At 43.8% G+C, this 71129-nt stretch overlaps 2 protein-coding genes across 11 annotated transcripts; one reads left to right on the top strand and one right to left on the bottom strand.

The window, feature by feature from the left end:
• Positions 1-13212: 13212 nt before the first annotated feature.
• CAP1 (cyclase associated actin cytoskeleton regulatory protein 1) lies at positions 13213-46237 on the top strand. 10 transcript variants are annotated; one of them, XM_007979287.3, is made up of 14 exons: positions 13213-13343; positions 13604-13926; positions 33300-33421; positions 34035-34138; positions 35728-35805; positions 38142-38285; positions 38391-38476; positions 40111-40216; positions 41447-41624; positions 43283-43467; positions 43747-43870; positions 44018-44100; positions 44424-44567; positions 45037-46237. In XM_007979287.3, the coding sequence occupies exons 3-14, from the start codon at positions 33310-33312 to the stop codon at positions 45118-45120; spliced, it is 1428 nt and encodes a 475-aa protein (XP_007977478.1). In that variant the 5' UTR covers positions 13213-13343; positions 13604-13926; positions 33300-33309; the 3' UTR covers positions 45121-46237. The 10 variants fall into 10 exon arrangements, with proteins under 10 accessions (XP_007977478.1, XP_007977477.1, XP_037853494.1 ...); XM_007979286.3 differs by lacking the exon at positions 13213-13343 and having other exon boundaries at positions 13701-13926; positions 33297-33421; XM_037997566.2 differs by lacking the exons at positions 13213-13343; positions 13604-13926 and adding an exon at positions 14138-14242 and having other exon boundaries at positions 34038-34138.
• Positions 46238-46300: 63 nt separating this feature from the next.
• PPT1 (palmitoyl-protein thioesterase 1) lies at positions 46301-70132 on the bottom strand. Its single transcript, XM_007979281.3, has 9 exons — positions 69987-70132; positions 64926-65035; positions 64573-64700; positions 63764-63834; positions 61868-61970; positions 53280-53370; positions 51480-51578; positions 49778-49849; positions 46301-47756 (listed from the first exon to the last, which is right to left on the bottom strand). Exons 1-9 carry the CDS (start codon positions 70108-70110, stop codon positions 47634-47636), a joined length of 921 nt encoding a protein of 306 aa, XP_007977472.1. The 5' UTR covers positions 70111-70132; the 3' UTR covers positions 46301-47633.
• Between the last annotated feature and the right edge of the window lie 997 nt (positions 70133-71129).

The raw sequence follows: 71129 nt of genomic DNA, 5'->3' as shown, positions 1-71129 counted from the left end.
CTCACCTGATGCCAGACACCAGTGCTTTGATCTTGGGCTTCCAAGCCTCCAGAACAGTGAGAAATGTCTATTATTTATAAATTATTCAGTCTCATGTATTTTGTTGTAGCAGCACAAACAGAGTAAGACAGAGGTGGCAGGGGCGAGGGGGGACAGAGTATGATCATTAATGGGTACCAGGTCCCTTTTTGGTGTGATAAAAATGTTCTAAGATTGATCATGGTAAAAGTTGTACAACTCTGTGAATATACTGAAAACATTGAACTGTATGTTTTAAATGGGAGACTTTTATGGTATGTGGATTATATCTCAATAAAGCTAAGAGAGATATATATCTAGGACCAGGACTTACTTGGCTTGAACGTAAAACTGTTTTCACTGTCAGCCTCTCCAGATGGCAAATGATTCTAAAATTAAGAAATGGATCTGGGCAGAAGTAAAATCCAAGACACTGTCAGGAAAATATTATCTAGAAAATAAGTTAAAGGTTAAGACCTTTATTCGAATGCTTTATAGGATGCTTTATAGAATTCATCTGATAGAAAAAAGTCTCTCCAAAGATCTTAAGGACATTTTGGAGCAGTTTCTCAAGGGAAGGAAGTGCTTGTCTCAAAGAGATTTATGAGAGTAGCTTTGTTGGAGCGGATAATAAATTGATGCATAAGGAACCCACAAAGCTTCTGTGAGAATTACTCTGGCAGAAGCATCTATCAGCTAGGACTAATTGGGACATAGACAGTACAAAATGGGAAGATGCCCTTTATAGGGAGGAAGCAGGCTGAGAAGGCTACTCATCTACAATACAAACTCAATTTTCTTGTAGAAAAGGAAGGATGATTCAGAGAGTGTAAAGAGCCCAGACAGGCCGGGCGCGGTGGCTCAAGCCTGTAATCCCAGCACTTTGGGAGGCCGAGACGGGCGGATCACGAGGTCAGGAGATCGAGACCATCCTGGCTAATACAGTGAAACCCCGTCTCTACTAAAAAATACAAAAAAATAGCCGGGTGAGGTGGCGGGCGCCTGTAGTCCCAGCTATAGGGAGGCTGAGGCAGGAGAATGGCACAAACCCGGGAGACGGAGCTTGCAGTGAGCTGTGATCCGGCCACTGCACTCCAGCCTGGGCGAAAGCGCGAGACTCCCTCTCAAAAAAAAAAAAAAAAAAGAGCCCAGACACTGGAGCTGAAACCACAATGAACAACTCCCTGGCAATTGGACTAAGCTCTAATCAACCTAAATCAGTTGGATTTCAGAGTTGTCTCTGCTGCATGCCTCCCATTTTCCCTTGTTTTGAAGGGGAGCCACTCTAGAGCAACTCTAGCAACCGGAGCAACTCTAGAGCAACTCTAGCCTTTCCCACCATTGTATTTAGGATAAGTTCCCTCGTTAGTTCATATATTTGCTATGTAGGAAATGAATGGCAGAGAGAGATCAATTAGATAAATCGAGAGGCTCTTATGATAGTCCAGGCAAGAGATGATGGTGGCTTGGAGTAGGCAGCAGTGAAGAAAAATGAGTAAGTGAAGAGATTCAGAATATATTTTGAAATTAGAGCCAATGGGCTTTGCTGATATATTGGAAAGGGGACATAAGAGGAATAGAAGAGTCGAATCAAATTCAACTCTTCAATCTTTAGCTTGAAGAGCTGGGTTAATAAGTCTCCCTTCAACCCCTTTTGTTTGTCCACTCTCAGAGGAAAATTTTTAAGCGTAACCTACATGCTCTCCCCATTTTCTCACCTCCCACTTCCCATTACACTTTATCTAGTCTCTGCCTACTACCAGTCTGCAAAAATTCCTTCTGAAAATATCACCAAAGGCCACCATGTCTTAAAATCCAAGGAATATTTTTTAATCCTTTTTATGTGATCACTCTATTTTATTTAGTACAGGTATCCACTGCCTTTTTGAAATGTTTCTTCCCTTGGCTTGTTTGGACCATGTAGTTTTCTGACTTTCTGCTAACTCTCTAATTGCTCCTTTTCCATCTTCTTTTCTGGCTTCTAACTCTTCATGTAGCTCTGTGAGTAGCTCTGGCTGACCCTTTTCTTGCCTCACTCTGTACTCTTTCAATCTTAGAACTCCACGGCCAGGTGCAGTGCCTCATGCCTGTAATCCCAGCACTTTGGGAGGCCAAGGTGGGCAGATCACTTGAGACCAGGAGTTCAAGACCAGCCTGGCCAACATGGTGAAACCCTGTCTCTACTAAAAATACAAAAATTAGGGCCGGGCGTGGTGGCTCACGCCTATAATCCCAGCACTTTGGGAGGCTGAGGTGGGCGGATCACGAGGTCAGGAGTTTGAGACCAGCCTGGCCAACACAGTGAAACCCCATCTTATTAAAACTACAAAAATTAGCTGGGCGTGGTGGTGGGTGCCTGTAATCCTAGCTACTTGGGAGGCTGAGGCAGGAGAATCGCTTGAATCCAGGAGGCAAAGGTTGCAGTGAGCCAAGATCGCACCACTGCACTGAAGCCTGGGCAACAGGGCAAGACTACATCTCAAAAAAAAAAAAAGCTGGGCATGATGGCATGCACCTGTAATCCCAGCTCCTGGGGGTGGGAATGGGGCAGCTAAGGCATGAGAACCACTTGAACCCAGGAAGCAGAGGTTGCAGTGATCGAAGATTGTGCCACTGAACTCCAGTCTGGGTGACAGAGCAAGTCTCTGTCTCAAAAAAAATAAATAAATCTTAGAACTCTTAAGTCCACACCTCCTGGCCAGACTTGCCTTCTGAGCTTCAGTCTTGCGTATTCAGGAAATCTCACAGACACCTCAAATTGAACATGTCTTAAACAGAACTTACCACCTTTTCCATCAACTTCCTCATCCTCCAGTGCTCCCAGTGTCTGTAAGGAAATACCATCCACCTAGCTGCTCAAGCCGGAAAACTGAAATCCACTTGACTACTCCCTCTTTCTCACATACACACACACACCCATAAAAGATCAGTCACTAGCTTCTGTCATTTCTACCTCCTAGATCACTCACTCTCAAATCTGTCCACTTCTTTTCATCCCTACTGCTGCTACTGCAGTCCAAGCCATCATTAGCTCTTGCCTGGACTTCTTCAACAGCTAAATTCTCTGGCCTCCTTGCATTCACTTTGGCCCTTCTTCATGCTATGGCTAGAATGTTCTTGTTCAAACACAAATAGGATCATGCATGTTCTCAGTTTAAAGTCCTTCAGTGACTTCCCTTGGAATAGATTCCAAAATCTTTAATATAACACACAGGTTGTGCATGATCTGGACCCTGCTATTTATTTTGCCTCAGTCTCATCTCATTTCCCTTTATTCTCTGTGCTCAATCGCACTAATCTTTTCTCAATTCCTTGAACCTACTATGCTGTCTCTCACCTTTGGAACTTATTTTTTCTCTCTGTCCTGTTCTACTCTCTGGCTAATTCATACTCACCCATCAGATCTCATATTAAATAGCATTTCCTCAGGGCCTCCTGCCCTAATCCTTCCAGATTAAATCAGCTCACCCTGTTATGTGTTTCCTTATCCTTCTGAACTTCTGTCTGGCAGCACTTTGCTTATGATTCTTGTAATTATTTAGTACAGTATTTGGTGTCTGTCTTCATCACTAGATCGTTAGCTCCAAGATGACAAACTGTGTCTATTTTATTCACCATTGTAAACACAGTGTTCAGTAGTGCCTGGCTTGCAGTTAGATGCTTACTAAATATTTGCGGTCTTAGGGCACAGTGAGGGAAGACTTAAGTAGCACTGGACTTTGGCCACAGGCTAGAACTGTTTGTGACCACACCCGCCTCCCTGCTCCCCTAAGAAAACTTGTAAGAGTCAGGGGAAATGGAATTACTTTATGATTTCATGTACTGCCTATGGCAACATAACATATTCATTATAATTTTACTTATTAGAGTGAACAATTAGAAAAAAAAATCCCTAGGGCTGGGCATGGTGGCTCACACTGTAATCTCAGCACCTTGGGAGGCAGAGACAGGTGGATCACCTGAGGTCAGGGGTTCGAGACCAGTCTGGCAACATGGAGAAACCCCGTCTCTAGTAAAAATACAAAAAAATTAGCCGGGCATGGTAGCATGTGCCTGTAATGCCAGGTGCTTGGGAAGCTGAGGGAGGAGAATGGCTTAAACCCAGAAGGTGGAGGTTGCAGTGAGCCGAGATAGTGCCACTGCACTCCGACCTGGGTGGCAGAGTGAGACTCCGTCTCAAAACAAACAAACAAACAATCCTAACTGTCCAACAATGGGGGAATGCCTTAATATACATGGTTTTTAAAAAAGTATTGTTTAATATAGTGAATCCTTAGGCTGGGCACAGTGGCTCACGCCTGTAATCCCAGCACTTTGGGAGGCTGGGATGAGCGGATTGCTTGAGGCCAAGAGTTCGAGACCAGTCTGGCCAACATGGCGAAACCCCATCTCTACAAAACATACAAAAATTCACCAGGCATGGTGGTGCATGCCTGTAGTTCCAGCTACTTGGAAAGCTGAGGCATGAGAATCGTTTAAACCCAGGAGATGGAGGTTGTAGTGAGCCAAGTTAGCACCACTGCACTCCAGTCTGGGTAAAAGAGCAAGACTCTGTCTCAGTAATAATAATAATAATAATAATAATAATAATAATGTAATGAATCCTTAATTTTCAAGTAACACATTGCATGGGGCCCTGATATGTAAAATGCATTAAAATGAAGCCAGTCTAGTTGAACGGGGGATGGGACAGAAGTTAATCTCTTGGACCTCCCCAGTTTTTCCTTTCCCGTTCCTTTCCCCATTTTTCTGTCTCTCTTCCCCCACACCTTCAAGCCTTTCCAATCCCTGCCTCTGTTCTCTCTTTTACAGCCAGGGTATCATTTCTGTCCTAAGTTTCCATGAGGTACTGCAAATACTTTGTTGTGTTGTTGCTGTTAAACTGGCTCAAGTTGGTTTTCTGTTACTTGTAATCTTATTTTGTTTTGTTTTGCTTTTTGAGACAGGATCTCACTCTGTCACCCAGGCTGGAGTACAGTGGCACGGTCTTGGCTTACTGCACTTCAACCTCCACCTCCCAGATACAAGCAATTCCCCTCCCACCTCAGCCTCCCGAGTAGCTGGGAGTACAGGTGCGTGCCACCGTGCCCGGCTAAGTTTTTGTACTTTTTGGTAGAGACAGGGTTTCACCTTGTTGGCCAGACTGGTCTCAAACTCCTGACCTCAAGTGATCTGCCAGCCTCAGCCTCCCAAAGTGCTGGGATTACAGGCATGAGCCACCAAGCCCAGCTTGTTACTTGTAATTAAAACAAACAAACAAACAAAAAAACTTTAAACAATACTGTATCTTATGAATCAGTTATGTAATAGAGCACTGGCTCTGGACTCAGAAAACTCTGGTTTCAAATTCAGGTCCTGACTTTGAACAAGTTAATCATTTTCAACTTCAGTTTTCTAATCTGCAAAGGGAATACCTAGCTTTCTCCATTAAAAGACAACACTAATATGTTAAAAGACCCATTATTGAGCAAGCTGTCAAGAAATGTTAAATAAGTAAGATTAAAGTCTTATTCAGAACATCCCCTACCCCTCTAACTTGAAGGAATGAATAACTGAATTCAGTGCAGCCAAAATTAGCAAGGCTGCCATCTTGTGGTGACTCACTGGCATATTGTCCAATGTCATTGAGCGGAGTTGAAGCAAGATGTTCTAGAAACTAAAGCTACATAAAAGGAGAGCAGACATACCAGAGAGGCATTGGAATAAAGATAATAACTAAGACTGGACTTTTAAGAACTGGCATGTACAGCAGAGAAGTCAGGGAAAGCGATAGAAAGAAATGGCCGATGAAGGAGAAGCAAATAAATACATAATCGTGCAGTGTATCACTCCAGCCAGAGTTGACTTACATAATGGCGTTGATAAGTAACATGATCTTATTTCTTTTTTTTGAGATGGGGTCTCACTGTTACTCAGGCTGGAGTGCAGTAGTGTGATCTCAGCTCACTGCAACCTCTGCCTCCTGGATTCAAGAGATTCTCCTGCCTCAGCCTCCCAAGTAGCTGGGATTACAGGCACGTGCTACCATGCCCAGCTAATTTTTGTATTTTTAGTAGAGATGGGGTTTTGCCATGTTGACCTGGCTGCTCTCAAACTCCTGACCTCAGATGATCCACCCACCTCGGCCTCCCAAAGTGATAGGTTTACAGGAGTGAGCCACCTGTCCCAGCCAGATCTTACTTCTTTTTTCAACACTTCAGATGCCATTAACAAAGCCAGCCTATACCATAATCCTTTTAATACCATTGCCCCCATGCCACAGCTCAACAGTGCTCCTTCTGGAGCCTCTAGGGGAAAATGTGGCCTTGGTCATATCACTGTGACCTCTGCTTTCATTGTACTATCGCTTCTTCTGAGCTTCATCTGATTTCTGAGCTTCGTCTGACTTTTGAGCTTCTTGACTCTTACTTTCCTGTTTCCCTCTTTCCCTTATAAGGATCCATGTGATTACATTGGGCCTACCTGGATAATCGAGGATAATCTCCTCATCTCAGGATTCTTAATTTAATCACATTTGCAACGTTCCCTTTGCCATTTACAGTAAGATATTCACAGGTCCCTAAGATTAGGATGTGCACATCTTTGAAGCACCATAGTTCTGCATACCACAGTGCATTTTTCTCAACTCTACATTCAGTGACATAACCTTGGTAGCTTACAATTGACTGTAGTGAGAGTATTTACACCACAAAAATTGTCAATTGCTACAAATCAGGGCTATCCACCATAGAGAGCCTGATGTTAAATTTAACCTGCACCGGTTATGATGGTTAGCTCGGGTATGGGCCTATTTTCAAGGTAAAAGAGAACTGTCACTATACAATAGAGTGTAGAATTATGCACATAACCCAGAGAATACTAGGGGTACCTCCTACTTCTTGTAAATCCAGTGCTAAAAATTAATGGAAAATTGTGAAAATATTATATAGGAATGACCACCAATGTCTCCAATCCCACAAGAAAGAGGGTTTGGTCACCTATAGGAAACTCAGTTACAGCCCCCAACAGAAGCTATATGATTAAGTCCTAGTCAATGAAATGTAAGTGAAATTAGTATGTCCCACTTCTGGATCAGGACGTTTAAGACAGTGGTATGCCTCCTTCATGCCTCTTTCTCTTTCCATCTCTATGACCCTAGCAAACTGAGGTGCTGGCTGAAGACAAAGAGGATATAGAATGGGTAGTGGATATATGAAGTCAAAGATAACTAAGTCTTTGTGATCAGTTACAGAAAGTTTTTCACTATGCCAGTTAAATATCTACATGTTGTATCGAATTTTCTTCTCCTTTCATTTACCTTTCTCCCACGAATATATATAGGGTGTGGCATGTTACAGTGGTTAACTTTAAAGTTCAGTCCACGTGGTGGCGCACGCCTGTAATTCCAGCTACTCGGGAGGCTGAGGCAGGAGAATTGCTGGAACCCGGGAGACGGAGGTTGCAGGGAGGTGAAATTGAGCCATAGTACTCCAGCCTGGGCGACAGAGTGAGACTCCATCTCAAGAAAGAAAAGAAAAGAAAAGAAAAAAAGAGAGAGAGCAAAGAAAGGAAGGAAGGAAGGAAGGAAGGAAGGAAGGAAGGAAGGAAGGAAGGAAGGAAGGAAGGAAGGAAGGAAGGAGGGAAGGAACGGAAGGAAGGAAGGAAGGAAGAAAAAAAGAAAGGAAAGAAAAAGAAAGAAAAGAAAGAAAGTTCAGTTCATAGGCTACAGAATATTGAGGCAAGATCATTATGAACTGGAGAAAGAATGAACATTATTCAGAGATCCTGGACTTGTTGCTGGATGAAGTTACTGATGAGGATTTGAGATAATTTCCTTTTGGGGGGGTAGGAGGTGAGTATAGTGAGTACAATTTAGGTTATAAAAGGGAGGGTTGTATCAGTTTGGAGTTTTGTTTTTTGAAGTGTAAGTATAGAAAAGGGTGTATTTTGATGTCAGGCAGTCACAAGGGTTTATTATAGTGGACATCTATCATTCTTATTGTACACTCAGAATCTGTATCCCCTTTATATGTTTGGACAATATCCCAAACATAAGAGACAGAGAGAGAGAGAGACAGAGAGTGAGCACGCACCTTAAACACTATCAAAGCTCACTGTCACTTTCCAGGTGTAGCAGACTCAGCCAATTCCATTCTCTTTAATTTGGATTCCCTAACACAAGTAAGTTAGGGAAAGGAGAAGAGCTAATTTGGTTTGTTAATGAGTGGTTACCGCTATGGACAACTGGGCTTAGGCCCTCTAGGGGCCCTCAAAAACACGGTGAAATGCATCTCAGATGTGTTCCTCTCAGGGGCAAAAAAGCTGAAGTATTTGCTGTTAGATCTGGCTATGAGACAGGAAGCAGGGTATGCTTTGTGGGTTCCTTAGAAAACGTCAGCTTTCCAATTTCAAACGCTACATGTTCCCCTTCCTCTTTCCTTGTCCCTTAAACATGATTTGATGGCACTAGGGCTGCAACAGCCAACTTACAACCACAAGGGTAAGGTGAAGTGAATCGCAGAAATATCAGCTCTGACATTACTGAGCCAGTAAAACTGCCTACCTTCATTTTTCTTGTATGTGAGAAAAACTGACTTTAAAAAAGTGACTACAGTCAAGTTTTCTGTTATCTGTGGGCAAAACCATTCACATTCCTAACTGATTTATTTGGTCTCATTTACAGCCAAGGGCACAGGCCCAATTTTGCTTTTGTGGATTTATTTATTTATTTATTTATTTATTTATTTATTTTCTTTGAGGTGAGGTCTCACTATGTTGCTTAGGCTGGTCCTGAACTCTTGGGCTCAAGTGTTCCTACTGCCCCAGCCTCTCAGAATACTGGGAATACAAGCATGAGCCACTGCACCTGGCCTAACTTTGAGTCCAAAGGTAGCAATACAGGCCAGGTGCAGTGGCTCATGCCTGTAATCCCACCACTTTGGGAGGCCAAGGCAGGAGGATTGCTTGAGGCTGGGAGTTCCTGACCAGCCAGGGCAACATAGCAAGATTCCAGCTCTACAAAAAAATACAAAAAGTAACTGGCATGGTGGCATGCACCTGCAGTCCCAGGTACTCCTCCGGAGGCTGAGGTAGGAGGATCACTTGAATCCAGGAGTTCAAGGCTGCAATGAGTTATGATTACACCACTGCACTCCAGCCTGGATAACAGAGCAAGATTTTGTCTTAAAAAAAGAAAAGAAAAAAAAAAAAGGCCAGGCACAGTGGCTCACACCTGCAATCCCAGCACTTTGGGAGGCCAAGGCAGGCGGATCACAAGGTTAGGAGTTCAAGACCAGCCTGACCAACATGGTGAAACCCCCTCTTCACTAAAAATACAAAAATTAGCCGGGCATGGTGGTGTGTGCCTATAATCCCAGCTACTCCGGAGGCTGAGGCAGGAGAATTGCTTGAACCCGGGAGGCGGAGGTTGCAGTGAGCTGAGATCGTGCCACTGTACTCCAGTCTGGGCGACAGAGCGAGACTCTGTCTTAAAAAAAAAAAAAAAAAAGTTAGCAATACAAAGAAGCGGGGACTATGGGAAAACTTTCTGGGGATAGCGACAGTTGTAGTTCTGGTGGCACCATCTAGTATGTTGACACTTTAGACCTTATTTTGCTTTCTGGTGGCCTTTGCCAGGGAAACAGACAATAGGTTCTCTATACTTAGTAATAATTGTTACTACTCATTGAGTGTTTACTGTGAGCCAAGTGTTTTATTAGTTTTCTGTCCTAATTCCTATCAACCACTTAAGATGGGTATTAATATCTTCTCTGAGGTTAAATGAGGATAACTCCAAGATCACACAGTTGGCAGAGCTGGGATTCAGTTTCAGAGTGACCCCAAAACCAGATCTTAATCATAGTTCTATATTGCAGCTATTTCTTTTGCCAACTCCTAATTTTTGGGCCTGATACCCTATCTGAGGTTGAAATCTGGGGCCATACCCTTGGAGGGGAAGAAAGATAGGGTCACACAGATGGTTGTCTGTCATTAGCCCATTTGGCAGGGGGATATAGGATCTGCCCAAACGTTGACAGGCTCTGAGCCCGGTTGCACAGATGCAGGCAGTCCTCTGAGTCAGGCTGGGAGAGGCTCCAGATGAACCGCCAGACTTCTGTGTCTGAAATCCTGAGAGATATAGAGGAAACCTGGGTGGTTCCCTCAGAGACAAAGTGATTCTGCAGGTTTAGAATGCGCTGAACTTACAGGAGAGGAAGATATTAAAAGATAATTGCACAAATGATGAATGAGGATTGTAATACCTGCCAAGAAGGAAAAGCAGTATTGAATGAGAATGTATACATGGTGTCTTAGTTCATTCCTGCTGCTATAACAAAATACCTAGACTGGGCACTTCATAAATAATACACGTTTCTTCATTTCTCTCTCTCTCTCTCTGTCTGTCTGTCTGTCTGTCTCTCTCTCTCTCTCTGTCTTTCAGTCTTGCTGTGTCACCCAGACTGGAATGCAGTGGTGTGATCTCAGCTCACTACAACCTCTACCTCTCAGGTTCAAGTGATTCTCCTGCCTCAGCAGGAGATTCGAGTAGCTGCGTTTATAGCTGCATAGCTGGGACTAGAGGCACCCACCACCACGCCTGGCTAATTTTTGGATTTTTAGTAGAGATGAGGTTTCGCCATATTGGCCAGGCTGGTCTCGAACTCCTGACCTCAGGTGATCCACCCGCCTCGGCCTCCCAAAGTGCTGGGATTACATACGTGAGCTGCTGCACCTGGCAATAAAATTATTTCCTATAGTTCTGGAGGCTGGAAGTTCAAGATCAAGATGCCAGCAGGTTCAGTGTCTGGTGGGGGCCTTGCCTCTGCTTCTAAGAGGGCACCTTCTAGCTGCACAGAAAGCAAAAAGGCAAAAGGCCTAGCTAGTTCCCTCAGCCCTTTTAGTGGGCATAATCTCATTCACGAGAGAGGTGCCCTCGTGGCCTGCTCACCTCTGAACGGCCTCACCTCTTAATACTATTGCATTGGGGATTAAGTTTCAACATGAATTTTGGAGAGGATGCAAACATTCAAACCATAGGACCTGTACCAGATCTAGTCTGAAGTCTCATATGCAAATTATCCCCTTTTCATTTATTATCTTTTTATCATCACCATCATTTCCCCCTTTATGAGAACAGTATCTTCTGCATTCTCTCCTTGATTGCATCCGCATACCACAGCTTTGATTCAGATTCTGATTAGATCTTTGTGCTTATCTTCTAGCAGTTCTCCCTGCCTCTTTTGTTGCCCACTGAAGGCCATGCCCTACACGGTAGCTAGATTTTTATTTCTAAAATACAGTATGACTAGTGCCTCCTTGCTTTCTCACTAAGGTTTGACCTCTCTGGCCCGGCATAGTTTGCTCAACCCCCTTTTCTTTAGCCTTATCTCCTACTCCTCTCCTGCAGGAACCTCTCTCCTCAGCCCAGCACAGATTCCCATCTCCATTACTGTTCATTCATGTTTGCTTTGCAATGATCTGTCCGTCCATCTCTGCCTAGGAAAATACTATTCTGAATTCAAGGCACTCACTGAACATGTGCTAGATGAGAACTCACCACGGATGAAGCAATGGGTCCTGGACAAGGGGCAAGATCAGTGAGGAGGAAAAAGCTGGAAGACAGAAGGCAGCACATCTTCTGATGACCACTCCAAATGGTAATACTATTTCCAAAATACACTGTAAGCACCATGAGAGCAGTAACAGGGTCTGACGTGTCCACTGCTGGATCCCCAGTTGTGCTTGGTACAAAATAACATAGCAATTATTGAACTCTTCCAATAATTGCTACTATGTAGCTCAATAATTTTTTTCAGTGCATACATGTTACAGATATTATTTTATTTATTTATTTTTTTGAGACAGAGTCTCGCTCTGTCGCCAGGCTAGAGTACAGTGGCACGATCTCAGCTCACTGCAACCTCCGCCTCCCGGGTTCAAGCGATTCTTCTGCCTCAGCCTCCCAAGTAGCTGGGACTACAGATGCCTGCCACCACGCCCAGCTAATTTTTGTATTTTTTAGTAGAGACAGGGTTTCACCATATTGGCCAGGCTGGTCTTGATCTCTTGACCTCATGATCTGCCCGCTTCGGCCTCCCAAAGCGCTGGGATTACAGATGTGAGCCACCGCGCCCAGCCCTTCATGTGACGGATGTTCTTCAACTATCTTACAATCTCTTACTGGAGTTACAAGTGCATGTATCTAGACTTCTTAAAAGACCGGACATTCCTTAGGGCAGGGGCTGTAACTTAAGTCGTGTGTACATTCTTTATAATGAAGCATTTTACAAAGTGGTTTCACATACATTACTGCTTCTGTTTCTCATTACAGCCCCATGAATATTCCCCATTTGATAGATGAGGAAACTTTCTTCCTTCTCCTTCCTGCTTCCTCTTCTCTCTCCTCTTCCTCTAGAATGCATGTATGGTCTATGTTCCTTCTGTCCCTAATCCAGAAAGAGATTTAGAAGAACCAAATGCAGAGTCAAAGACTATATCCAAATAAAGTTAGAGTTTGTGTGTGCGTGAGAGACAGTGTTTTTAGTTAAATGTCAATATTTAAAATATACTATGACTTTTATACTATATTTTTTCATGTTGTCATGTTCTTTTAAACATGCTGGGAGCCATATAGTTAGGAAGAGGCCCAGTAACCCGTCCAAAGTAACCTGACCAAAGTCTGACCCCTAGTAGAGGGCCTATGCCAGCACTGGAACCCAGTATGTCTCCAGATCCAGAGGCATTCACCGCCTCTGCCTCAAATGACTGCAGTGTGGTCTATCACAGGGGCTAATTAAGCTCATGGGATTTAGAGTCAGACAGATGTGTTTCCTTCAGTTTCAACAGTTATTTTCTGACCTTGGCAAGTTATTCAGCTTCCTCATTTGAAAACCAGAGGACATAATGGTACCAATCACCGAGAGTTGCTATTAGGAGTAAATGAAAATAGGCTTGAAGAACTCAGCATAGGTCTGGCAAGTAGTCAGCGTGCAGTAAATGGTAGCTGTTATTATAAGAACTTTAGTTGTTGAATGATTGACTCTGGCATATAACTCCTGCATTCAACTTGAAACACGGAGCTGTCACAGTCTTTCAGCTGAAGGGGCGGGAACTGTGGCACCCGCCCGTTTTTTCTAGAAATAAATCTTTGTGGGAGGATAATGACCGGTTGGAGAGCGTGAGTCTTGAGGGAACAAAGATCGGATCTCCCGGCCCAAGGAGCAAGGAAGTGAATCCTCCCCTGCGCGCGGCAGCCACCGTGCGGAACCTCCCCTTGAACCGAGTAGCAGCCGCCTGGGCCCGCCCAGCCCAGGATGAGGCTGCCTCAGAAGCCGGATTTCAGCACGGTGGGTGCAGGATCTGCTTTAATTTTGCTCATCTTATTCTCGGGGACCACACCCTGCGCGCCGGGAGGAAGGGCTCCAAAACCACAAGGGCGGAGGCTCTCGCGCGGCCCCAGACCTGACCATCTATGGTCACAAAACACACCGACCAAACAGGAAGTGGGGTGAGAGCGGAGGGTTTCTTACTTTCCCAGTCCCGGGACTGCCAGCCGGGCTGGGGCTGACCCACAGCGCCCTCACTGACCCCCACACCCTGCGCCCAGTCTCCGCAGGTCCTCCCACAACAATGTCCAGACTAATTGCCTTCCCACGTCACAAACGGGGAAACCGAGGTATGCACGCCCAGAGACAGGGGGAGCTTGGCCTCGATCCCCACCAAGAGCTGACGGCCGACCGGATTCCTGCCCTCAGAGAATCCTGGACCCCAGTCGTTCCAAGACCCTTTCCGGACTGCAGCGGAAAGGAACCGGCCTCTGCCACTGAGACCAAACTGACAGAGAACTGGCCACTCTTCTGTTCCTTCCAGAGAGGAACTTAGCCAGGGACTTCTGCCCTTCCTGCGCCCGGGTCTCGGGGGCGATTCCGGGTAGGTAAAGGGGACCGAGGGCGTGACCTCGCTTGTGAGCCCGCCCTCCCCGCGTCGCTCCCGCCTTGGGGGCGGGGCTCTTCCCCAAGTGCCCTCTGTGCGAGCTGGGCCGCTTTCTCCGGGGCGTGGCGAAGGGGGGCGGAGTCACTAGCGGGGCGGTGAGACTTCCTGCCCAGTCGCGGGCCAGCCTAGCGCTTCAGCCGGCGGTTCATTTCCGGTGGGGGTGCCGCGCCCAGTGAGGGCCCGGAAGTGGGTCGCGCGGAGATTGCTGGGCGGTTCTTGCCGGAAGCGGAGAGCGGCTGATAGCAGTCCGGAGGTGAGGCAGAACTCTGAGGTGAGGGTGTGCAGCTTGGTAGGGACTGGGGTCTCCTCCGGGGCCCATCGGCCCCTGGTGTTGTTAATGGCCCTTCTGGCCTGCGCGCGTGTCGTGAACCCTGCCTAGAGGGCCGGGGCTGAGGCCCTCAGGCCGACCCGGACTCCTGGGCGCGGTCTCTTGAGGTGGGGCCGGGGTGAGCAGCTGAGTCCGGTTGCCCGAGGGAGGCCCCTCTGCCCGATTTCGCAGTGCCGCACATCATTTTCAGCGGAGGCCTGATTCCTGAGGTGCTCTGAGTGGAAGGAACCTCCGAGATCGGAGAGTCTTCCCTGTTCCCTGTTGATGCTCCCATTGCACTGATGGGTAAATTGATCCCTAGAGAAGAGGCTAGTCCGAGATATATAGCGAGTGAGGAAAATAATCAGAATCATGGTCCTGGTTCCTAAGATGACCAGCCCCGGTTCCGTCCCTTGTTGCTCGGAACCTCTCTAACTTGGGATGGTCTTCCGGTCGGTGTTGCCCTTAAGGCTGCTGCAGGTCAGAGGCCATCGCTGCGTGGAACTTTTTTTTCCCCTCTTCCCAAATTGAGCTGTTTGAAATGCCTAGGGAGTTTTTAAAAGAGAGGCGGGCAAATCCTTGTATTTACGGGCAGATATCCTCCTTTTCCTCCTCGGCGGCTGCTCTTGTTTTGAAAAGCCAGGCTAACTTTATTGAAGGTGTGTACTTCTGGACCTGAAACCAGACGGCTCAGGTTTGGTCTGGCCTCAGTGCCAAGTGTCTATGGCCATAGGTGCCTTATTTAACTTCTTTGAGCCTCCTTTTGTTCATCATTTAAGTGGAGATCTCTGCTGACCCCACAGGATTAAATTCAGCGTAACAAATTGTGTTTATTCTGTGCCAGCATTTTCCCAGATGCTGGGAATGCAGCTTTAAAACAAAACAATGTAGACCCTGCCCGCATGGAGCTAGCGCTGTTTGCAGGGATGTTTAAGAAATAATTATGTTGATGAGAGTTAGGAAAGAACACGGTGCTCTGAAAGTATGTAACAAGGGGTTCAGGAAAAGCCCTTCTGAAGAAGCAGAGTTTTTAAGATGAATTTTGAAGGATAAATAGGAATGTGTTCGAAGAGGGGAATGAGAACATTTGAGACAGGTTAGCATCAGAACTGTGTCAGTTGAAGCTCTTTGTGGGATCTCTCTTCAAGTGAAAATCCTTGAGCAGATCAGCACATGTATCATTTACCAGACTTTAATTAATTAATTTATTTGTATTTTTAGTAGAGATGGGGTTTCCCCGTGAAGGCCAGGCTGCTCTCAAACTCCTGACCTCAGGTGATCCCCCACCTCGGCCTCCCAAAGTGCTGGGATTATGGGCGTGAGCCGCCGTGCCCGGCCCCACCAGATATTTATTAAGACCTTAGCATGTATGAGGCACATTTTAATGAGACAGCCTTTGTGGCAAAGAATACAGTTCTTCTGGAGTTTATTGTGGGAGAGGAAATAGACAAGTAAATGAGGGGTGGCTTACAGTTTCATAGCGCATAGCACAGGGCTACAAGAGCACAGAGGAGAAATACCTGAGCCAGTTGTCCAGGCTTCCAGGAGGAAATGGGAGACTAACTCTTGAAATATTTATTTAGCTACATAGGGAATCTGGAAAAGGGATTTCCAGGCAGAGACTACTACAGGTGCAAGGACCTGGAGAACTGGACAGCTGAAAGACCACGACTAGTTCAGTGTCACTGGAATTCTAGTAATGGTTGGGGAAGTGGAGGAAGTGAGATGTGGTCAGGTCAGTCATATGTGGAGGACATTGTAAGTCATGCTAAATAATTTGGATTTTTACCCTGAAAGCTATAGAGATGCTTTGAAGGGTTTTATGCAGGAAAATGATGTCATCAGATTTATATTTTAGAAAGTTCATTCTGTCAAGTAGGAGGGGACCAGGCCTATGGGGGAAGTAAACCAGTGTTTGGAAGCTCTTGCTGTAGACATGGCCTGAACTAAGACGGTGGAAATGGGAATGGAGAGGGATCACATGTGAGCAATATTAAGAAGATAGAATCCATAGAATTGGAGGCTGATTATGGGAATGAAGAAGTAAGAGTAGCATGATTGCCTGGCTTTCTGTCTTAGGGAACTGGGTAGTACCATTCATATAAAGAGTATGAGAGGTAAATTAGGGAAGTGACATGGGAAAAAAATGCATTTTGAATGTTTTTAGTTTGAGGTGTTTGTAGCATATCCAGGCAAAGATGTCTAATAAGGTGGGTCAGCTAAAGGAAACAGCAAGAGTAAAGATAATGGAGACAGGAGAGGGCCTGAATTGTTCAGTGAAATACCGGGGCCTGGAGTTTTGCAGAAGACCAGACTGCAAAAAAGGTTAGATGTCAGCCAAGTTGTGAAGGGCTTTTGTTTGTTTGTTTGTTTGTTTGTTTTGAGATGGAGTCTTGCTCTGTTGCCCAGGCTGGTGTGCAGTGGCACTATCTCAGCTCACTGAAACCTCCATCTCCCAAGTTCAAGCAATTCTCCTGCCTCAGCCTCCCGAGTAACTGGGATTACAGGTGCACGCCACCGTGCCCTGCTAATTTTTGTCTTTTTAGTAGAGACAGGGTTTTACCATGCTGGCCAGGCTGGTCTTGAACTCTTGACCTCGTGATCCGCCCGCCTTGGCCTCCCAAAGTGTTGTGATTACAGGTGTGAGCCACCGCGCCCGGGGTAAAGGGCTTTTAATGCCTTGTTGAATTTGTTTGGATTTGATTTTGTGGTTGGCAGTTTGCTGATTGATTTGCCCAGGTCCAGCATAAATACATTTCTGGGCCCAGCACAGTGACTCACATCTGTAATCCTGGCACTCTGGGAGGCTGAGGTGGGCAAATCACTTGAGATCAGGAGTTCAAGACCAGCCTGGCCAACATGGTGAAACACCGTCTCTACTAAAAATACAAAAATTAGCTGGGTGTGGTGGCGCACACCTGTAGTCCCAGCTACTCAGGAGGCTGAGGCAGGAGAATCGCTTGAACCCGGGAGGTGGAGGTTGCAGTGAGCTGAGATTGTACCACTGCCCTCCAGCCTGGGTGACAATGAGACTCTGTCTCAAAAAAAAAGAAAAAAGGAGTTTCTCGCTTTTTCCAGAAATACTTCCTCAATTAGGTGGGCATAATTGATATCTCAGAGAAGTTTAAATAAAATGGTAGCAGTGAAAGTACTTTGTAGAATACAGCCTGATGTGCAAACCAAAGGTGGTGATATTGTTAAGATTCAGTGAGTATATTTTTGCTTTGGAGGTTATCTATTGAGTCTGTAAAATGTTTTGTTTCCAACCTACAGATGATCTTTTATTCTCACGGATGATCTCTTATTCTCACCCTTTTTCCTGGTTGCAGTTATTTTTTTTTTAGCTTTTAAAAAGTTACTTTCTTGAGGCTGAATTGGAGACTAACCTGGTCAACATAGTGAGACCCCTGTCTCTACAAGAAAAAAAAAAAGGTGACTTCCTCCTTTCAGTTTTTTTTTTTTTTTTTTTTTTGAGACGGAGTCTCGCTCTGTCACCCAGGCTGGAGTGCAGTGGCCCGCTTTCTGCTCACTGCAAGCTCCGCCTCCCGGGTTCGCGCAATTCTCCTGCCTCAGCCTCCCGAGCAGCTGGGACTACAGGCGCCCGCCACCTCGCCCGGCTTATTTTTTTGTATTTTTAGTAGAGACGGGGTTTCACCATGTTAGCCAGGATGGTCTCGATCTCCTGACCTCGTGATCCGCCCGTCTCGGCCTCCCAAAGTGCTGGGATTACAGGCTTGAGCCACCGCGCCCGGCCCCTCCTTTCAGTTTTTTGTGAAGTATTGTGAATCAAAGATTTTTCTTTTAACTTAAGCAAATGCAAAGTGTCACTGGAAGCTCAACCTCTGGTTTGAAATTTAATGCTGAGATTTGAAATCTGTGAGTTCTTGAGCGGTATCTTACCCAATCCTAGTGATTATTCCTTTGAAATGTTGCCATCAGTTTCTTTGTTTATTTGTGCTAACCTGGCATTCATGACCTATACTTCAGCTTCTCTGTGACAACCAGACTAATCTTTAATTTAAAGTTCTCTAAGAAGAAGCATTTTTCATCTTGTTACTCTTCACTGACTTCATATTTGCAAAGAATCAATTCTAGACTCTTTTGTCCATCTTACAGAGTTCTCCACAGTTTAGGCCCTTATCTTAATTTTTATTAGATGGTACACGTTGACTTTCTAATTTAGAAAGTCCTGAACTAGCATTTTACTTAACCTTTCGCACCTCCCTATGCTCCTTGTTAAATTAGAACAGGGTTTCTCAACGTTGGCCCAATTGACATTTTGGACCATATAATTCTTTATTATGGAGTTGTCCTGTGTATTGTAGGATATTAAGCAGCATCTGTCTCTACCCAGTAAATGCCAATAACACTTCCTCAGTTATGACAATCAAAAATGTCTTCAGACATTGCCATATGTCTCCTGGAGGACAAAATTGCCCCTGGTTGAGAATTGCTGCATTAGAAAGTATCGTAGCTATGATTGTACAATGTCCCCAACTAAATTCTGTGAGGGCAGGCCCCATAGCCATACTTAGCATAGTCAATGGTACGTGATAAGCACTCAGTACCCTGCAATGAATGAATCATTTGTTTTTGTTGAAGCCTTAAGAAATTACCCTTCAAGGAATTTCTGGGTGTGCAGGTTGGAGTACAATGTTGCAGTCATGGCTCACTGCAACCTCCAACTTCTGGGTTCAAGTAATCTTCTCACCTCAGCCTCCTGAGTAGCTGGGACTACAGTGTTTTTTCTTTCTTTTGTTTTTTGTTTTTTTGAGATGGAGTTTCGCTCCGTTGCCCAGGCTGGAGTGCAGTGGCGCAATCTAGGCTCACTGCAGCTTCCCCCTCCCGGGTTCAAGCAATTCTCCTGCCTCAGCCTCCCGAGTAGCTGGGATTACAGGCACACACCACCACACTCAGCTAATTTTTATATTTTCAGTAGGGACAAGGTTTTGCCATGTTGGGCAGGCTGGTCTCAAACTCCTCAATGGAACCACCCACCTCAGCCTCCCAAAGTGCTGGAATTGCAGGCATGGGCCACTGCATGCTTGGCCAAAAGTTTGATTTTTTTCAGAGATAGGGTCTCACTGTGTTGTCTGGGCTGATCTCAAACCCCTGGCCTCAGGTGATTCTCTGGCCTCAGTCTCCTGAGTCACTGGGATTACAGGCATGAGCCACCACACCTGGCAGATGTGATCTTAGAGAAATGCCATTGATTTAAGTACTAGAAGCAAGCTTCTTGTTTGCAGTGTAAGTCAGCAGATTTCCCTCTCTATTGAAAATTATGTAAATTCCTGTTTTGTTCGCGTTGCTTGTATTCAGAGTGCTTGGTTTTAGTGGACAGGGACTATTTATTTTATTTTTTATTTTTGAGATGGAGTTTCGCTCTTGTTGCCTAGGCTGGAGTGCAGTGGCACGATCTCGGCTCACCTCAATCTCCGCCTCCCGGGTTCAAGCAATTCTCCTGTCTTGGCCTCCCGAGTAGCTGGGATTACAGGCATACGCCACCACGCCCAGCTAATTTTGTATTTTTTTAGTGGAGATGGGGTTTCTCCTTGTTGGTCAGACTGGTCTCGAACTCCCAACCTCAGGTGATCCACCCACCTCGACTTCCCAAAGTGCTGGGATTACAGGTGTGAGCCACCGCGCCAGGCTGGGACTATTTATTTTAAAGTTGCATATATACTAGGCGTGGTGATTCACGCCTGTAATCCCAGCACTTTGGGAGGCCAAGGTGGGCAGATCACCTGAGGTCAGGAGTTCGAGACCAGCCTGGCCAACATGGTGAAACCCCGTCCCTACGAAAAATACAGAAATTAGCCAGGTGTGGTGGCGTATACCTGTAATCCCAACTACTAGGGAGGCTGAGGCAGGAGAATCACTTGAACCCGGGGAGGTGGAGGTTGCAGTGAGCTAAGATCGCACCACTGCATGATCTGCGCCAGCCTGAGTGACAGAGCAAGACTCTGTCTCAAACAAAAACAACAACAACAACAAAAAACAAACACTAAAGTTGCATATAGTTTATCGAGTATTCACATTTATTTTAGTTGATAAAATTATACAGTCATGTGTTGCTTAATGACAGGGATACATCTTGAGAAATTTGTCATTAGGTGATTTCATCATTGTGGGAACATCATAGAGTGTACTTGCACAAATTTAGATGGTACTGCACATCTAGACTATATGGTGTAACTTACTGCTCCTGGGCTACAAACCTGTATAGTATGTTACTGTATCTAATACTGTAGGCAGTTTGTAACACAGTGTAAGTATTTGTTTATCTAAACTTTTTTTTTTTTTTTTTTGAGACTGAGTCTCGCTCTGCCACCCAGGCTGGAGTGCAGTGGCATGATCTTGGCTCACTGCTCACTGCAGCCTCTGCCTCCCGGGTTCAAGCAATTCTTCTGCTTCAGCCTCCCGAGTAGCTGGGACTACAGGCATGCAACAACACGCCCGGCTAATTTTTGTATTTTTAGTAGAGATGGGGTTTAACTATATTGGCCAGGCTGGTCTCAAACTCCTGACCTTCCGCCAGCCTCAGCCTCCCAAAGGGCTAGGATTATAGGCATGAGCCACCGTTCCTGGCCACATTTTTAAAGTACAGTAAAAATAGGGTATTGTAATCTTATGGGACCACTGTTGTATATGTGGTCCATCATTGACCAAAATGTCATTACGTAATGCATGACTGTAGTTTCTTTTTTTTTTTTTTTTTTTTTTTTTTTTGAGATGGAGTCTTGCTCTGTCACCCGGGCTGGAGTGCAGTGGCCGGATCTCAGCTCACTGCAAGCTCCGCCTCCCGGGTTTACGCCATTCTCCTGCCTCAGCCTCCCGAGTAGCGGGGACTACAGGCGCCCGCCACCTCGCCCGGCTAGTTTTTTGTGTTTTTAGTAGAGACGGGGTTTCACTGTGTTAGCCAGGATGGTCTCGATCTCCTGACCTCGTGATCCGCCCGTCTCGGCCTCCCAAAGTGCTGGGATTACAGGCTTGAGCCACCGCGCCCGGCCATGACTGTAGTTTCATAACCTTAAATTAATGCAGCTACAGCATTCACCATGCAATTTCTTCTTGATGTACTGTATGTTAACCTGATAAAAACAAAGTTCTAAAAATATGCCTCAGCTACAGTGCTGCTTTGTTTGCCTTGTATTACCAGACCTTTTGTGCCAAACTTTCCCATTTCGCTGGAAAATAGTTGAAATGTTTAATGGAAGGAGCAGGCTTGCTTTGTTTTGTTTTGTTTTGTTTTCCTCCAGAGGGCATTTTTTTCCCTCCAGAGGGCATTGAAATTCCTATACTTTAGTTAATTATAGACTTACAATATTTCCATATTTCTACTTGTAGATGAATCATGGCTAAGGACAAACGTCATCCTTGAATCCATCTTTAAATGTGAGAGTGGGAAATGCTGTTCTTTTAAAGCAACTATTCAAGCTGAAATCAGCCAATACGGTTTTCCCTTATATGCTATAACACATGTAGAAGTAGAAAGGGACTGCTGAATGCTCTGTGCAATTAGTCTTCATAATATTCTTTGAATGTAGGAGAGAAGAGAACCCATGACCACACAAAGTTATCTGTTTGCCCCAGACATTGAAACAGCTAGTTCCCAAGTCTAATTTCACTTTATACAGTAACTTTACTCACTCCTGGAGTTTCAGATAAAGGACATGCGTAAGGAGGGAACAGGAGGCAGGTGTTGATAATGGGTTGGATTCCTTCTCTCCCTAGAAGATAGGCCATTCTTTTTAAATCTAAACCTCGGGTGGCAGTGACTCAGGCACTAAATGTCATTGGTTTAATCAGTGAAACCAAATGCTTAGAGAAGAACAGTGGCTCCTGATTTGGGTTAGATTTAGATGGCATCTTTTTTTTTTTTTTTTTTTTTTTTTGAGATGGTGTCTTGTTCTGTCCAGGCTGGAGTGCAGTGGCCTGACCTCGGCTCACTGCAACCTCTACCTCCCAGGCTCAAGCAATTCTCCTGCCTCAGTCTCTTGAGTAACTGGGATTACAGGTGCCCACCACCATGCCTGGCTAAAGAGACAGGGTTTTGCCACGTTGGCCAGGCTGGTCTCGAACTCCTTACCTCAGGTGATCTGCCCTTCTCGGCCTCCCAAAGTGCTGGGATTACAGGCATGAACCATTGTACCTGGCCTAACTGGCATCTTTACTGGGGCAAAGTGGTTCTTGTTATTTGGTTTCTGTGGTAAGCCAACTTGTATCTTCTGGTAGCATGTGTAGGTTTTACTTTGTGACATGTTAAAACCTAGTGATAAGAATTTATTAGAAGTAGAACTAACTAATATAAGTTTAGTGGTAATTTAGAAGAGATACCCAAGTAGAGATTTTTATTATCATTATAAAAGATTATATGTTAAAAGAAAGTTTGGAACACTGAGGTAGAAATTGTCAAAAACCCCGTCACCCAAATGTGACAAATATTGTAAATTTTGTGTTCAAGTTTTTTTTCCACACTCCATTTAGCTGTTCCCCTATAATTAGAAGTCCAAGATAGATACAGATAGATCGATAGATCTAACATTGCAGCAAACATCTCCATGCTTATCACTTTCCTCACATTATGATTTACTTTCTTAGGATAAAACCTCAGGAACAGGATTACAAAATTAAGGGCAAGAGAAGCATTTTGAAGCAAATCAATTGGGCTACCATGGTAGACGGGCTGATTTGTACGGTTGCTTTATTTTCAATTTTACTTAAGGATGATGACTTAGAAAAACAACTATGGGACAAAGTAGAAAACATTTCAAGCATAGCAACTTCCTACTCAAGTGGAAATTCATGCTACTGGCTTAATTGCCTGGTGGGATGTGACAAGAACTGCACGAGTAACCTGGTTCCATTTACTTCTGAATGACTTCCTTGAATAGGCAGAAGGAATTGGGTTAAGTTGTTAGAAGTATGAGAGTGTGAAGCAGCTTTGGCAGGAATCACTAGCCATTTCTGATTTTTTTTTGAGACAGAGTGTCTCTCTGTCGCCCAGGCTGGAGTGCAGTGGCGCGATCTCGGGTCACTGCAACCTCAGCCTCCTGGGTTCAAGAGATTCTTGTGCCTCAGTTCTGGCATAAAATGGTGTTTTTACAAGATGATTTCTAGGATTACAGGCGTGCACCACCATGCCTGGCTAATTTTTGTATTTTTAGTTGAGACGAGGTTTCGCCATTTTAGCCAGGCTGGTCTCAAACTCCTCAGGTTATCCACCTGCCTCAGCCTCCCAAAGTGCTGGGATTACAGGCATGAGCCACTGCGCCCGGCCTGGTTGTTTGGTTTCAAACCACAATAGACATTGCTGGAGAATCAAGCTCATAGTTTCTTTTTGCTCTGCATGATATCCCTCCAAGAGCTGGTCTATTCTCATGACTTCATGACAGTTCTTTGCCAATGATTTGCAAACATTATATCCAGTCTTGATTGTTTCCCAGGTTTCATTTCTAAATACTTGCTAGTCATTTCCACTTAGAAGCTTTGTCTTCTTTTCAAACCCAGCATTTCCAAAACTGACCTCATCTTGTTGCCCTAACTAGAACTTGCCACAACCCATTTCTGCCCATAATGTCATTATTCTCTTAAGGCCCCCATATTTGCAAATCTGGAGTCATCTTTGTCTCCCTTCTCTGAATGCTACTGTGCTCACAGTCAGTACCATACAGTTAGTACTTGTTCTCAGTTTAATGCACACTTGTTTCATGTGACCTCCAAGGGCAGAACCAAGATTCGTGGGTGGAAGTTGCAGGGAGGCAGATTTGCCTCCATATAAGGAAGAACTTTTTAATACTTTGAGCTGTCTGAATGGAATGGGCTGCCTCCAGAAGTCTTGGGTTCTCCATCACTGAAGGTGTTTGAGCAGAGGCTGCCTGACTAATTGCTAATTGAAAGGACTGTTCTGGCATAAGGTGGTATTTTTACAAGATGATTTCTAGAATCCCTCTAATCCTGAGAACCAGTGAGTCAATAGCTTTGTCTCTCCTGCTCTCCTGTCTCTCTTTGACTCCCTTAGGACAGGGAAACTATTTTACCTTTCTTTTCTATTTTTACCTTTCTTTTATATTCCGTACAGCACTTAATTCAGGTGCTGGTCTCTTAATTGCCTAAAGATGATTATTTACAGGTTAATTGATTCTTTTCATTTTGTTCCAATATTTGGTTAGACACCAGATGTTGTGGATTTTTTTCCTTTGAAACATCTTTTGTAGGCTGGGCACCGTAGTTCATGCCTGTCATCCCAGCACTTTGGGAGACCAAGGCGGGTGGATCACCTGAGATCAGGAGTTTGAGACCAGCCAGGCCAACATGGTAAAACCCTGTCTCTACTAAAAATACAAAAATTTACAGGGCATGGTGGTGCATGCATGCCTGTAGTTCAGCTACTCAAGAGGCTGAGGCAGGAGAATCACTAGAACCTGGGAGGTGGAGGTTGCAGTGAGCCGAGATCATGCCATTGCACTCCAGCCTGGGCAACAGAATGAGACTCCATCTCAAAAAATAACAATAATAATAAATAAATACAAATATCTTTTGTAGTAGCCTTATTTTACAGCTAGATGAATAACAGCTTTTAATCTAACTTTCTAGACCCTAATATCATCACTTGTCTCCACATCCCATTCTGTTTATCAGAGTACTTGTAAGCACTTTGCTTTCATCATATTATTCTTTCACTCTCAAAACCCTTGAGTGACTTCACATTTATCACAACATCAAATTTAAATTTTCCCTGGCTTTCAGTGCCCTCCATAATCTGGCCCAGCTTGCTCATGCATCCTTGTTTCCTATAATACTCCATGTTCTATACAGGCTAACCCACTCACATTTTCTGTGCATAGCCTGCTTGGTCTCCTTTTTTGCTTTTGACTTGCTCTGGAATGGCTTCCCTTTTTTCTCTTACCTCTTCAAGATGCCTCACTTCCTTCCTAAAACCAAACTACCGCCAGTCCTCATTGATTTCCTCTGAACTCTCAGAGCATGTAGTAATATTTATGTAATTCAGAACCATAGAAACAACATTCTGTGAAGAAAAATCTGCAAGAATAGGCTGATAATTTAACTTTCCCTAATCCAACTGGATATTCCCTTAAAACCTTTAAAAATATAGGCTGGGTGTGGTGGTTCACATCTGTAATCCTAGCACTTTGGGAGGCTGAGGCAAGAGGACTGTTTGAGCCCAGGAGTTTGAGACTAGCCTGAGCAACATAGTGAGACTCTGTCTCTACCACACGCATACACACACACACACACAAAAAGCAAGGCATGGTGGCATGTAGTTATAGTCCTAGTAGTCCCAGCCACTCAGGAGGTCAAGGCCTGCAGTGAGCTGTGAACACACCCCTGCACTCCAGTCTGGTCAATAGAGCCAGACCCTGTTTATTTGTTTGTTTGTTTTGAGACAGAGTCTTGCTTTGTTGCCCAGGCTGGAGTGCAGTGGAGCGATCTTGGCTCACCGCAAGCTCTGCCTGCTGGGTTCATGCATGCCATTCTCCTGCCTCAGCCTCTCAAATAGCTGGGACTACAGGTGCCCACAACCATACCCAGCTATTTTTGTATTTTTTTTTAGTAGAGACAGGGTTTCACCATGTTAGCCGGGATGGTCTCAATCTTGTGACCTTGTGATCCACCCACCTTGACCCAGCTGGTTTTTTTTTTTTTCTTTAAATAAAAACCAAAAAACGTTAACAAATATAATCTACAGTATTTATTCCATTCACATTTTATTTTGTTGTCCTAACCAATATGTGTGCTTCTGGAAGGGAGGGACCATGTGTCGTCTGTTTCTTCAGTAGGCCCACAATGCTAAGCACTTTGATTTTATTAGCATCTTCTATATGCCTAGTTTTTCTAGGTACTGGAAGATACAGTCAGTGCAGGAGGTAGAATGGACGAATTCCCATCCTTGAGCCTATATTCCAGTACGTAATATGTAGTGCTCACATTTTACATTTGCATTGCATTTTAAGACTTCTGAAGTGATAACTCATCTATGAAATCACCTCTTTTGATCCTTATATATCTCTGTATGCTAGATGAGGATTACAATCCGTTATGTGACTGTGTAAAGTTACACAGTTAGTATGTACAGCTTGGGACTCAGGCCTCAGTCTCTTAATTTTATTTGGATTTGTGTAATTTTGACCACCTCTGTTTCTGAAGCTTTTATGATGAATGCTTAAGTAGTTGGGAATCCAGACATTCATTTATGGAGGTTTACATATAGTTCTTGGTTATTGACAATTAGAAATGGCAAGGAGCAAGATGAGGCAGACATACAGAAGTATCAGAGCAGAGAACTTATTTATTTATTTTAATAAAAGAGATGAGGTTTTGCTATGTTGCCCAGGCTGGTCTTGAACTTCTGGCCTTAAGCCATCCTCCTGCCTCGACCTCCCAAAGTGCTGGGATTATAGGTGTGAGCTATCATGCCTGGCCTGAGAAGCCTTATTTTAAACATTTGCTTTCCAAATATGTCTCATCTATTCTATATGTGATTGAAAAAAAGTTGGCCTCCATGGAGAAAATTAAAAGCAGAAAAATGGAAGATGCTGGCCAGGCGTGGTGGCTCACACCTGTAATCCCAGCACTTTGGGAGGCCAAGGCGGGTGGATCACCAGGTCAGGAGATCAAGACCATCCTGGCTAACACGGTGAAACCCCATCTCTAATAAAAATCCAAAAAATTAGCCTGGTGTGGTGGCACGCACCTGTAGTCCCAGCTACTCAGGAGGCTGAGGCAGGAGAATTGCTTGAACCCAGGAGATGGAGGTTGCAGTGATCTGAGATCGTACCACTGCACTCCAGCCTGGGCAACAGAGAGAGACTCCATCTCAAAGAAAGGTAAATGGAAGATGCTAATAATGTAACTAAAGACACCATAAAGAGGCCTTGAGCCCATAGTGCTGTGCTTAGCAAACAAGTCAGGACTGGATACTATGATAAACCATGTAGTCACTTAATTTCTGAAAAGCCATTGTGGAGTAGCGAGAAGAGCCGCAGCGTAGGATTCAGAATATTTGTGCTCTAGGCCTGGGTTCTTTACTTACTGGTGGTTTGATCTCTGGCAAGCTTTTAACTGCTGTGAATGTCAGTTCAGTTTCTTCATTCTAAAAGCAGGGATCAATGTCTGCATAACATACCATGCAGGATTATTTTAAGTCTCAAAAGAATCAACAGATTAATAATGTTAAGCATTTACAACTATGATTATTATATTTAATTAATATTATATATTCTAAGAAGAGTACTTTCCTTATGGTACTTAATCAGTGTGATTTGTGCCTGAGAAGGCAACATTTATTTGAAAGACAGGAGGGTTTGTAAGGTCTTGCAAGAGCAGATAAGCAAAAAATTAAACAAAAAAAGGAAAAAAAAAAACACTTCTCCATGGATTCAATAAGGAAGATAGCCACGCTGTGTTGAGGGGAGAGTGAGTAAGAGCCTTTATTTATTTATTTTCTTTCTTAAACACCCTGATTAGCCTACTGTTCTTTTTTTTTTTCTTTTTTTGAAACATAATCTTACTCTGTTGCCTAGGCTGGAGTGCAGTGGCGCAATCTCAGCTTACTGCAACCTCTGCCTCTCAGGTTCAACTAATTCTTGTATCTTAGTCTCCCGAGTAGCTGGGACTACAGGCACACACTACCACGCCTGGCTAATTTTGTATATTTTAGTAGAGACGAGGTTTCACCACGCTGCCCAGCTGGTCTCGAACTCCTGAGCTCACGCAGTCCACCCATCTTGGCCTCCCAAAGTGCTAGGATTACAGGCATGAGCCAAATATACAGTGTTTTTAATGCCTCCTATGTTTATAGTACTGGAATTACAGCGGCAAGACATGGTCCTTGCCTTAGGGTGGCTAGTTGCCTGTTGACTAGAGGAGATCAGATGCATTCAGGGGAGTATGGCCATAAACTCTTAGACTCTGCTGAAGACTATTAAATAAATTATTTTATTTTATTTTATTTTATTATTACTAATGTTTTGAGACAGAATCTTGCTCTGTCACCCAGGCTGGAGTGCAGTGGTACTATCATGGCTCATTGCAACCTCCCCTTCCCAGGTTCAAGCCATTCTTGTGCTTCAACCTCTGTAGTAGCTGAGATTATAGCACGTGGCACCATGCCCAGGTAATTTTTGTATGTTTAGTAGAGACGGGATTTAGTAGAGACGGGGTTTTGCCATGTTGGCCAGGCTGATCTCAAACTCCTGGCCTCAAGTGATTGCCCGCATTGCCCTCCCAAAGTACTGGGATTACAGGCATGAGCCACCACGCCTGGCCAAATAAATGATTTTAAACCAGTGTGGGCAGTGTTGTGACAGAGATAAGTGCATAGTGTTGAGGTAGCACATACTAGAAATACTTCCCCAGGAGGTGATACCTTAGCTGAGACTTAAAGGACAATAGGAGTTCTAGAGGGGCAGATGGGAAAGGGAAAACATCTAAGCAGCGTGGATAGCATTATAAAGGCTCAGAAGTGAGAGAAAGCATGACTCTTTCTGGAAAACGCAAGTAGTCCCGGGTTACTGTAGTGTGCTAAGGAAAGGTGTAGCAAGAGATAAAACTGAGGAGTGGTAGAAGATTAAACAGGACCAGATTAGAGGAATTCTTGTTTGGACTTTACCCTGAACGCTCTGGGGTATGTGTCAAATGCAACTGTAATATTATATCTCAAATGCAAATATAAATATTTCTTTAATGCCATTTAATACTCTGGGAAATGTTGAGATATATCACTCTGACTATAATATGGAGAATGGATGAAGAAAGTTTATTACTGTAACTAGGGGAGACTAGCCAAGAAGTCATTGCAGTAATCTTGGTGAAGTCTTGATATCCTTTTTTTTTGAGACAAGATCTTGCTTTGTTGCCCAGACTGGAGTGCAGTGGTACAATCATGGCTTACTGAAGCCTCTACCTTCTGGGCCTAAGCCATCCTCCCACCTCAGCCTCCGAGGTAGCTGAGACCACAGTTGTACACCACCATGCTTGGAAAAAATTTTAAATTATTTTTGTAGCGACGAGGTCTCCCTGTGTTGCCCAGGCTAGTCTTGAACTCCTGACCTCAAGCAACCCTCCTGCCTTGGCCTCCCAAAGTGCTGGGATTAGAGGAGTGAGCCACTGTGCCTGGCCACTATCCTAACTCTTATCAGTCAGTATGGAGGCAAGGGGCATCTATTCATAAGCCTATGGATTTTGATGACTGATAAGATGTTGTGGGGGAGTTTGTGGAATCCTTACTATTTTCCAGGACTGTGCCAAGCACTTCTACATGGATTCCTTCATTTATTCTCACTGAAGCCATTTGGATTTTTGTACTATTATTGTCTTCATTGTAAAGATAAGGAAATTGAGTCTCAGAAAGTTTGATAACTCCTTATAGTCACAAAGCCAGTGCATATTGTTATTCAAACCTCCAATCTCTCTGATTTCTCTAAAGAACACTCTTTTTTTTTTTGAGATGGAGTCTCGCTCCATCACCCAGGCTGGAGTGCAGTGGCGCGATCTTGGCTTACTGCAAGCTCTGCCTCCCGGATTCATGCCATTCTCCTGCCTCAGCCTCCCAAGTAGTTGGGACTACAGGTGCCCACCACCACACACGCCTGGCCAATTTTTTGTATTTTTAGTAGAGACGGGGTTTCACTGTGTTAGCCAGGATGGTCTCGATCTCCTGACCTGGTGATCCGCCTGCCTCGGCCTCCCAAAGTGCTGGGATTACAGGTGTGAGCCACCGCGCCCAGCCTAAAGAACACTCTTACCTACTTACTATATAATACTGCCTAACAGTTTCCAGTTACCGACTTGATCAATCAGGTGATTGATGGCAGTGCTAGAGCAGTGTTAGGGAAGATGATTTCTGGTTTTGGACATTTCAGGTTGCCTTTGGGACATTCAGGTAGAGATGTCTAGGTGAAAGCTGGATTTTTATTATTTTTTTATTTTTATTTTTATTTTTATTTTTATTTTTGGAGACAGGGTCTCACTCTGTCACCCAGGCTGGAGTGCAGTGGAATGCAGTGGTACAATCACTACTCATTGCATCCTCGACCTCCTGGGCTCAGGTAATTCTCCCACCTCAGCCTCCTGGGTAGCTGGGACTACAGGTGTGTACCATCATGCCTGGCTAATTTTTTTATTTTTTGTAGAGATGGAATTTTGCCATGTTGTCCAGGCTGGTCTTGGACTCCTGGGCTTAAACACTTCCTCCCACCTTGGCATTCCAGAGTGTTGGGATTATAGTTGTGAGCCACAGTACTTGACCTGAATCTAAAATTTAATCCAGATGAATGGCCTGAGCTAGATGGATATGCTGCTGTGGTAGTCTTTAGCCTATAGGTGGTTATGGTAGTCTTTAGTCTATAGGTGGTTATATACCTGGCAAATAGGCTGGCATTACTACAATGAGGGTAGTCAGAGGTTTAGGAGTGTACATGACCACCTGAAGAATGTACATGTGTGTAGGGAATGAGAAAAGGTGTATCTTTCACATTACAATGTCACGCTTCAATTCTGGACATTGTTTTCCATAACATCTCAAATCTCATCTTACTCCCACCAAGAACAAAAAAACCAGTTTCTGTTCTTTTGTATTTGGTTAGTGGTAAAATGAGATTAGCTATAAATGGTAGCTGTATTGTCCTTTTTCATTCTGCTTAAGTCAGACAGCAGACTGTAGATTGTTTAGCAGTAAAAGCCTACAAATACAAGTGAAATATGGAAAAAGGGAGCCAAAGTCCCATGAAGCTCTATTATTCAGCATTTAAGATTGGTAAATGTTCACAAACTCTGGCAGCCTCTAGCAACACATGTACTGTGTCTTCATGTTAACAGTGGTCTCAACCTGAAACACCCATGTATGAAGGAACCTGTTTTATAACAGAACCGAGTGGTATCTGTTCATGGAAGGTAGCATAGGAGTTTATTGCATTCCTTGCCTTTTCTCCTGGATTTATAGCATGGTGGATTGTATATATATGTGAGTCTGTGCCTTGATCAGTATGCATAATGGAACAGGGCAGGAATTCAGATATCAGTTGATAGTGTCATAACATCAGGGAAAGTATGTTGACTGTTTATGGTCTTCTCTATTTGAGATTAGACATAGACCTGGAGGCTTCTGCTGCTGCTGCAGGCCAGGGAATGGAAAGGTTTGTTTGGTTCTCATTCTCATTTTTTTCCTTTGCTTATCTTTTAAACAACACTCTCTGACAAGTGATTGGGTCCACAGAGACCAGAGCTTGTACACAGAGAAGAATGGACAGAGATTATATTGTTTTCCTTACTTTATCTTGTGAGCTGCTTATCTCTTCCACAGGGAGGACAATGTGTTAAATTGAGATAATTCTGGCATGCTGTCATCTTTGGGGGAATCATAATTGCTCTGGTCATTTTAGGCACCTTCAAGGGAGTTGAGTTCATTCAGCTTCAGTTACTTGAACTGAATTCAGTTACCTGAATCGATGCTTTCATGAAATGGAATCTTTTCCAAGTCAAAGCTTGGATTGAAATTTCACTGACTGGTTTTTATGAGATCACTTAGGGTCTCAAATACTTTATGTAGCAGTGCATTGATCATATTTTACTCTTATGTGTGACTTATGGGCAACTTTTAGCACCCTTGTCCCTCTGGAGTTTTGGAATGCTATTTGTGAGGTTCATAACTTCATAAATATTTATTGAACATCTACTACCTACCAGGTAGTAGTCTAGATGGTAGAGTATACAATAAGGAACAAGCTATATAAGATCCTTTCTCTCTTGGAGCTTACTTTCTTTGGGATATTAGACATTGAATTAGGCTAGTTCAGATAAGATAGTACTTGTGAAAGATCTATAACAAGTTCTTTTGGATGTGTCTAGTGTCCTTCCCTACTGCATGTCCAGATCTTTCTCATCTTCATTTGAAGGCTGGCTCAAATGGCAGCTTCTCCATCATATCCTTATCTGATCCTTCCAGCTGATACATTCCTCCCGTCTTTGAAATCTCATGCCTCTCTATCAGCAACTTTCTTATGTCACCTTAACATTTTTTTTCTATTTGTTTCCTAGCTGTTAGTGCATATGTTAAGTCTCCCCATTAGACTATAAATTATTGAGGGCAGACTGGGCACAGTGGCTCACGCCTGCAATTCGAGCACTTTGGGAGGCCAGGGCAGGTGGATTACTTGAGGTCAAGAGTTCGAGACCAGCCTAGCCAACATAGTGAAACCCTGTCACTACTAAAACTACAAAAAATTAGCCGGGCATGGTGGTGTGCACCTATAACCCCAGCTGCTTGGGAGACTGAGGCAGGAGAATCCCTTGAACCCGGGGGGGGGGGGGGGGCGGAGCTTGCAGTGAGCTGAGATCCTGCCACTGCACTCTAGCCTGGGTGACAGAACGAGACTTTGTCTGAAAAAAAAAATTATTGAGGGAAGAGTAAATATCTTGTTCATCTTGGTTTGGGATATTTCACATTCAGGCAGAGGATGTTGTGGGAAAAAACACACTGAACTTAGAGCCAGAAGATGAATTGAGTACTGGCTTCTCTATTCACTGGCTGTGTGACTAGGCAAGTCATTTAACTTCACTGAAACTAAGTTTTCTATCACTAAGCATGTAGTAATCATCCTTCTGTTCCTGAATAGTTGTCGGGAGGCTCAAACTGAGATAATATATATCCTTTGCAAATTCTAACTTTCCACACACAGTATCATAGTAAATATTGTATAAGTATTTGAATGAGTAAGCATTTACTTCAGTGAACACCTTTTCCTGAGCAGTTCTCTTGCTTACTGAGGTCTTTTGATTTTGTAAATATACTAGACTACTTTTTTATCTGATTTTTTGTATTGTTCCATTTTGCAGATGACATCTTAATTTTATTAAACTATTCTGTTCCTGAGAATTGGCATCCTCTTCATCCACCTGGGGGCGACCAGTAATTTTCTGTTTTTCTCTCTGTAGGTGCTATTTAATATTTAAATAACAAATGACATTTGATCTGTTTCAGCAGGTGGTCCATTATGGCTGACATGCAAAATCTGGTAGAAAGATTGGAGAGGGCAGTGGGCCGCCTGGAGGCAGTGTCCCATACCTCTGACATGCACCGTGGGTATGGAGACAGTCCTTCAAAAGGTAAGCAGTCCACAGCCCAGCAGAATGCTTTCTTTGAGTGTCTTGGCCTGAAAATTTTCTATTATTCTCTCCTTTGGAGCTAACTTCCCAAAACTTAATCTAGATAGTTTATCTTTTGTAATTTGTATTGCTGTGAACAGATAAGAGAGGAAAGGAAATGACTTGTACAGGGAGGCCTGTGGTTAAGTTATTTTAACACAAGAACTTCCTGCTTGTGTGATATTTCCTGTTCTTTCTTTAGCAGAATGACTCCAATATAAGTCAAATGACAAGTGATAATAAAATTCCTGTCTCCAAACAATTGGCAAATTGGACATTTTGCACATGCAGCAATTGAAACATAGAATGTTAGCACTAAAAGAAACCTTGGAGGATCATTTTGTTTATTTTCATTTTATAGATAAAGAAAATTAAGCTCAGAGAGGAAAAGGGATTTAGTCAAGGTCACACACCAGTTAGTGGTGATACTGAACCTAGAACCCAGGTTTCCTTACTCCTGTTCCAGTATCCTGTTGACTGTATTACCTTGCCTCCTCACTTCCATATAGAAGCACATTTTAAAGAAGCCTCCTTCTGATGCATGGCTGATTCTTCGTGGTGTGTTTGTCTTTAGCAGGAGCAGCTCCATATGTGCAGGCATTTGACTCACTGCTTGCTGGTCCTGTGGCAGAGTACTTGAAGATCAGTAAAGAGATTGGGGGAGACGTGCAGAAACATGTAAGGATGTTTTGCCTTTTTCCCCTTCTTTTAAGGACTGACAGCTTTCTTCAGTCATCCAAAGTCCTCATCCTTGGTTTAAGAGCTCCTTGAGAAGTGCCTCTTGGTTTGAGGCATTACACATGTTATTTTTCTTTTACCTGTACTGAGAAGTTCAGTCCAGCCACAGAAACGATTCCTCCTATTTTTCTAGGCCCCTTGCTTTTATCACATATTTGTACAGAAAGCTTGCTTGGTACATAAAATATGGTTCTGTTCATCTTTGTAGCGAAGAACATGCACTCGTTTGATCCCAACATATTATATAATCAAACTTACAGTGGCTTATTTAAAGGAGTCATTATCATGACTTAGCATTTATAAAACTATGCTTGATAGTTATTAGTTATGCTAATGTGGGTTATTTTCACACCTAACCCACAGCAAGAATATGAAGTAGGCAGTGACAGGTGCCTTTCCTCCCACCTTCCTTTATGCCTCCTACGTCATCACCACCACTGCCTACTCCCACCCCACACTCACATATACATTCTACCTCTATTTTTGGGACCCAAAAAACCTTCCTGCTAGCTCACCGAATGATCCTTTATAAACAGTAACCATGCTCGGGATCTTCTTCACCTAAACCTTTCTCCAAGACTGGTTGCTTGGGTTTTGGAAAATCTATTTTGAGCCTCTCAAATACCATCTGTTGCCAATGGTTTTGGCTCTAGAGAGTGGGACTGGGACTTTAATAAGGGTGTGGAGGCTTGCATTTTTACTTTATACAGTTCTGTAACATTTGAAAAAACTTTAAAACATTTATCATTTGTGTTTTAAAAATGCAAATCCAGAAAAAAATAGATTGCTTTCTTTGAATTTTTGTATTTTAATAGTGCTTATAGTCTCATGTTTCTTAAATTCTTTTGACTACGAATGACCCTTAGAAATAAAGAACATATTCGTAACTGAGATAATATATTTTTTATATTTTTATAAATATAAAAATGATATTTGTACTACTTCTGCTATACTTTTTTTTTTAACTTTTTATTTGGAAATAACTTGAAGTTGGTGCGCTGCACTCATACTTTTGCTGTGTTAAGCTCACTAAATCGATTTATTTATTTATTAATGGGTCATGGTATCTAGCATTGGAGAGATAGCTTTAACCTAAAGGAGTAAATACCTTGAGAATTTTCGGCATAAATTTAGGCCTTTGCCTTTACTCCTGTCTCCAATTTTTGAGAAAAGAAAGGTGTTTTTTTGGTTGCCGTTTGTTTTATTTTGCTGATGTGAAATAGGAAGGATTTTTCAGTGCACAGTATCACAATGCATGTGTAAGGTGCTAACATGACTTCATTTAAGGCTAGGTGATTATCCATTTAACTTGACTTCCAACTCTAGATGTGTGTCCCTGATGAGTTCCAGTAGGAACAGTAGTATATGTAATTCTGCTATCAGTCCCTGGAATCCGGAATACATGAGGAGGATAACATGAAGTGCCTGGGTTGCTATCAGAGTACATGGAAGTAGAGGTTTCAGGTTATTCTTATCAAGACTTCTCCAGTTATAATGTGTCATCAATAGCTGATTCTTCTTTCTGGCAGGCGGAGATGGTCCACACAGGTTTGAAGTTGGAACGAGCTCTGTTGGTTACAGCTTCTCAGTGTCAACAGCCAGCAGATGTAAGTTCACTACTAGCTGGTTTCATTTTGGTTTGATGCTCAGGACGAGTTGAGAGATTTCTGTCAAGCTATTATAACATTTTAAAATAGACCTACTAGGCTTTTGATAATATATGTTCATACCAAGTCCCAGAGGTAGAGCCATACTTCAAGTGCCTTAATGGGAAGGTACTATTGAGTACTTAATGGTCTCTACTGACTTTTTCTCTGTCATTTTGCATAGGCCCGTGGTTATTCCTGGGACTTTGCTTGCCTCCCTCTTTGCTGAGTCTACATTCATCATAGTGTCTCCAAAGCCCTTTAAAGATGATTCTTTTGCTTCACTGTGGATGGGCTTTAGTAGTGCTCCTGTGGAGATCTTAAAACTCCTGTAGTATTGCTTCTCTCTTCATCCTTCACTGGTTGGGAGAATCTCCCTTTAATTTTACTCCCACCTCAGAATTTTATGGTGCAAGATGTGAAAAGCTGAATTAGAGAAAATTTAGATTTCTCTTGGAGTCAAAGAAAATAGGTTTCCTTCTTTTGCATTTGGCTTTCCTACAGAGGAATAATAAAGCAAGTTGTCCTAAATGCTGTATTAAAACCCTTGACTCTCAGCATGCCTAGATAATATAAAAATAATGTCATATATATTAGATTCTGGTTAAGCATACTGGCTTACTTCTGTAATTCCAGCACTTTAGCAAGACCTTGTCTCTACTAAAAATTAAAAAAAAAAAAAAAAAAAAAGTAGCCAGGCAAGGTGGTACATGCCTATAGTCCCACCTACTTGAGAGGCTGAAATGGGAGGAACATTTGGGACTGAAAGTTTGAGGTTGCAGTGAGCCCTGAACACACCATTGCACTCCAGCCTGGGCGACAGAGCAGGACCTTCTCTCAAAAAACAATGTGTGTGTATGTATATACAGATACCATCTAATTCTAATATGTAGAATTAGATTCTAATTAATCTGTCCTGAATGGTTAAGATCTGAGAATTGAGATGTTCAGGAAATGGAGCTTTGGAGGAAGGGTGCAAACAAACAAAATTCATCCGTTTTGCCAAGGTGCCTACTTGAATGCTAAGCCCCTAATTGTTTTTTATTTTTTTTTTTTTAAATCGTTTTTTTGAGACAGGGTGTTGTTTTGTCACCCAGTCTGGAGTGCAGTAGTGCAATCACAGCTCACTGAAGCCTTGACCTCCCAGGCGTAAATGATCCTCCCACCTCAGCCTCCTGAGTAGCCTTGACTACAGTGTGCACCACCACGCCTGGCTTGCTTATTTATTTATTTATTTATTTATTTATTTATTTATTTATTTTTGAGATGAAGTCTCACTCTGTAGCCCACGCTGGAGTGCAGTGGCAGGATCTCGGCTCACTGAAACCTCCACCTCCCAGGCTCAAATGATTCTCCCACCTTAGCCTCCTGAATAGCTGGGACTACAGGCATGTGCCACCATGCCCAGCTGATTTTTGTATTTTTATAGAGGTGGGGTTTCGCCATGTTGCCCAGGCTGATCTTGAACTCCTGGACTCAAGCGATCTGTCTACCTTGGCCTCCCAAAGTGCTGGGATTACAGGCGTGAGCCACCATGCCTGGCCCTAATTCTTTTTATTATTTGTAGAGACAAAGTCGTGCTGTGTTGTCCAGTTTGGTCTCGAACTCCTCGTCTCAAGCATCTCTCCTGCCTTAGCCTCCCAAAGTGCTGAGATTACAGGTGTGAGCCACCATGCCCAGACTAAGCCCCCTAATTGCATTTGATTCATCAGTTCTTTACTCAGCAGCTACTACATGACTAGCAATGCATTGAGGGCTTTAATGATGATAAAAGAGCTCATCTTGGAAGAATTAATGAGAAAGTAAAACATATTCACATGGGTCCATTAATAGTTTGTATTGGTGAGTGATAAAATGCCAAAATTGGTTATTCTGACAACAAATGCTGTAGGAGGCTGGTGTGGCTGGGTTGGAGGGCCCTCGTGAAGCATGAGGAAAATGTGGATTCATGGAAAAAGAAGAGAACATCATGAGTAAGGCACAGGAATGATGTCCTGAGTGTATGTCCTCTAAGTGGAACAGAAAAGAGACAAGTGGCTGAAATGGAGGTATTGTGGTATAGCTGAAGTATGGATCCTGATCATGAAGAACCATCAGGTACAGCCTGAGGAGTTGGAACTCTATGAGGAGAGTGAGATAATGAGCAGTATTTTAGCCTTAGGAATCAGGACAGGACTAATGCAGTTTATTTGGGTGCTCACTAGAGTCCATAGAGAATTCTTACCTTCAGGATCAGAAGGCATAGACACCTTTGTGGAAGGATGTTAACCTGAATCTTTTCTTGTATCTTTTCCTAGAATAAGCTTTCCGATTTGTTGGCACCCATCTCAGAGCAGATCAAAGAAGTGATAACCTTTCGGGAGAAGAACCGAGGCAGCAAGTTGTTTAATCACCTGTCAGCTGTCAGCGAAAGTATCCAGGCCCTGGGCTGGGTGGCTATGGTGAGCAGTGCAGATTCCAGGGCTGGGGGTGTGGGTATAGATTCTAAGAGGCAAGGCAATATAGTTGGAGAGGTCCTGAGTCACTGACAGCTTGTTTCTCTCTAGGCTCCCAAGCCTGGCCCTTATGTGAAAGAAATGAATGATGCTGCCATGTTTTATACAAACCGAGTCCTCAAAGAGTACAAAGATGTGTAAGTTCAGCCTTTTCTTTTCTTTCTTTCTTTTTTTCTTTTCTGAGACAGTGTCTCGTGTTGTCACCCAGGCTGAAGTACAGTGGCACAATCACAGCTCACTGCAGCCTCAACCTCCCAGCTCAAACAGTCCTCCCACCTCAGTCCCCCAAGTAGCTGGGACTTCAGGCATGCTGCACCATGCCTGGTAATTTTTTAATTTTTTCGTAGAGATGAGATCTCACTGTTTCCCAGGCAGGTCTCTAATGATTCTCCTGCCTTGGCCTCCCAAAATGCTGGGGTTACAGATATGAGCCACTCTGCCCAGCCAAGTTCAGCCTTTTCTCAAGGGGTAAAGGATAAACCCATTTGGTTACTTGCTGGAGTAGCACTTTGGAGTTACTGAAGGCTGCCCTTAGCCACTGTGCTGGTTTTATCTCAGGGCTGCTTTCCGGAGAGCTTTATAGATATTGTCTCACAGCTGTATTTGCAAACAGGAAATGTTTCTGCTTCCACTTCTGCTTTCTCTCCTTTGTTGGTAGAGGCCCTTTTAGCCTTCTGGGTTTAGGAAGTTTTGCTGACAGTAACATGGACTAATGCCCTTTATATAAGATTTTGTTTCTTTGTTGAGAATTTGTTATCTGGCCCAATGGCAAAGGGTTCAATAGGACTTAATAGAAATTCTTCATGCAGTCAGTTAAAGTGAGAGTAAGGCTGCCTAGCCAATGCAGGTATTACGTAAGGCAGTCCTTGTATGTCTAACCACATATATCTACCAGTTCTGACTTCTCCATTGCTGGTTTTGAACTGGAATGATTGCAGGCAAAATTTATTAAGTTGCATATCTACGCAAACCCTTCCTTTCTTCCATCCTTCATCAATCAGCAAACATTTATTAACTACTCTTTTTAAGGAATACTGCACCTTCCTTTGAGTGAAATGTGTCCCAGAACAACAGGCACTTCTTTATCCTTCTAGCAACATGGAATTAAGCATGACAGTGTTTTGATATATCCCACCATTATCCCATCACTTTACAGTTGAGGAAACTAAGTCTCAGGCTAAATAACCTTGCCAGCTAATATACAAGAAGAGAGGGGACTTGGACCATAGGTACAATGCTATTTCTATAATTTAATGCTGATTGTTTCCTCCTAAAGGAAAGTTTAAGTTTGCTTTTGGTGGGGGTGGGCATATTTTGACATAAGGCATTGTCTCGTAAGACAGTTAAGTTTCTTAGAGTTCCACAGTGATACTTAAGAGTTCTCCTGTCTACCATGGTTTTATGTACAGAATGTCTGCTTTTATCAGTTTTACATATTAGATTGTGTTTAGGTTCTACTTTGGAAAAAGTTTCAATAAGCAAGTGGTCAAAAGAAAAAAAGTTTTGGTACTTAAAACAGTTTGAGAAACATTGCTATGAGAGATAGAGATAGAATCCAGAGTCTCTATCTTAGTGGAGTTTGGTCTGATTAGGGTAATAGACTAGGTTGTGTATACATAGAAGTTTGGTGATGACAGAAAAGCTGCCATTGAGCAGAGCCTAAGAAACACCACAGGTAGGAGAAAGTGAGCCCATAGGAAAGAAGGGTTCTGGAATCTCCATTGTTATGTACCTGGACCACCTGTGACAAGTTCTTCTTTAATCCTCCCAGGGATAAGAAGCATGTAGACTGGGTCAAAGCTTATTTAAGTATATGGACAGAGCTGCAGGCTTACATTAAGGAGTTCCATACCACCGGACTGGCCTGGAGCAAAACGGTTAGTGAATCCTTCCTCCCTCCCTCCCTCCCTCCCACTTTCTCTCTCCAGGGTGGGGTCCACAGGTTTCTTAGACTTCAGCACTACCAAAGTCTGTGAGGGAATGCTTGTTTTTTCAGTGGAAGGGAGGAAGAAAAGGGGGAGAAAGAAAGGGAAAAAAGAGTAAAGGAAGCAAGGATCATAGGAGAAGGCATACTTGGTGGTATTCAATTTCAATAAACATGTCAGGGACAGTGATTGGTGCTGGAGTGGGAGACACACACAAATGAGTTACACTGTCCCAGCCTTTAAGGCGCTTAAAAATAGGAACACAAAACCCCAGTACAACAGTACAAATCACTAAGCCAAATGCTATAATAAAGATACAGACTCTAGAGTATGAGGAAAAGAAGAGTGCTTCTCACTAGAAGAGATTATGCTTTGAAGGTATATACTCTTCTGTGAGACTTGAAAGAAGTATAGGGCAGTGAGAAGTGGGATACTACAAAAGGCACAGCTTAAACAAAATAAATGCAGAGTAAATGTAGAGATTGGTCATCTCTGGCTTCAATAAGGGGAAATGGTCAGATTTTTAGGAGAAAAGGCTGGAAAGGAAGGTAGGCTGAGACTTTGGGATGAGGTATTTGAGCAAGGGAGTGATGATGATCCAATTTGTCTTTAAAAGAGTCTCAGTGTAGAGGTTAGGGATAAGGACTCATGCTCGGATTATGAAAGTAGTCATGGTGTTTGGGAGATAGTAGAAAAACATTTGTAGGAGATAGCACCAAGATAATATAAAGAGATTTGATAAGGTTGAAGAAGTTGGAATCCTCAAAGAAGATTGAATAGTCAGCCTTGGATGGTAACATCTTTCACTGAAACAGGGACAAGGGGATGATTATACAGGGAGGGGAGCAGGCAGGAAATGATGAAATCAGTTTTAAACTTGTTGAATCTGAGGTACTGGTAACACACTAAGGAAGATGTCAAATAGATTTGTGGAAAGAGTTTTTAAAGCTGGAATCAGGTGAGGTCAAAGGCAAAATATGATGGTCAAGAAATAGAACTGAGAGCTGGATCTTCGGGAAAGGGTGAGAAGGCATAAAGCCAAGTTGGGTATGGGTAGGATGCATTAATCATTGCCTCAAAGGCTGTAGTGGGGACCCCATGTGCACTGGCCACATGTAGGGTGCTACTGGGAATGGTACAGAGGGGAAGAGAGAGGATGACGATGTTACCTTATTGTTTCAGGGGCCTGTGGCAAAAGAACTGAGTGGACTGCCATCTGGACCCTCTGCTGGATCAGGTCCTCCTCCCCCTCCGCCAGGTCCCCCTCCTCCCCCAGTCTCTACCAGTTCAGGCTCAGATGAGTCCGCTTCCCGCTCAGCACTGTTTGCGCAAATTAATCAGGGGGAGAGCATCACACATGGTGAGTGAACACTTTGACACAAACAGTTGGTACAACAAGTTGTGTGGGCCAGACGCCACCAACCAGAACCCAACAACTAGTCTGTAAACCACAACCCCGACTTGTGTGGGAGTCATTTAGTGTGTCCTGTTCCTTTAAGGGACAGCAAAGCTGGCTTAAATGGAAATTGAAAATGATGATCACAGTTGGAGGAAGCCCTCTGCCCCATGGGAAAGTGACTTAATATTAGGTAGCATATATAGAGTACCCTCTTGTGCCAAGGCACAGATCTGGCGGTTTTCCCCAGAGCTTTTTCCGTAGCACCACATGGCACTGTGTTAGGAGTTAACTTCCTTAGAAGATGCATACTGGTTACATGGAAAATTTGCATGAAAGTGACCTAATGTTGGTATAGAGAAAGTAGATACCGTTAACACAGCTGGTGGAAGTCTGAGTTGTCCAGCCACTTCTAGGAATCTACGATCATAGTAGCTAAAAATGGTGTAACAACCTAAATCCAACAGTAAGAGAAATGGTTAGTTAACCACCACATGTCCTGTTGATGAAATGTATGCCATCATTACATGTTTTTCTCCAGTGAACCACGTAATGTTTAAGAAAAAAAAATCTAGTATGTAAGTTATAACCACAAGGAATAGTGGAGATAAAGGCCATTCAGTATTTGTTATACAGTTAACATAGATCAGGCCATATTCAAAGCAAGGCGTGTGTCAGCCTGCTGTGGGAGATCATGAATTATTTTTCCCTTAAAACATAAAAGAAATATATTTTTACTTTTTTTTTTGAGACGGAGTCTCACTTTTTTGCCTAGGCTGGAGTGCAGTGATGTGATCTCGGCTCACTGCAGCCTCTGCCTCTCAGGTTCAAGCAGTTCTCCTGCCTCAGCCTCCTAAGTAGCTGGGACTACAGGCACCTGCCACCATATCTAACTAATTTTTTTGTACTTTTAGTAGAGACTAAAAATACACCATGTTAGCCAGCCTGGTCTCCAACTCCTAACTTCAGGTGATCCACCCACCCTGGCCTCCCAGCGAGCTGGGATTACAGGCATGAGCCACAGCGCCTGGCCTAGAAAGATACTAAACTACAGGTTAACATGAGAAAGTTTTTAAGTGTCAATAGTTGAACTAAATGTATTAACGATGTGTATGATCATAACCAACAAAACCATATATATAGAGAGAGAGAGAGAGAAAAAACAATATTGTAGAGTCGCAAATGCCAACACTGACTGAGGAGGTAGGGGAAGTAGGGTTAGTTAGCTGTGGGGAGTGAGGGTTTTTTGTTTTGTTTTGTTTTGTTTTTTCCTTTTACCAAATTTTCTTTACTGCCACTTATTTTTCTTCCTTTATTGCTTTAAAAACTACATATTTGTGCATATATATTTGATATGTCTTTCTAGGTCTTTTTCTGTGCATTTACTCCCTATTGCCAACCACAGTATATACATATTCCATGTTGTTGTTAATGGAACCATATAATTTAACCTTGGGGAGAAGAGAAATGATAAAAGTACTTCTTCAAAACTGCTTGCAAGAGAACACCTCAAAGGCTCTGGTTTTTGGCTTTGAATTTTCTGTTAAGGATGTTTAACATGATGAAAGCAGCTCAGAGGTCTGGTATGAAGGACAGGAACAAGGTAGCTGTTGTTCTTACAGCCCTGAAGCATGTATCTGATGACATGAAGACTCACAAGAACCCTGCCCTGAAGGCTCAGAGTGGTCCGGTACGCAGTGGCCCCAAGCCATTCTCTGCACCTAAACCCCAAACCAGCCCGTCCCCTAAACCAGCCACAAAGAAGGAGCCAGCTGTACTTGAACTGGAGGGCAAGAAATGGAGAGTGGTAAGTTAAAAATACCTAGACAGGGGCAGGTATTTTTATTATATTTTTTTGAGATGGAGTCTCACTTTGTCGCCCAGGCTGGAGTGCAGTGGCGCGATTTTGGCTCACTGCAACCTCCACCTCCCGGGGAAAAGGAGTAGCGACGGGATTAAATGGAGCTTAGCTAGATGAGGGCAGAGTTCTGGCTTCAATTGCAACAACAAAAAGTTTGGGATAGCCTGGGTTTTTTTTGTTTGGTGTGTGCTTTATGATGAGAATCCTGGGCTCTCTCTCTAATAGGAAAATCAGGAAAATGTTTCCAACCTGGTGATTGATGACACAGAGCTGAAACAGGTGGCTTACATATACAAGTGTGTCAACACGACATTGCAAATCAAGGGCAAAATTAACTCCATTACAGTAGGTGAGTCTTTGTTGCTGTCCCATGCAATCCCCGTCCCAGAGCCTGAGAAGGCTAATATCATTTTACCTACCCTATCTTAAAGATTCCTAAATGTATATTACTTTCCTTTAAAGTTACACTGTTGACAAACTCCCTTTCTTCTCCTAGATAACTGTAAGAAACTTGGTCTGGTATTCGATGACGTGGTGGGCATTGTGGAGATAATCAACAGTAGGGATGTCAAAGTTCAGGTAACTCGATATTTTGGCTCCTTCTTTTTGTCCCTGAGGAATTAATTGAAAGAGACATGGTAGACCCACAGATGTTGCTTTCGTGGGAATCTGATTCTACAAAGTCTGTAAGCTGAGCTGCTTTGGACGTGGCAGAAGAGGGGTTGGCTCTTCGGGCGAGTTCTTTTCAGGACCCATCCCAACCCACCCAAGTATCCAGTGTCTTGCGCACCTGTGAGCTTTTCATGTAGTTGCTGAGTCACATGAAACAGGAAAGCTTTTCCTGCAACTTACTCTTGTCCTCCCCAACTGCTGGGACTCAGTTCTCTTGGTTTACTCTGCAGGTAATGGGTAAAGTGCCAACCATATCCATCAACAAAACAGATGGCTGCCATGCTTACCTGAGCAAGAATTCCCTGGATTGTGAAATAGTCAGTGCCAAATCTTCCGAGATGAATGTCCTCATTCCTACAGAAGGCGGTGACTTTGTAAGTTTCTTGATCTCTTTAGTATAATGTTAAAAACAGAAGGGACTGAAGATTTCTTGCATTGGAGAAAGCTGTTTCATGAACATTCTGCACTGAGCAGCTAAAAACCCAATAATGCACACCAAAAACACACAGAAATGAGGTAGTCCAGTGTAGTGGAGCTCCAAAGGAAGGTGCTTTCTGCCTAAATGGAGCTCAAGGTAGCAAAAAAGAATGGGGATGAGCCATGGCACCTTGTCAAGCTGGTGCTATAAAGCCATATGTACTGTTATTTACACCCCATAGACTTAATAGTCTGTCCAAGATCACTGAACACTAGAACACAGCATGGCTCTATGATTTGTCTCTTGCTGCATCCTCCCGTGCTCCTGGGGTTAAGTGGAAGCAAGCACTGGGAGAAATGTGTGAGATTTAGCCCCAGCTCTTCCTTAGCTCAGATTTAAACCTGCTGTCTCTTCTTTATTTGCAGAATGAATTCCCAGTTCCTGAGCAGTTCAAGACCCTCTGGAATGGGCAGAAGTTGGTCACCACAGTGACAGAAATTGCTGGATAAGCGAAGTGCCACTGGGTTCTTTGCCCTCCCTTCACACCATGAGATAAATCTGTATCAAGACGGTTCTTTTCTAGATTTCCTCTACCTTTCTGCTCTTAAAACTGCTTCTCTGCTCTGAGAAGCACAGCTACCTGCCTTCACTGAAATATACCTCAGGCTGAAATTTGGGGTGGGATAGCAGGTCAGTTGATCTTCTGCAGGAAGGTGCAGCTTTTCCATATCAGCTCAACCACACCACCAGTCCATTCTTAAGGAACTGCCGACTAGGACTGATGATGCATTTTAGCTTTGAGCTTTTGGGGGTTATTCTACCAACAAACAAACAGTCCATTGGAAAGAAAACAGTCCCAGGAATTAACAGATCAGAATGTGCACACTGGTTAATCTTTTTCTAACAGTGAGCATAAAGGTAGCAGAAGCTGGTGTGTTTTCAGATGGTTCTTCTAACCAAACTAATTTTCACTGTTGACAAGTGAGGCAAGGGTTGCACTGGACCGAAGGCTGAGGCTTGGCCATCTAGCATTCCATGCAGAACGGTTTCCCATAAGCATTCCTTTTATTCTCTGTTCTATCCTGGGTCTGCCTCAACCATGAGATAGGAGAGTCTCCGGTACTAGCTGCTAGCCAGGGCAGTTAATGGAGTCTTGGACCCTTTCTTTCTCTGGGATCCCTGCCCAGCACCTTCCTACATAGATGACTTTAAAAGTAAAAAAAAAAAAAAAAGAAAAAAGAAAAGGAAAAACAACACACCATTTCAAGGAGTCTGGCATTCCTGAATCCTCCTTCCCTGCTAGGTGCCTGTCACCTGTCTTCACTGCCTCCTTTTCCCTGTCATGCTCATCAGCTTATGGCTTCTGTCCAAGCACCTGAACAGAGGACTAAAACCTCCACTGCAGGCTGGTTTTAGGTCTTGATTTATGTAAGAATCTTGCACAGCACTGCTAGTGTAAATTTCAGTTTTTCCCCTCTAGGACAAACACTTACCAAAATATGCAACTTTTTTTGGTGGGAAGAGAGATTGTCCTGTGATTTCTACCCATTTCCTGAGGCCTGTGGAAATAAACCTTTATGTACTTAAAGTTATACAGAAAATAGAATAAAGTTAATACCAAACTTGCTTAGTTGTTTACCTGTGATACTTGCTGTACAGGAATGTAAAAAATACTGAAAACACCAAGCATAAGAAACTACTCTTTATTTTAGACAACCTCATAAAATTATTTTCACATCCCCCTCACTTCTTGCTCTTAATCCTCATCTTTTAGTTGAAGAATAAGGCTTGAGAGAGAGAAAGGAAAAACCATAATGGGTAAACTTAGCAGCACCAACACGGTTCTTTCATCAAGGCGTAGCTCATCATTTCTCCAAACTGACATTCTACAGAAATGTCTTCCAAAAAGCGTTAAGTTTTCAGAGTGGGGACTATGATTTCCATGCTCAAGTAGTGTAGGAAATGGGAGATTGTTAGTTTTGTTTACTGTAACATGAATTCTCAGAGTCCTCAGACCCTCTAATGTGGGTTGATCTCCAGAAGGAGAAAGGGAGTGTGTAGTATTTTCCAAGCTTTTTGAGCAAACAATCCTTTTCTCACAGAACCCATCAGAAACAGTTTGGAGTATGCTGGTAAATATGTTTTAGGGATAGAAGTCAGAAAGCCTGATCTTTCCATATGGTTCCTCCTGTTCTCTGCTAAAGCCAGCAACAGAGTAAGTTGACTCTAGCATCAAGACCACTAGTCATATTAAGAAAGGGAAGGTTGGTCAAGAATGGAATAGGAAGAACTAGCTGCCTCACTTTTCACTTTCGTGCCTACATTTTCTTCACTCCCTAAGTTATATAAGATGTACATTTCCTCTCTTAAGCAACTTAATTGGATGCTACTTCCCTCCTTTTGTGACAGAGCAACTAATTCATCACTACCTGAGGAGACAAAGTGGGTGCAACAGAAGCAAGACTAGGCCAGTGGGATTTGTCTAATAATAAGATGGTAGCACAGAGGGCAACGTATTCAGAGAGGAAGGCAGCCTTAAGAAATGCAGAAATAGCCAAGCAAGATTTTTCCAAGCACTGGTTAAATCACCAGCAAAACAAAGCATTTATGTGAGTACCTCAGGCCTGGGTACCTCTTTGCTTGAAATCCGGCAAGATCTTGGAAAAACGTTTGCCCTCAGAATCTATCTCATTGCTTTAATTAGTTGTCTCCTTTGGGCCTGGGCACAGTTCTGGCACTGATCTGCAATAGACTCCCTTTCTAAAACTGAGCTTGACCACATCAAAAGTTTATAAAACAATCGCCATGGTAATTAAACTTGCATTCAACACCATATGGTAACAGAAGATGGCAAAGGATAAGCTTCAGATCTTAGATCTTTCCAAGTAGGGCATGTTAGATAAGGATAGAAGGATTAGTTGCAAGCTGGATCTGAGCTCAGGCTTGGCATGAAGGAAACTGTCTCCCATGTGGTTTGGAAGAGTTAGGGGCCCCCTGAGCTCTATTGTGAACTGTACGGGTTTCATCCAAGGAATGGTATAATGTGGGCATAAAACCATTCTTCAGACAACTGAAGATGGTCCCCTTCTGTAGCCAGAAACACTAGCTGTCCTGCATTGTCCATTTCTTTTAGCCCCAGGCGGTCCTGCAGAGGGAAAGCCATAATTAATCAAAAAGCTTAATGAAGTTTTGGAGTAAAATGGTAAATATGTTAACTCGAGATATATTGTCAAAATAAAAATTGAGGTATATTTTCAAAAATGCCAAAAAGAATATCTCCTAGTTTTTTTTTCTTTTTTTTTTTTTTTTTGAGATGGAGTCTTGCTCTGTCACCCAGGCTGGAGTGCAGTGGCACGATCTTGGCTCACTGCAACCTCCACTTCCCGGGTTCAAGCGATTCTCCTGCCTCCACCTCGCGAGTAGCTGGAATTACAGGCATGTGCCACCACGCCCAGGTAATTTCTTGTATTTTTAGTAGAGATGGGGTTTCACCGTGTTAGGATGGTCTCGATCTCCTGACCTCAGGTGATCAACCCGCCTCGGCCTCCCAAAGTGCTGGGATTACAGGCGTGAGCCACCACACCCGGCCAGTTTTTTCTAATATTAAAAATGTATATGTGATTGAGATTGCACTATATAGAGTTCTAGATTCTGCTTTTTGAAAAGCTTCTCAGAGTCAGAGTCAGAGGACTACCTATAGGTGGGCAAGCCATGGACAACACTGCCTCAGCATGCCATAAGTAAGTGGGACTGAGCCAAAGACAGGAGAACATTAGCTAGGTAACTTAAAAAACATCCAACCCAGGCCAGGCGCGGTGGCTCACGCCTGTAATCCCAGCACTTTGGGTGGCCAAGGCAGGCGGATCACTTGCGGTCAGGAGTTCAAGACCAGCCTGACCAATATGATAAAACCTCATCTCTAATAAAAATACAAAAATTAGCTGGGCATGGTGGTGGGCACCTGTAATCCCAGCTACTTGGGAGGCTGAGACAGGAGAATTTGCTTGAACCCGGGAGGTGGAGGTTGCAGTGAGCTGAGATCACGCCATTGCACTACAGCCTGGGCAACAACAGCAAAACTTCGTCTCAAAAAACAAAACAAAAAAACCATATGCAAGCCTTAGGTAACAAACCCTGGACACTTCCATATTCTGGAGTTGAAAATGTCACTACCCATAGCCTAGCTGCTGGAGAACAACCCCTGGTTGGGAAGATAAGCAGTCACGGCAGTGCCAGAATGGTGCTTCTGCCGTGGCCACCATTATTTTGAGTTTCACAATAGGGAAGTTCTTAGCTGTAATTTCTCAAGCCTTTTTTTTTTTTTAAATCAGACTCTAGCTTCCCTTTTTACCTCACCACTCAAGATGAGGCACCCAATGCAAAAGAAAAGCCAAGAGGAGACAAATGACCTCTGAAATAACATGGAGGAATTCTAGTAGAAGGTGACTGGTTCAGATGTAGTACTTATGCATTTTGGAGAGTCTGTCTCCAATATAAAATCCTTAGGGCTGGGCATGGTGGCTCACGCCTGTAATCCCAACACTCTTGGAGGTTGAGGCAGGTGGATCACCTGAGGTAAGGAGTTCAAGACCAGCCTGGCCAACATGGTGAAACCCTGTCTCTACTAAAAAAAGAAAATACTAGGCATGGTGGCGTGTGCCTGTAATCCCAGCTACTAAGGGGGCTGAGGCAGGAGAATTGCTTGAACCCAGGAGGCAGAGGTTGCAGTGAGCAAAGATTGCTCCACTGCACTCCAGCCTGGGAGACAGAGCGAGACTCCATCTCAAAAAAAAAAAAAAAGAATGCCCCTCATCATGCCTGGAGGTGTCCTGGATTTGTAGCAGACGCACCTCAGCAAAGGCAGCTAGTTTTAAAACCTTTTTATCAAAAAAAGGGAATCAGACATGAGGTTTCTCTTGTTCTTCCTTGGAAACCATAAGGTTCAGGATGTAGTGAATTTCTGTAACGCAGTGCCGGATAAGCTAGAGTAATAATCAAGAGCCTAACAAGCTTCACCCATATTGGACATAAGTCAGCTGTTTCAGGAGTATCTAGTGCTCTGAGGTGTACAGGGCAGGGCTCCAGCACCAAAGAACCCAGCAGCTTCAAGAACTGGGAGCTGAAAAAGACAGCACAACCTCCCAAGATAGATTCCCTGCCAGTTACCTGTGTGTACAGGGAGGTCTCCTGTAAGGGAATGGTTTCCTTGGCTTGGCCACTTCTGTAAAATCCAAACCACTGTAGAAGAAGCAAAAGAAATAAGGTCAGATATGACACATAGCACATACTGCCAAACTAATTTGAGACTGCTTAGAAGCTAAAACTGCCAACAAAGTGAACATCATAAAGCTGTAGCAAGAAGGAAAAATGGATAGGGTGCGTCTGAGTCATCTCTTCTTAAGGGTGGAGCCCGAGGGATGAGTTAATCTTTCTGAGGGGCTGCTTTCCACTTCCCCAGAATTTCTGCTTCCTACATTTATTAAGCAATAAATGTGAAAAATTCCTGGGCTGAGCTCTAGACATTCAAGGATGAATCTATTATCTGTTTCCAAAAACCTCCCAGTCTTGCAAGGCACAGAAACAATTCACTGTTGAGCACAGAGGTCAGCAAATGTTTTTGTAAAGGCCAGATACAAAATATTTTAGGCTTTAAGGGCCATATGGTTGCAACTACTCACTGCTGCCACTGTAACAAAAGCAGCCACAGACAGTATGTAAAAAGTAAAACTGTTCCAATGAGGACACTGAATTTAAATTTTACATAATCTTTATATGTCAAAATACTTTATATGTCTAAATAAATTTTACATAATCTTTATATGTCAAATTCTTTCCCCCAACCATTACAAAATGTAAAAACCATTCTTCACGTGTGGGTAACACCAAAACAGGTAGCCGGATGGACTGGGCCTATGGGCCACAATCGGCCAATCCCTAGTGGTGTGACATAATGTGAGGAGTGTCCTAACACAGGCTGATGATCTACAAAAGGGATCACATTCTGCTTGGAAGGGGGATGGCATCCTGGCCTTGACAGACGAATAGGAACTGTCAGGTGGAGAAGCCAAGGAAGTACTTTCTAGCGACAGAAAAACATGAACAAAGTTTGCATACAAGAGAAAAAGCAAAAGTAGTACAATATGGCTTGATCAAGAGTGTATGAAGCGTGCAGACAAGGAAGATCAGGCTGGAAACCAGGGTGAAGCCAGATCAAGGCAGACCTTGGAGGCCAAGCTTAGGAACTGATATATTTTGGGCTGCTGATTCTGAACCCTTTTTGGGTCTCTGGTCTCTGGAAAATGGATTAAAATTATAGACCCTTCCCCAGAGAATGCAATTACATAATTTTGCATAGAATTTTGGGGTTGGGGGGTAGATTACAATCTTCAGTGTCCCGTTTATGGACCTCAGGTGAAGAACTGTTCTATACAAAAGTTGGTGGAAGGGACTGCAGGTTTTTTTCCCCAGCAGGCAGCTGGAGTTTTTCATTTCATTTCACTTCAATTTCATTTTATTTTCTTTTTGAGACAGAGTCTTACTCTGTCAACCAGGCTGGAGTGCAGTGGCACGATCTTGGCTCACTGCAAGCTCTGCCTCCTGGGTTCAAGCGATTCTCCTGCCTCAGCTTCCTAAGCAGCGGGGATTACAGGTGGCTGCCACCACGCCTAGTTAATTTCTTTTTGTATTTTGAGTAGCGATGGGGTTTCACCAAGTTGGCCAGGCTGATCTTGAACTCCTGACCTCAGGTGATCTGCCTGCCTTGGCCTCCCAGAGTGCTGGGATTACAGGCATGAGCCACTATGCCCGGCTGACAGCCCTATTTTAATGACATTTACTCTCCTGGCATGTGGCTTAAGTAGTGTCTCACCTCTGAATCTACAGGGTCCACAATGGAATCATTGAGGAATTTCACCATCACAAACTTCTTCAGGGCCATCAGATTTTTCTTGTAGGACTCATTGATACCCTGAAACAAAGGCCAGCAACACCTAAGGTCATTACCATCAGATACCAGCAGGGGGAGTAAAGCCTTCCAGTTCTCTGGTCTCCCTGACCCTGTGGCACCATGTTTCTTCCCCATGGATAGGGGCTGTTTCCCAGCTTCCTGCCCAGGATATACCTGTACAGCTTTTTTTTTTCTCTAAAACACAAAACAAAAAAAAACCTTTATGTTATTTTAGGTTCAGGGGGGTACATGTGCAGTTTTGTTACAAGGGTATATTGTGTGATGCTGAGGTTTGGAGTTCTGTTGATCCTTTCACCCAAATAGTGAACACAGTGCCCAACAGGAAGTTTTTCAGCCCTAGCCCCTCCCTCCCAGCTTTTGGAGTCTCCAGTGTCTATTGCTCCCATCTTTATATCCACGTGTACCCAATGTTTAGCTCCCAATAATAAGTGAGAGCATGTGATATTTGGTCTTCTGTTTCTGTGTTCATTTGCTTAGGATAATGGCCTCCAGCTGCATCCACGTTGCTGCAAAGAACAGGATTTCATTCTCTTTTATGACTGTGCAATATTCCATGGTGTATATGTACCACATTTTCTTTATCCAGTCCACCGCTGATGGGCACCTAGGTTGGTTTCATGTCTTTGCTATGGTGAACAGTGCTGCAATAAACATGAGTGCAAGTGTTTTCTTGGTAGGACAATTTGTTTTCCTTCGGGTATATACCCAGTCATGGGATTGCTTATACAGCCCTTTTTTTTTTTTTTTTTTTTGAGATGGAGTCTCACTCTGTCGCCCAGGCCAGAGTGCAGTGGCACCATCTCAGCTCACTGCAACCTCTGCCTACCGGGTTCAAGCAATTCTCCTGCCTCAGCCTCCCGAGTAGCTGGGATTACAGGTGGCCGCCACTACGTCCAGCTAATTTTGTATTTTTAGTAGAGGTGGGGTTTCATGTGCTGGCCAGGCTGGTCTCAAACTCCTGACCTCAAGTGATCTGCCCACCTCGGCCTCCCAAAATGCTAGGATTACAGGCGTAAGACACCGCACCTGGCCTTCCTATCTGACTGACATGCCACCGGCCATGGCATACAGGTACAACTATGAATTTACACCACACTCCATAGGTGTCCATCACATAGGTGAGAGGCTTCTAGTCAGAGAAAGCCAAGACAAAATAAGAAACTGCAAATTCTGGGTGGTTCTGTGTTGTTTTTTGTTTGGTTTGTTTTTCCCTTCAAACTTTCTGTTTAAAAACAAAAAACCAAAAGACTCTCCAGATGAGTCTAATATAAACTGAGCCATCTAGTTTACCAGAACCTACCAAACCATGTTTGTGTCTGGGACATACTCAGTGCCTACTGTATCTCTCGTCTAGGTAAATCTCTAGAGAAAAATCCACCCCCAAACTGATCCATCAGGAAAGCTTCCCTCATTAAGACAGCAGCTGTGAATTTCCACCTAGCCCAGTCAGCAACCTACTGAGCTTATCCTGTGTGTTTCAACACTGGGAGAGGGAAAGAACTTACGGGAAGAAAGGCAATTGAATTTCAACCTCGCTAAAAGGAACTGAATCTCAAAGGCACTGCCTCCCAAAAAAACAGAACTTCTGTTTCCTAGGATCTGCCCAGGACAGTTTGGGTAAACAGTCACCACTGATTTGTTTATAAGGACCTAAACAGGAAAAAGAACGCACATCTATGGGAACACGGTTTGGGTGCTTACCCGCTCCTGATTTATATCTGCCAAGAAGATGCTGTGGTTGCGATATACATCCTCTTTTATGGGGTCATGCCAGTATTCGGCTTGCACGAGGCTGTAGGAAGAAAAAAGAATGAGGTGATCAAGCTGCAGGTCAGTCAGTATGCCTCGGGCATGCTCAGTGCAAAGGCCACCAAGAGACTTTAAAAGGACAAAAGGCCGGCCGGGAATGGTGGCTCATGCCTGTAATCCCAGCACTTTGGGAGGCTGAGGCAGGTGGATCACGAGGTCAGGAGTTCAAGACCAGCCTGGCCAAGATGGTGAAACCCCGTCTATACTAAACTACAAAAATTAGCTGGGCGCGGTGGCAGGCGCCTATAATCCCAGCTACTCAGGAGGCTGAGGTCAGAGAATTGCTTGAACCCTGGCGGCAGAGGTTGCAGTGAGCCGAGATCGCGTCACTGCACTTCAGCCTGGGCGACAGAGTCTCAAAAAACAAAAACAAAAGGCCAAAGTCCTCAAATCCCAGGACTTACCCTTTAATAAAGAAGACAGGACTTGCACCTATAAAACAGTCTGTCAACAAGATGCCTTGTTGAGACAAGGACTATTCAGCATAGTACAGAAAGTATAAAAGATTCAGGCAAAGGACTCATCAATATTTGCTTCCCCTGTGACACTGGGGTTTGTCGTACTTATCATGCTGATATAGTTTGGCTGTGTCCTCACCCAAATCTCACCTTGAATTGTAACTCCCACAATTCCCATATGTCATGGGAGGTGACTGAATTATAGGGGTGGGTCTTTCCCGTGCTGTTTTCTTGATAGAGAATAAGTCTCATGAGATCTGATGGTTTCAAAGAGGGGAGCTGGGCTGGGTTCCGTGGCTCATGCCTATAATCTCAGCACTCTGAGAGGCCAAGGAGGGCAGATCACCTGAGGTCAGGAGTTTGAGACCAACCTGGCCAACATGAGGAAACCCTGCCTCTACTAAAAATACAAAAATTAGCCAGGCATGGTGCCATGTGCCTGTAATCCCAGCTACTGGGGAGGGTGAGGGAGGGAGAATCGCTTGAACCTGGGAAGCAGAGGTTGCAGTGAGCCAAGATCACGCCATTGCACTCCAGCCTGGGAGACAGAGCGAGATTCCATCTCAAAAAAATAAAAAATAAAATTAAGAGGGGAGTTTCCCTGCCCAAGCTCTCTTCTTTTGTCTGCCGTCATGTGAGATGTGCCTTTCACCTTCCACCATGATTGTGAGGCTTCCCCAGCCACATGGAACTGTAAGTCCACTATAAACCTCTATTTGCCCAGTCTCGGGTGTGTCTTTATCAATAGCGTGAAAACAGACTAATATAGTAAATAAGTACCAGCAGAGTGGGGTGCTACTGAAAAGTTACCCAAAAATGTGGAAGCGACTTTGGAACTGGGTAACAGGCAGAGCTTGGCACAGTTTGGAGGCCTCAGAAGAAGACAGGAAAATGTTTGAAAGCTTGGAACTTTCTAGAGACTTGTCGAATGGCTTTGACCAAAAGCCTGATAGTGATATAGACAATAAGGTCCAGGCTGAGGTGGTTTCAGACAGAGATGAGGAACTTGTTGGGAACTGGAGCAAAGGGGACTCTTTATACTTTCTTTCCAATCTCTCTCCACTTTCCCTTCCCTTCCAGCCTCCTCAAAACGGGCACTGTTACCACAAGGCCTCACATGGGGAAATTCGAACAAACTCTATCCCGGGTTGGCAGGGAGAGAAATACAAATTTCTACAACATAAGCTCCCCGGCCAGAGCGGAAGAGCTGCCCAGAGGCAGTGGTCCTGAAAACCCCACTCAGTGGAGCAGGGTGGCGTACAGCCCAACGGAGCCAGCTACGTCAGAGGAGCAGATGAGACTGAAGTTAAAGGAAGCAACAGTCAGAGTGACATTCTAGAATGTGTTTATACATGTATTTGAAACCTTTTAAAGGTTTAGAACTCTGAACATTTATAGAATGCAAAAAAAAAAAAGTTCTTGAGGAAAATTAGAAGTGTTACTTCAGTGAACACACAGATAATAAGGAAGCAAAACAGTCTTATTGTGGATACAGAGAAAATGTGAGTGGTCTAGATAGCAGATCAAACCAGCCACAACATTCCCTTAAGCCAAAGCCTAATCCAGAGCAACGACCTAACTCTCTTCAATTCAATGAAGGCTGAGAGAGGTGAGGAAGCTGCAGAAAAAAAAAGTGTGACGCTAGCAGAGGTTGGTTTATAAGGTTCAAGGAAAGAAACCATCTCCATAATGTGAGAGTGCAAGATGGGGCAGCAAGTGCTGACGTAGAAGCTGCAGTAAGTTATCCAGGAGATCTAGCTGAGATACTTAATGAAGGTGGCGACCATGAACAACGAATTTTCAGTGTAGATGAACCAGTCTTATATTGGAAGAAGATGCCATCTAGGACTTTCACAGCTATAGAGAAGTCAATGCCTGGCTTCAAAACGTCAAAGGACCGGCTGACTCTCTTGTGAGTGCCGAATGGAGCTGATGACTTTAAGTTGAAGCCAATGCTTGGTTTTTAAATCCTAGGGCCCTTAAGAACTATGCTAAATGACTATGCCTGTGCTCTATAAATGGAACACAAAGCCTGGATGACAGCAGATCTGTTTACAGTGTGGTTTGCTGACTATTTTAAGCCCACTGTTGAGACCTATTGCTCAGAAAAAAAGATTCCTTTCAAAACATTACCACGCAGCTGGGCATGGTGGCTCACACCTGTAATGCCAGCACTTTGGGAGGCCAAGGTAGGAGGACTGTTTGAGGCCAGGAGTTCAAGACTAGCTTGGGCAACATAGCAAGACCCCACCTCTACAAAAGAAAATTCTTTCTAAAATTAGCCGAGCATGGTGGTGCATGCCTGTAGTCCTAGCTATTCAGGAGGCTGAAGCGGTATGATGGCTCGAGTCCAGAAGGTGAAGGCTGCAGTGAGCTGTGATCACACCACTGCACTCTAGTCTGGGCAACAGAGCACAATCCTGTCTCAAAAACTTTTTTTTTTAATTAAAAAAAGTTTAAAAATAAACTTAAAAAACAAACAAATATTACAGCTCATTAAAAAGCACCTGGTCACCCAAGAGCTCTGATGGAGATGTACAAAGAGATTAATGTGTCTTCATGCCTGCCATAGCACATCCATTCTACAGCCCATGGATCAAGCAGTAATTTCAACTTTCAAGTCTTATTATTTAAGAAATACATTTACAAGGTTGTAGCTGCATAGACAGTGATTCCTTTGATGCATCTGAGCAAAGTAAATGGAAGACCTGATGGAAATGATGTATCATTCTAGATGCCATTAAGAACATTAACGGGCTGGGTACCATTCACTTTGGGCGGGTGAGAAGGGAACATCAGTGGAGCCCAGGAGTTTGAGACTAGCCTGGGCAACATAAACGAGATCCCATCTCTACAAAAAAATTTAAAAATTAGTGGAGTGTAGTGGCACACACCTGTAGTCCCAGATGCTCAGGAGGCTGAGGTGTGAGGATCTCTTGAGCCTGGGAGGTTGAGGCTAGGTTGCAGTGAGCTGTAATGGCACCACTGCACTCCAACTTGGGTGACAGAGTGAGACTCTGTCTCAAAAACAAACAAAAATTCATGATTCACAGGAAGAGGTCAAAATATCAATAGTAACAGGAGTTTAAAAGTTGATTCCAACCCTCATGAGTGGTTGAGGGATTCAAGACTTCAATGACGGAAGTAACTGCAGATGTGGAAATAGCAAGAGAACCAGAATTAGAAGTGGAACCTGACGATGTGACTGAATTTGCTGCAATCTAATACAACAGATAAGGAATTGCTTCTTACGGATGAGCAAAAAAGTGGCTTCTTGAGATGGAATCTATTCCTGGTGAAGATGCTATGAACACTGATGAAATGACAACAAAGGATTTAGAATAAATATTACATAAGCTTACATAAAAGCAGTGGCAGGGTTTAAGGACTGACTCCAGTTCTGAAAGATGTTCTACTGTGGCCAAAATGCTACCAAATAGCATCGTAGGTTACAAAGAAATCTTTCATGAAAGGAAGAGTCAAATTGATACAAAGTTCATTATTGTCTCACTTTAAGAAATTAGCACAGCCACCCCCACCTTCAGCAACCATCACCCTGATCAGTCAGCAGCCATCAACATCCAGGCAAGACCCTCCACCAGCAAAAAGATCACTTGCTGAAGACTCAAATGATCATTAGCATTTTTTAGCATTAAAGTATTTTCTAATTAAGGCATGTACTTTTTTTAGGCATAATGCTACTGCACACTTAACAGACTTCAGTATAGTGTAAACATAGCTTTTACATGCACTGGGAAACCAATAAATTTGTGTGACTTGCTGTATTGTAGTATTTGCTTTATCGTGGTGGTCTAGAACCGAATCCTCAGTATCTCTGAGGTATGCCTGTAGTTTGGTACATTACTCTCTAACTTTTCTGAATGGCTGAAAAGTCTCTGAGACAGCCTGAGTAGATGCCTCAATATTTCCAGAAAACAAAGTTGCAAGTTCACCAGCTGAGGACAAAGACATGGGGAAAACGGGACAACTGGGGACAAGCACTCTGAGATCCACTGCAGGTGGGGTGCAAACTGGGAGCAGGGCCCAGAGCAGACCTGGGGAGGGCAAGTTGCTATGAAAATTAAACAGGATATGTAAAGCTCTAGCTTCCCCTGAGCTGGAACAGGGGAAGATGGAGGCCAAGGCCAAGGCCAGGGCAACACTGAAGTATTCATTGTGGCAGGGAGTGTAGGGGTGGGAGGGTACAGCATGGGGCGGGGGATGGCAGAGAGCAAACTGGAGGAAGGAGAAGGCTAGGAAGGGCTGACAGCACCTGCGAAGGCAAAAGGGAACTAGAGGGTAGATTTTACATCCAGGAAGGAGAGCGAGAACTGTTACACCATTCCTCGTTGCCCTCATCATGCCAAACCGGGGGCTTCCTCACCAGTTACTGTGTGGATTAGGATATCACGTTTGCTTTGCTAAGGTTAAGTTATCTGAAGAATGTGGAAGACCTCTTTTGGGGTCTCTGTCTAAGTCCCACTCTTGCACTCTTCCTGCCCCGCCTACTGGTTTACAGGGAGGTGGGTATGGGGAGTATGCATGGTTCCACTTCTCTGGCCACAGTTAATGACAGCAGAGGTGGACACCTGACCTGAGCCGGGGCATGGTCCCTTCCCGAAGAATCTGAATCAGGACAGAGAGATTCTAGCCTCAGACTGAGACAATCTCCTAACAGAAGATTAAACATTTGGAAGCTGTGCGAGGCCACCTTCCATCATGTGGGTGGCAGGGGAAGCTGGTCTGCATGGAGAGAAGCAGCAGCGACACAGAGAGAGAAGCAACAATGGCAATGGAGAGAGAATACCCTGGCTCCTCATGGCTCCCAATTCTTGATTCCAGGCCCTGTGAGGCCTTAGGCACCAACAGAGTATTACTTTCTTTTAAAATTTACTTTGGCTTGATATGGTTTCCTTCTTGCAACCAGAATTAATCTTCCCTAATACCAGGGGCAACCTAGGACAGCATCACAAAGACAAAATGATTTCTCCTTGTTACTTTAAGCCTTCACCATCTGCTCTGCTAAAACAGTTCTCACACTCATTCATCTGCTTGCTTGCTTTCAAAAACATGTTGGCATTTTTTATGGTCTCTTACCTCCTTTCTCCCTGTTCTCTCTGCTCTTGTGGGTTTATCACTTTTTATTCTTCTGCTACCACTTCATTAAAATTTAAGGAGGAAGGGAAGATAAATACATCAATCTACTGCTTTTAATCAGTATCTTTTATTTTTATTTTTTGAGATAGAGTCTCACTCTGTCACCTAGTCTGGGGTGCAGTGGCGCGATCTCAGCTCACTGCAACTTCCGCCTCCTGGGTGCAAGCGATTCTCTAGCCTCAGCCTCCGGAGTAGCTGAGACTACAGGTGTGCGCCACCACACCTGGCTAATTTTTGTATTTTTAGTAGAGATGGAGTTTTGCCATGTTGGCCAGGCTGGTCTCGAACTCCAGGCCTCAAGTGATCTGCCTACCAAGGCCTCCCAAAGTGCTGGAATAACAGGCATGAGCCACCGCACCCCACCTTAATCAGTATTTACATGTCACTTGTCACCCCCTGATGGACTGCTCACTTAGCATCACTAACAGAATTCTGATTGCCAAGAGTTGTTTTGGTTCACACAAAGAAAGAAAAGTATAGGCTTTTTGGAGGCAACTGGGCAAGAGTGAGAATCAAGAGTAAAGGAGAAAGAATGAAGTCTAAATACCATGCAAATCCATGAGAGCAAAGAATATGTAGAATATAAATAATTAAGTCGTGATTAGCCACAGCCAATCAAACCAGGCAAAGGGGAGAGCCTGGTGTAGCATGAGGGTAAAAAAAGGAGACAGAGGTACAGAGTATCTTAGTTTTCTATAAAAACCATCAGGTGGTACTGTTGACCCAAAACAGCTTTGTGGCTATTTGTGTAGCCAATGAGTGGGAAGAGAAAAGACAGCTAGCTGTAGGTTGTTCCAACATGAGTCAGTCACAAGGCTGTATCTTGGAAAATGGCTTCAAGAATATACTGTAATAAAAAGTTGTTATTTGACAAGAATGAGACACTTGGAAAACCCACCGGATAATTAGTTGATCCCAAACTCCAGCTATCATCTAGAGAACATCAGACCTACCATCGCAACTTCTGTTTTTTTTTTTTTTTTTTTTGAGACAGAGTCTCCCTCTGTCGCCCAGGCTAGAGTGCAATGCGCAATCTCGGCTCACTGCAAGCTCCGCCTCCTGGGTTTTTTAAGCGATTCTCCTGCCTCAGCCTCTTGAGTAGCTGAGATTACAGGCACCACCGTGCTCAGCTAATTTTTGTATTTTTAGTAGAGACAGGGTTTCACCATGTTGGTCAGGCTGGTCTCAAACTCCTGACCTCATCATCCACCCACCTCTGCCTCCCAAAGTGCTGGGATTACAGGTGTGAGCCACCGTGCCCAGCCTACAACTTCTTTTTTTTTTTTTTTTTTTTTTTTTGAGACAGAGTCTCACTCTGTTGCCCAGGCTGGAGTGCGGTGGCCGGATCTCAGATCACTGCAAGCTCCGCCTCCCAGGTTTACGCCATTCTCCTGCCTCAGCCTCCCGAGTAGCTGGGACTACAGGCGGCCGCCACCTCGCCCGGCTAGTTTTTTGTATTTTTTAGTAGAGACGGGGTTTCACCGTGTTAGGCAGGATGGTCTCGATCTCCTGACCTCGTGATCCGCCCATCTCAGCCTCCCAAAGTGCTGGGATTACAGGCCTAAGCGACCGCGCCCGGGAGGCCTACAACTTCTAAGGATAGAGCCTGGGAATCCATTTTTAATGAATTTCCCTGTGGTTCTGATATACATTAAGTTTGGAAACAAATGAACAAGCACACACTACAAAAGTAATTCTGCATCTTTTTTTTTTTTTTTTAAATAGATTTTAATAGAGACAGGGGTCTCACTATGTTGCTCAGACTGGTCTTGAACTTCTGGCTTCAAGCAATCCTCCTGCCCTGGCCTCTCAAAGAGTTGGGGTTACAAGTGTGAGCCATCGTGCCAGGCTGGCCATGCTAAATTCCCAAATACATTTGAGTAGTCAGGGACAGTGATGTAGGGAGTAGCTACCAACATAAAGAATCTATCCTCTAAATACCAACAATAATTCCTTGAGCTTAGTACTTTCTAAAGACTTTCTGTGGCCGGGCGCGGTGGCTCAAGCCTGTAATCCCAGCACTTTGGGAGGCCGAGACGGGCGGATCATGAGGTCAGGAGATCGAGACCATCCTGGCTAACACGGTGAAACCCCGTCTCTACTAAAAAGTACAAAAAACTAGCCGGGCGAGGTGGCGGGCGCCTGTAGTCCCAGCTACTCCGGAGGCTGAGGCAGGAGAATGGCGTAAACCCGGGAGGAGGAGCTTGCGGTGAGCAGAGATCCGGCCACTGCACTCCAGCCTGGGTGACAGAGCCAGACTCCGTCTCAAAAAAAAAAAAAAAAAAAGACTTTCTGTTTGTTTTTTAAAGATGGAAATTTATTCTGTTATAATTATATTGTTCTTACATAGAAAAATGCCCTTGTTTGTCTTTCTTTGTTTTTTAATTAATACACTTTTTGGAGCAAGTTTAGGTTTACAATGAAATTGAGCAGATGGTACAAAAAGATCTCATTTGAAGTCCGGGCACTGTGGCTCACGCCTGTAATCCCAGCACTTTGGGAGGCCAAGGCGGGTGGATCACCTTAGGTCAGGAGTTGGAGACCAGCCTGACCAACATGGAGAAACCCTGTCTCTTCTGAAAATACAAAATTAGCCGGGCGTGGTGGCACATGCCTGTAATCCCAGCTACTTGGAGGCTGAGGCAGGAGACTTGCTTGAACCTGGGAGGTGGAGGCTGCAGTGAGCCAAGATCACGCCACTGCACTCCAGCCTGGGCAAAAAGAGCGAAACTCTGTTTCAAAAAAAAAAAAGATCTCATTTGAATGTCATAAGGAACTACTGCTGGAATCACTGTGAGCATGAAAGTCAGCATAGTATTTTCACACAGTGACCGGTGTGTAATCTTTTCAGCTAACCATACATACCGTTCCTGAACAACTTTGGAGTACGCCCCAGCATTCAGTGTTTTTCTGATAAAGTCACAGATGTGAGAGCTCTCTCCTGGGCATCGAGGGAGTCCAAAAACACCTACAGAGGTAGATGACAAATATTCATTCCTTCAGTAATCATGTATCCAATACCCATTATGCACAAGGCGCTGTGAGAAACAAAACGAACAGGACCAAACTCTGATCTCATTCACTTGTTCCTCATGAAAATAAAGTGCAGAGAACGAATACCATCACCAGCTTCCTCCCGGTGCTGCTTACACTCCTTCCCGCCTAAGGATCTTTGTACCTGCTCATCGCTGGAGGATGTGCTGCATCACATGGCTGGACTCATTTTCAGCTCTCAGGTCTTGGTCCTAGGCAAGTCATATCTGACCAGCTTACCTCAAATAGTACCCATCCTCATTTCCTTCCCCTCCCCCAGTTATACTTCATCCTTAGCATCCTCATCAATAACACTGTTTTGAGTACCACGAATAGTTCTGAGCAAAATATTGGCAATAATTAATGTAATCCTCAAAACCACCCTGTGGAGTAGATATCATTATTTTCCCCATATCACAGATAGAAAACTGTAAATCTGAGAGGTTAAATACCTTGTCCAAGGTTAGACAATAAGGGATAAGGATCAGACACAGGCAGTTTGGCCCCAGAGCCCACTCCTTTAAGCACTACAACCACTAGTGTGTCCTTCACACAGTATCCTGTTGTTCTTGTTTTTTTCCAAGATATTGGGTCTTGCTATGTTGCCCAGACTAAAGTGCAATGGCTATTCACAGGCACAATTATAGCATGCCACAGTGCCTCAAACTCCTGGCTTCAAATGATCCTCCAGCCTCAACCTCCCAAGTAGCAGTGACTACAGGTATACACCACCTCGTGCCCGGCTATCCTCTATTTTATCGTGTACATACATATGTGTGTATATATATGTGTGTATATAAGTGCATGTATATGCATACATACATCTATGTATGTGTGTATATATGTGCATATGTCTATGTATGTATGTGTATATATGCGCACATGCGTGTGTGTGTGTGTATATATATATTTCATGAACGCAAGGACCTTGTCTGTCTTGTTCCTGGCATATAGTAGGTTTTCAATAAATATTTGTTGAATGAATAATAAAGCTGGTTTTACCAACTTGTGTTTGTATAATCCTTATACTTTTAAAAAGTGTTTTCCTACCTATTATTTCACTTTATCCTCTGAAAAATTCCTATAAGACAGGCAGGACCATATTTTGGTTTCCTCTGTGAGTGGAACCTAAGATACCAAATTACTTGCCTATGACTACTAATAGTTAATTGGGTGAGTCCAGGTTTCCTGATTATATGGAGAATTATTCTGCTCCCACATTATACCAGCTAATAGCTATACCCATCGCAACAGAGATGAAATTCCATTCTAAAGACACATCCTTCCCCAAAAGTATGGAATTCTGTCTAAACAGAAAAGCTGCTATTTCTCAAAGGGTTTAAATTTAAAGACAAAAGAGCTTACACACTATTCTTTGCCTAAGCCTAAATTCAAGAGGATATCACCAAGTCAGAGAACAGGAAAGGTCACTCGATTTTCCTAACTCCTCAACCACCGCCTGCCACGTGGCTATAACCATCTCACTTCCATGCAATCGTGTCAACAAAATTGGAGAGAAGTAGATGTCAACCTAGTGATGCAGGCCTCTGGAATCCTAAGTCTCTTCCTATGTCTCCAGCAATGCTGGCTAGTTTGTTAAAAGCTAGAGAAATAGGATTTTGCAAGGATGGCTGATGTCTTGTGCAAATACAGTTCCTAGATTTTTTAAAAATCACATGGTCATGTGGGTTAGAACAGAGAAAAAACAAAGCAAAGAGGTAAAGTTACCTTGATGTTGTCCCCCAACTGAGATCAGATTGATCATGGGAGGTGAAGGGCATCTCTGAGCCACTGCCCTCCTATGGAACAAAAGAGAGTTTTAGCTCCAACTGTCAGATGGAAATGTATCATCCACAATCAGCATCACAGACTAAGCTGGTCATCCTCTGTGGTTCCCCAAACCCACAGAGTTTCAGCATTTTCCTCTAATATGGGTGAATGCAAATCTTTCTTTCAACTTTCACAGAAAATAAATTAAGCTCTGGCTGGGCACGGTGGCTCACACCTGTAATTCCAGCACTTTGGGAGGCCAAGGTCACGGTGGCTCACACCTGTAATTCCAGCACTTTGGGAGGCCAAGGTCACGGTGGCTCACACCTGTAATTCCAGCACTTTGGGAGGCCAAGGTGAGTGGATTACTTGAGGCCAGGAGTTCAAGACCAGCCCAGACAACATGGTGAAACCCCATCTCAACTAAAAATACAAAAAATTAGCTAGGTATGGTGGTGAGCACCTGTAGTCCCAGCTACTCGGGAGGCTGAGGCAGGAGAATCGCTTGAACCTAGGATGTGGAGGTTGCAGTGAACCAAGATCACACCACTGCACTCCGGCCTGGGCAACAAGAGCAAAACTCCGTCTCAAAAAAGAAAAGAAAAGAAATTAAGTTCCATAAAGCTTCGTACATGGGAACATTTTAGGAAATTTCCCTTCCAAGATAGGTGACAATCTTGAATTGTGAAGGAGTGGATTTATCCGAATGAAAGAAAAAAAGAAATCAATTCCATATAAGTGGTACAATGTAACAAAAAGGAACTTACAGAAATTGGCCTCCCTGGGAGAATCCCATAGCGTTGTAGCCTTGCTGCAGTTTAGGATCCTTAGCAAGTGTCTGACACACTGTTGTTACTTGGGAATTGACATTCAAGAAGAAGCTGTTTTCCACGTCCTAAAAAAGAAGCCAGAGAGAAGTGACAGGATGGGACTGAAAACAACCACTGACATCTTCTCTAAGAGGTAAACTCGTTTAGGTTGGTATCCTCACATGAGCCACTCAAGGGTGAAAGTATCATTGTATGATTTGCTGCTAAAAACACAAGGCAAAGCATTTCAACAGTATATGCTATGAAAGCAGCCAGCAACTCCTCAAAGGAACAGCTGTGAAGCGCCTTACCTCCATCAAGGTCTTCCCAATCTCTAAAGATAAGACGTAAATTCCAGGTATTTTCTTCTCAACCATTTTTTTAATAGCACCCATGCTTAAGGGATTGCAACAGCTGTCTCCTAGCCAACAAAAAATAATGAAGGAAACTCATAAGTCAAAACATTATTTATTGTTTAAAAACTTTGAGGTCTCAAAGAGCATTATCAAGAACGTGAAAACAATGTACAGAATGGAAGAAAATATTTGCAAAACATTTATCCAATAAGGGCTTAATATCCAGAATATACTAGGAATTTATAACTCACTTACAACTCAAGGACAACCTAATTTAAAAACAGGAAAAGGAATTAAACAGATATTTTTCCAAAGAAGATATACAAATGTCTAACAACTAGCATGTGAAAAGCATGTGAAATGCAAAGCAAAACCACAATGAGATACCATTTCGCACAGACTAGGATGTCTTTAATAATACTTTTTAATAGAAACCAACAAGTATTGTCAAGGATGTAGAAAAACGGGATCCCTTGGACATTGCTGGTGGGAATGTAATAAGCAGCCACTGTGAAAAACAGTTTGGTGGTTTCTCAAAAAGTTAAACATACAATTACTAAATGACTCAGCAATTCAACTCCTAGTTATACACCCAAAAGAAATAAAAACACACGTCTACACAGAAGCTTGCATATAGATGTTAACAGCAGCAATATTTGTAATAGTCAAAAGGGAGAAACCATCCAGAAGGCCATGAATGAATGACTGAACAAAATGTGGTATATTCACACAATGGAATATTACTCAGTTATAAAAAGGAAGAAAGTGCTGACACATGCTACAACTTGAATGAACCTCAAAAACATTACATTAAGTGAAACAAGCCAGACTCAAAAGGTCACAGAATGCATGATCCCTTTTATATGATCAAAAAGAATAGGCAGATCCACTGATATACAGAAAACTAAGTTGGAGATTATCAAGAAGTAGTAGGAGGGGAGAACAGGGAGTGATTGCTTAATGGCTATGTGTGTTTTCCTGGGGCGTTGAAAAAGAGAGAAGTGTTAGTTGCACAACATAGCAAATACACTAAATGCCACTGAATTGCACAATTTAAAATGGTTAAATTTATATGAATTTTTACCTCAATTTTAAAAAATAGAAGAAAGAACATTTTTTGCTTAGCTCCTGTTCATCAAGTAATAACAAGCTTCAAAAGTCCATACAGGAGCTGGGTGTCGTGGCTCATGTCTGTAATCCCAGCACTTTGGGAGGCCGAGGTGGGTGGATCACGAGGTCAGGAGCTCGAGACCAGCCTGGGCAACATGGTGAAACCCCATCTCTACTAAAAATACAAAAATTAGCTGGGTGTGGAGGCGCGTGTCTGTAGTCCCAGCAACTTGGGGGGCTGAGGCAGAAGAATCGCTTGAACCTGAAGGGTGGAGGTTTCAGTGAGCCAAGATCATGCCACTGCACTTCAGCCTGGGCAACAGAGCAAGGCTCCATCTCAAAAAAAAAAAAAAAAAAAAAAAAATTCCATATAGGCCAAGCATGGTGGCTCATACCTATCATCCCAGCGCTTTGGTAAGACGAGGCAGGAGGGTTGCTTGAGGCCAGGAGTTTGAGACCAGTTTGGGCAACAAAATGAGACCCTGTCTCAAAAAACCAAAAAAGCCCATATAGGATAATTAAGACACCATATTTACAAATGAAAAATAAGCACAGGTACACATTCCCTTCCCCTATCACACAGGATATTTGGGGTGAAGAGATGCAAAGTTTTGTCTTCAGGGCCAGGACTAGGGTGAGGCAAATGAAGCATCTAGGACAGCGGTCCTCAATCTTTTTGGCACCAGGGACCAGTTTCGTGGAAGACAATTTTTCAAAACTGTTCCACCTCAGATCATCAGGCATTCGTTATTTTCTGATAAGGAGCACGCAACCCAGATCCCTCACATGCGCAGTTCACAACAGGATTTGAGCTCCTATGAGAATCTAATGCCACTGCTGACCTGAGAGGAGGTAGAGCTCATGGCCGTAAGGCTCCAGGCTCACTCACCTCCTGCTGTGTGGCCTAGTGCCTAACAGGTCACAGACCCAACCCAGGGAGTTGGGGACCCCTGCTCTAGGGCACAAAATTTAAGGAGGCACTCATTCTCAGGTTTATGTAAGTGCTGACCCTGAATTTGAGAGTGAGTGCCTCCTTAAATTTGCACTTCAGGAGCCTCTTTATCTTGTCCTAATCCCAGACTTGTTTCTTCTATTTCAAGGAACCAGAACTAGGAACAGGAAGCAAACTGGCTACTGAGTAGGAGAAGTGGAGTGAGATCATTTCCCATTTCGAACTTACTCATTCCATTTTCAACCTGCAAGAAAGCTTAAGCACCAATTTTAGAAGAAGAAAAGGCAATTGCCTAGAGAATTGTCTATTCCTTTTACTTCTCTGAAAACAACGTTCTCCACACTGAGCTGTAATTGTAGGTTACTTAACTGCCTCTGCCTCCCCTGCAACTGACTAACTGTGAGCTCTGGGAAAACACAAAGCTCCTAACTTGTGTCCTCTTGTGACCCCACAGTAGTAGCCCCAGGGTCTGGTGCAGAACCTTGAAAGTGTTTGTCTGTATTTGCTGACTCTAATTACTCCGAATATTTTTCTGTAACCCATCCCAATGAAGCTCTCACCGTCACCACTCTCCCAAAACTGCTTTTGTCAAGATTAGTCATCTTTATATTGCTAAATCCAATTATCAGTTGTCAGCCTTTATCTTCCTTGACCCATTAACATTTGATACAGTTACTCAGGACCTATCAACATTTGATGCAGTTGATCATGCCCTTCCTCCTGAAACACTTTCTTCACTTGGTGTCGAGGACACTGAGCTTTCCTGACCCCTCCACTTCACTGGTTGTTCGGATACAGTCTCCTTTGCTAGTTTCTCCTCATTTCCTCCACCTCCAAAGGGAATGGAGTACCTCAGGGCTCAGTCCTCTGTGTATACTCATTTCCTAGGTGATCTCACCAGGCCTTTAACTACTAGCTGTATGCCGAAGACTCCCTACTTAAATCTCCAGCCCGTATCTCTATCCTAGACTCCATGCTCCATGCCTCTACAACATTTCCTGGATGTCTCATGAGGATTTCGAGTTCAGTAAGCCCAAAAGCAGACTCTTGGTCTTTCCCCCACCCTAAGTCAGCTTGTCCTACAGGCTTCCCCATCTTGGTAAAATGAAAACTTCACCCTTCCAATTGTCCAGGCCAAAACCTGTGGAGTCATCTTTGGCTCCTTTCTTTCTCTCTTATTCCAAGTCTGATCTGTTAGCAATCCACCTTCAAAATCTATCCAAACTTTGACCACTTCTCAACACCTCTATTGTTACTCTACAGTTTCAAGCCATCATCATCTCTTGTTTAAATTATTGCAATAGTTTCCTAACCTGTCTCCCTGTGACTATCCATGAACCCCTACAATCTATTCTCAATACAGCAACTAAAGTGATTCTTTAAAAATGTGTCAGATCATGTCACTCATGTGGTCACAAAGTTCCCCATGACACTCTAGCCAAAGTCCCTGCATTAGTCTTACTAGGCCCAATAACTTCTGTAACTGCCCCTCCCTTCCAAACTAAACTCCTAACTTCTTCCCCTTGCTCACTCATTTCCAGCCACACTGACCTGAATGCTGTCTGTTGAATATACCAGACATACTTCCGCATCAGTGCTTTCCCATTTACTGTTCCTTCTACCAGATAGCCAAATGGCAACTGTCCTCATCCACCTGTTTTGCATTCAGATGTCACTTTTTTAATGAATTCTTTCCCAACTTTGCTTTATTAAAAGTGCAAGCCCCCACCTCATCTTTATCGTACAGCCTAGTATACTTTTCTCCATTGCACTTACCACCATTTGATATGTTGTTTTACTTATTAATTTCTTTATAATCTGCTCCTCCTACTGGAGAGTCGGTTCCAAAAGAACAAAGAATTTAGCCTGTTTAGTTCCCTACTGTATCCTCAGCACCTAGTAGGTGCTCAATAACTGTGTTAAATTAATATAGGTTGAGCATCCTAATCTGAAAATGCGAAATCCAAAATCTGAAAGCTTTTCAGAGCAGACATAATGCCACAATTGGAAATTTCCACGCCTGACCTCATGTGACAGGTTGCACAAAATTATTTAAAATATTGCATAAAATTCACTTCCAGCAGGCCGGGCGCGGTGGCTCAAGCCTGTAATCCCAGCACTTTGGGAGGCCAAGATGGGCGGATCAGGAGGTCCGGAGATAGAGACCATCCTGCCTAACACAGTGAAACCCCGTCTCTACTAAAAAAAAAATACAAAAAACTAGCTGGGCGAGGTGGCAGGCGCCTGTAGTCCCAGCTACTCGGGAGGCTGAGGCAGGAGAATGGCATAAACCCGGGAGGCGGAGCTTGCAGTGAGCTGAGAACCGGCCACTGCACTTCAGCCCGGGCGACAGAGCGAGACTCTGTCTCAGGGAAAAAAAACAAAAAAACAAAAAAAATTACCTTCCAGGTATGTGTATAAGGTGTATACGAAAAATAAATGAATTTCCTGGGTCCAACCCCCAAGATATCTTGTTGTATATATGCAAACATTTTTTAAAAATCCGAAATACTTCTCAGTCCCAAGCATTTCAGATAAGGGTTACTCAATTTGTAAATGACTGTAGGTGCCTAACAAATCTCTGTTCAATGTGTGAAGGAATAAATAAAAGGGTAGATGCGCCAGTCATGTAGCCAGCCGCGGCTCACCTAGCCTGATCAAGTGCGAGATGCCGCATCCTGACGCCACTACTGTAAGGATTAATCAAGGACAGCATGTAAAACCTCAACACCGTGCGCGGCTCTCTTTGAGCTCATCAAAGGAGAGCTCCTTCCCCTTCTCTCGTTCCAATGCAGATCCTTCAAATCCTTCAAATCTTTCAAATCCTAAAATGTCGAGGCAGCCGCGAGCTGTGGGACCAGGTCCTCGCCCTCTACACCCGCATTTTGCAGATGCGAACCGAGGCTAGAAGGAGAGAGAATCGCCAAACCCTTTTCAACTTCTCACTCACTCACCCATCCCATGCCAGATCACCAACGGCAGCGGCGCCGGCGGGTCCAGATGATGCAACGCCCGGGCAGCGCAGGTCCATGGCAGGAGAGCGACAGCCAAGAGCCACAGGCAGCTGGGCGACGCCATCTTCACTGTGTCACATGACCGCGGGCTCGAGACTCCGGGAACCGCGCTCCGCCCGCCTGGGCGTGGCGCCGCGGGCTGCAGACTGCAACCTGCGCCTCCCGAACGGATGCGCCTCCTGACGGGCGCTGGCCCTACCCTGGAGCTTTCAGGGCGACAGGTCCCCCGCCAGGCCCCGCTGGCCGAGTGGGGCTCCGCGCTCTCGTAGACCGCCCTCTGCGGTGAATCAAAACAATTGCTAACATTTATTCAGCTCTGATCAGATGCTATCAGGCACTATTCTTACAAACTTTAACGGATTCGCTCCTCCTAACAACGCTGTATGCACTCCTCCCCCTCTGACAGGTGAGGACACTGAGGCACTGAGAACTGGCACTGAGTAAGGTGCCCAAGGTCACAGAGATAGCAAATTGGTGGGTCCAAAGTCGTTGCTCTTCACCACTGCCCTGTACTGCCTTTGGAAGAAACATGCACAAAGGAAGGAAGAAAGGGAGGAGGGACAATTTCCAGCCAGGACCAATCATGGCAGGGTGTGGGGTTTGTTCTGGATATTGAAGGAGAGGTAGGATTTCAACAAGCAAAGATGAAATTCAGAAGGACTGAGATGAGCTAAGGTAGAGAGGAGAAAGACAACTGTGTTTTCTAGAAATGTCGGGGCTTCAAGACGGACGAAAGCATATGTTGGATGCATAAGAGTGAGGGGAAAACCCATGGCCACTAACTGGCCTAATCTCAGCTGGATTATTTCAAGGGTCTCTCATCAATCATTTCCTTTTCCATTCTCTCCTCTTTAATCCATTTTATGCTCTATTGCCAGATTCATCCCTCAGTCCACCTTCATAATCTCAGTTCTCTGCTCAAGTTTTTTCAATAAAACATCAAAAAAATAGTGTAAAGAATTTGTAAAGAAATTAGAGTGTATCCACTATACAATGGAATAATATGAGGCCAGTTTTATAAAAAGTGAGTATAGGGCCGGGAGTGGTGGCTCACGCCTATAATCCCAGCACTTTGGGAGGCCG

The sequence above is a fragment of the Chlorocebus sabaeus genome, chromosome 20, assembly GCF_047675955.1.
Source record: "Chlorocebus sabaeus isolate Y175 chromosome 20, mChlSab1.0.hap1, whole genome shotgun sequence".
NCBI lineage: Eukaryota > Metazoa > Chordata > Mammalia > Primates > Cercopithecidae > Chlorocebus > Chlorocebus sabaeus.
The sequence above is the reverse complement of the archived record's forward strand: the minus strand, read 5'-3'. Positions and strand labels throughout refer to the sequence as shown.

Coding starts and splice junctions, on each gene's coding strand:
- CAP1 (XM_007979287.3), top strand. CDS start 33,310: ATGGCTGACATGCAAAATCTGGTAGAAAGATTGGAGAGGGCAGTGGGC. Junction 38,477..40,110: donor CTCAAAGAGTACAAAGATGT/GTAAGTTCAGCC, acceptor TAATCCTCCCAG/GGATAAGAAGCATGTAGACT. Junction 44,568..45,036: donor CTACAGAAGGCGGTGACTTT/GTAAGTTTCTTG, acceptor CTTTATTTGCAG/AATGAATTCCCAGTTCCTGA.
- PPT1 (XM_007979281.3), bottom strand. CDS start 70,110: ATGGCGTCGCCCAGCTGCCTGTGGCTCTTGGCTGTCGCTCTCCTGCCA. Junction 61,971..63,763: donor AGTTGGGGGACAACATCAAG/GTAACTTTACCT, acceptor CTACCTCTGTAG/GTGTTTTTGGACTCCCTCGA. Junction 49,850..51,479: donor TGGACCCTGTAGATTCAGAG/GTGAGACACTAC, acceptor CTTCTTCTACAG/TGGTTTGGATTTTACAGAAG.